Raw genomic sequence first — 71,168 nt, forward strand, 5'->3', positions numbered from 1 at the left:
CACTAAAGCCGATATACTTTTCAGACAGAGTTGAAGAAATAAAAGCAAATAATGAGAAATAATCCGCCTCCAACAACATTTGCACCTTTTTTCCTTTTAAGCGACGTCTCCCCTTCTTTTGTTCCAAATGACTCCAGAGTACCTAAATACTCAAAAACAAACATAAGATACATAATTTACAAGAAAACTTAGCAAACAAAGCATAAACAATAGATAAATATTAAGGTGTTTTAGACATCTATCAATTACTTTCGTGATTAGTTTGGTTGTTTGTATTCCAATTAGATTAATTACAAGTTCTCTTGTAATTAGTCTAGTTGAGTTTTCATATATTCCACAAGTCCTTGTGTTGAGTATATGAACGGCTATACTAATCATGTTCTATTGGTTGATGTAGTCGTATATTCCATAAGGTTTTCCTTATGTTGAGTATGTGAAAGATTAAGTTAGTCATCTCCGTATGATTACCTTAGTCGTAGCTCCGTAAGTTTACTTATGTTAAGCACTTTTAATTAAATTGATCACTTTTGTGGTTTGATTTAGTTGTGTATTCCAATTAAATTAATCATGGATTTACTTGTGATTAATTTGATTGAGTTTTGGATATAGAAATCATTCATATGGTTTTTGGTGTCCAATTAAAAATCCTTCTTTTCTTTTGAAATTAAGGTCGCTCTTGTTGTTCTTTCGGAATGACATCAAATGGGGGAGAGTTCTTTTGAACTTGTGCTTAATGATAATATCTTGCGGGGTGTGCGGCTGTGGAATTTTATAGGGGTTATCTTGTATCTTAAAACTCCTTGATGAATGCATTTAGCTTCGGCTTTATAATTGCATCTAAATTAAGTTGGTATGTATTTTTTTCTTTTAGTCTATGAAACGTCTCTTCTCGGAAATTTCAGTAGGATCCCGTTCTTGTACCTTTGCCAATTTTATTGACAAAAAGGGAGAGAATTAATGTGTAGTTCTACTACATATACATATGGTTTTCGGACCATTGTGTAAGGGGGGGTGGTTTCCATGATCGAGATGGAGTAGTGACTAAGGGGGAGTGATACATATCACCATAGTATTATTGTTAAAGTCGTGATACAATTGGACTTTGATGTTACATAATAATACTATGACACTGTAGAATAATGATCGAGAATCTCGATTTCTCTCATTGTTATAGCTACGGATCTTCAACAACGGTGATGCTAAACTTACAACCTTTGGGATCATTGGAGTACTTAGAATGACGAAGATTTCAGGTAACGTTGAAGATTAGACTATGGAATAGGAGCCACTAAATTTTATCTTTTTTGTATTCCATATGTATTAATAGTTTTGTCACTAAAATTTACAAAGGGGGAGATTGTTAGAGCATAGCTCGGTCGACCTCGCATGTGTTGCTATCTCAAGCATGTTTGTCAATGTTAGTGATCAAAACTATGAGTCTTGATTTCTAGCCTACATAGCTAAGTCTCGTACTAGGATAGAAAAGTGTAGTTGAGCTCAAGGACTTCATGGCGATTCATCATACAACGACGAAGATCTACTCAAGGAACCGTGGAACTTCATCAACAAAAAGGTATATGGAGACTTGAACTTATCTATCACTCAAAAGTCTATCTCTTCTATCTCCTACCTCTTATGAGACAAAAGTCGTATACTATATAGACTGGATCATACACATTTGATATTTCGAGCCGAGTATATCTCGCCTATCTATATCTCGAAATCATGTGTTGGTAAAGGGTTTCGCTTTGATCGGGTTTATCTTCACCTAATGATGAAAGTCATATTGTTTAAATTACTTTGAAATCGCTTTGACGAGAAATAGTGTAACAACTATATAACGTCCTCTAAGAATGTTTCAATGGTTGGAATGAGAGTTTAGGTCAATATAACCAATGATTGATATAAGCATTGTGTGGTAACACATATGTGCATAAATCTTATTCCTTAATCCGAAGTTTGTGAACTTTGTTGATTGAGAGAAGCCGGAGGAATTGGCTTTGCTAAGTTCGCGAACTGACGGAAGTTCTCTTGCCAAGAATTTCTGTTGGAATTTCCAAAAACTCGTTTGCGTGTTTAGTCCGCGAACTCATTCCACGAACCTAGTCTGTGAACTGGCAGAAGTCTCCTTGCCGAGATTTTCTGCTGAGTTTGGAAAACTCTGCCGGTTGCCTTAAGTCCGCGAACTTGCTTGCGTACTTGAGTGGGTTATGATCTAAAGATGTGCTCTGAACATGAAACTTAAATTACTAAGGAATGCTTTATGCAAACCGTGGCTATAAAGTTCATGAGCCGATTCAATCTAATCGAATCATCTTTGTTTCAATTGTGTCTTGTGTAGTTACATAAGATCTCATAGCAATTGAACAACTCTCTAACTAGTTCATTTGAGTCAATTGAACTAGTTATGGTGACGAAAAACAAGGTTAATATGAAATGCTCATATGGTTAACCTTTTGGGTTAATATGTTGAACCAACATATACGTACACGTTTGGGCACGGTTTTCACAAACCCAGTAAACGTATATCTCAAGTGTGTGTGACAAGCTAAGTTTTCGATCTAACGGTTGAGAAATATTAGCTTGAATCTAAATCAGGTTTTCATCTAACGGTGAATATGGATTGCTTTATAACTAAGGCAAAACCCTGATTTGAAGACTATATATAGGAGACATCTAGCATTGGGCAAAAATAATCCCCACACGTCTGTGTGATAGTAGTGCGCTCGCTAGAGTCGATTCTCCTCTAACCTTTGGTTTTCTTCTCTAAAACCAGGTTAACGACTTAAAGACTTCATTAGGATTGTGAAGCCAGACCGATACTACTTTTATCGTAGTTGTGTGATTTGATCTTGCATCTTCTATCGTACGAGTACAATCTATTTATTGGCTTGAGATCGTGAGAGTTCTCCGATAGGCAAGATAAAGAAGTCACAAACATATTCGTATCACTGTTTGTGATTCCTCAACATCTGCTTGTGTAGTCAAGAAAGATCGTTAAGGGGTGATTGGTTAATCTAGGTTGTTCTTCGGGAATATAAGACAGGATTATCAATTGGTTCCTGTTCACCTTGATTTTCATATCTTAAGACGGAACAAAAACCTAGGGTTTTTCTGTGGGAGACAGATTTATCCTTTGATAAACTTTTCTGTGTGAGACAGATTTTTTTATTATCAAGTCTGCGATTTTGGGTTGCAGCAACTCTTGGTTGTGGGTAAGATCAGCTAAGGGAATCAAGTGTGCAGTATCCTGCTGGTATCAGAGGCGTAGGAGTACAACTGTACGTTGAATTAATGGGAGACTGATTGGGGTTCAACTATAGTCCAGTCCGAAGTTAGCTTGGAGTAGGCTAGTGTCTGTAGCGGCTTAATACAGTGTGTATTCAATCTGGACTAGGTCCCGGGGGTTTTCTGCATTTACGGTTTCCTCGTTAACAAAAATTCTGGTGTTTGTGTTATTTCATTTTCCGCATTATATTGTTTATCTTTATAATTGAAATAATACAGGTTGTGCGTTAAAGTTTAATCGATTATAGATCTGACCTTGTGGTTGTTGATTTCATTGATTAACACTTGTACATTGGTCTTTGGTACCGTCCAAGTTAATCCTTGTATTTGATAAAGACTCGCTATTGTTTTTAGCTTGAGTAAAAATCAAATCAAGATAGAGATATTAACTCCTTGAGATACTTTTATCTAGATTGAGTCTGACTGTCTAGTTGATTCTCTAGCAAAGTGTTTCGGAGTTAGTCCATATAAATTGCTAAGCGAAATATTGGGTGGTGTTGTTAGACCCCCGCTTTTTCAGGAAATCCAAATGTATTCTACCACGATGGTTGGGGGTTCTCAAATCTTCATCTATGTGGAGATTAGATCTTTTTCCTTTTTTCCTAATGAATCAAAACCACATTATTAGCTAAATAAAATTTTTTCTTATCAAATAAAATTGAACATGGGACTACATCAAACACAAAGGTGTTAACAGACTAAAGTTCAGTTATCTAGTATATGATATTCGAAGTAACCGAACTAACAGATCGGTTAACTGGTGTAAGTTGCGAGGTAACCGAACTACATATTTTTTGTTGACATCATGAGTTCGGTTACCCCCTCAAAATTGAGAAGTAACCGAACTATATAATAACAAAGTTCGGTTACCTATATAAATTTATCGACTACACCGAACTCTAATTTCCCATACAAAGAAGAAGTTCGGTTACGCAAATTTTTCATGCGAGCTTACCGAACTACAGAGTTCGGTTACCTAAAAATTCATAAAACTTGAGACATTGCCGAAGTTTTCTTCGTACTGAAAGTTCGGTTGCAAAAAAACTAGGGTTTTTCAAAATTCTCCTAGCCGAAATATTTACTGTAACTACCATTTTCAATGGGTTTTGATGATTTCTAATCGATTTCTTCAACAAAAAACGAATTAAAAGGAATGGGTATGAAGGAAATTACCCTCGGATTTGCATTTCACTTGAATCAGACTTATTTTTTGATGTTGGATGATTAATTTGGCCTTTCAACTTTGCTTCAAGTTGTTTATCAGTTTGCAATTCTTTTGGGAGATTCGCTATATTTGTGAGTCCCGGACTCAATCTTGGAAATCTGGGTGTTTACTTGGTACGCATTGCTTATAAAGATGGATTAATCAATGATGAAAAATTTTCGAATCGACGATTAACGTCGACGTCTACGAAGAAGAGGAAAAGAAAAGATGAAGATGAAGAAGAAAAGGGAGAGTTTTGAAACTGATTAAAATCAGTTGTTTTTTTTTAGGTTTTAATTTAATGGATTAGATTAGTGGGTAGTGGTTAAATTAGTGAATTATTAGAATTAGTTATAACCTTAATTAGGATAAGGACAGATTAGTCTTCACTAATCATTTAGGACACCCCTTAGAAAATATAGGGTGGACAATTGAATCACAAAGAAGTCCCCCACCAAAATGGGCTAGTGCCCTTAAACATGGTAAATAATATCTGTCCAGGTTGAGGTCAGTGTTGTCTAGGTTAACTGTTTTTATCCCACGAAAAGCATAGCATGTGCACTGGAAGCAGACTTGTAACCCCATAATGGCCAGATATGCAACATAAAGGCATAACCCACCCAGTGAGTAGTGTGCGAAAAGTTTTCTCAATCACTGAAAAAGTGTTGTGGTTCTAATTTTGCCTAGTTGTTGTCTTATGACCTGGCTTGTCCACATGACCCAAAATCAATACTGCAATCCCCGCAATCCAAATTTTGTGTATGTGTCCTGAAGTTACTTAGTTACTCATGATGCATCATCAGGAGGTCAACCCAAAAATTTGTCTGGCTTCACGCCAGAAATATTATATGCACTAGAAGAGCTCTCTTCTCACCACTACATCATGTCTCTTCAAATTTTGAGTTCTCTTCTTCTCTACAGTTCAATAAATATAGGCAACCTTGAAGACCAATAACTAGAACACCACTGCCACGGTGGGAAGGGACGACCGAGAAAACACGAAATACCGCTTATTACATAACGCGTTATATCACTTTTCCTGACACGGGATGAAAGTATCACTCTTGTTTTTCTGACACGGAGTGACAGTATCACTTTTCCTGACACGGGGTGAAAGTATCACTTTTTTTTCTGACACGGAGTGAAAGTATCATATTTCCTAAAACTGGGTGAAAATATCACTTTTCCTGAAAGGGGGTGAAAGTATCCATTTTCCTGAAAGGGGGCGAAAGTACCATTTTTCCTGACACGGCGCGCAAGTACCATTTTTCCTGATACGGAGCGAAAGTATCAATTTTCCTGATACAGGGTGAAAGTGTAAGGATTCGTAAACTCGTCAACGTTATTAGACCAGTCAAAAGACGATTTAGATGCTAGGACTCGGTTAATAAAATATGAACATTACTTGGATATGTCAAGTAAACCATTTTGCATTTGATGGTACTAGTTTCAGCACCAGATTATTTTTCATATTATATTAATCGAGTCCTAACATCTTAACCGGTCTAGTAGCGTTGACGAGTTTGTGAATCCTCGCAAGAATTTTCGTCCTCAAAAATTAAATTGATATCTCTTAATGTAAGTACAACTCACACTTATAAACGTGCGATATCCAACTCGGCCGTCTGACTGAGTGGACTAGGTCTAGTTTGAACCCCACTCACTGATTTAACCCAATTGACCAGTTTGACCGTTGACCTGACTGGACCTTGACCTTGGTTATCTTGACTAGACTTGATCTTTGACTCGCGGACTTGACTTTGACATTGTTTGATTGTGATTAGGAGTTGACCGTTAGTTGGACCTCTTTGACTTTTAGCAACCGTCAATTGACCCAGATGAACCAGGCCTTAGATTAACGGACCGGTTTGGTGAACTTAGGTTTAGAGATAGTTTTCCTATTGTAATGATTTGGACCCTTATGGTCTGAATTAGCTTTTGGTTCCTTCTACAAAGTTGTATATCTTTTCAAGACTTATCAAATTAATGGACTATATAATCAACCTAATCGAATTACTAAACCTTTAAATAAACTAAAAATAGAGAATGAAAAAAGGTGTAAATATGTAAATGGGTTTAGAACCATTAGATAGTTTACATATATACCCTTTAACTGGAACTTGTATGACTATTGTGTAAGCCATTTTAGCTAAGTTTTTTGGAGTGCTTGTGTGATTAACAGTTGATCTTCATTAATAACGATCGATTTAAAGGATGAACCAGTGGATTGAAGAATACAACGTAGGCCTGGCTTGGCATCAAATCAGGTGGGAACTTTGTAACCTTCTTGTAATCATTAAGTTTACTTTAATTGCGAGCATGATGAATCCTTGATATCTATGAGCATGCCTAATTATATGAATGGGTATGTTGTGTGATTTCCCCGCTAGTAATGTTTGTGTTTCCCCAAAGCTTTTAGCTAAGTTGAGTAGGTCGGCTTCTTCCCCCTTTGAATATTATCTTAGTAGGGAGGTTCCTTCCCTGTTTCGAAATTACTTAGTAGGGAGGATTTTCCCCGTTTCGTTAGTATATACTATTTTATTTTGGGAAAATCACTCGTGTGCATATTATTCTTGTTTGTCTAACTATCTGGTCTTGATGGTAATATTCTGAATCGTGATTTGGGCGGACACTTCATGCGGATGATGTTATTATTATTGATTGGAGTTGTTCTCGTGTCGTCTTCTCCAATACGTTTGACGAGGTTAGGATAACACTTGCTTATTGATGCATGAATTATTGCCGAATGCTTTAATTTATTATTTTTCTTTAAATTGATACTATTATTTTGGAATTGTGGAGCATGTTAGTGATTACTTGACAGTTATATGTTTCCACTGGGCACCCTTATGGGATGATGTGCTGAATCGTTCCCACTTCAGTGTTTTTAGTTATCAAAAGATATGGGGCACTAGAAAATATACGTTTTTGTAGTTTGAAGCTTTAGCAAATTAAGAACGTTACATATCTTTTATATACATGTATTCTTTGTTTACCTGTTACGTGTAAAATAACACATTAATATATTTATATCACTTGAGAGATTTTCATTTCAATATATTATTCTTAATATAGAAGTTAAGCATATCACTTATATCACTTAAGCATATCAAAGTTTGAGGTTTTACTTTGATATGCTTTATGTAAGTATGATTCTTAAAATCGATAATTTTGATTTGATGCTTCAATTATCTTGTAATATTATTAGCTAAGCAGGTGTGGCGCCAAGTATCGCTTTTTTTGAACCGTTCTCCTCATCCTGATTAAGTTGGTATTCCATTTTATATATTTTCAGCTAGAAGATCGCTAAAATTAGTTACATCCACATCCGTGAATCAGAACTTGATAAATGGGGTTATCATGCGTATTTATTGAATTGGGGCTATATGTTGTAGTATTGGAAAACGGAGTTTCACCTCTAGTTCATTTGCTCTTCCTCTTATCAGATTCACCTTACTCTTGCTCAGCAACATAAACATCTTGAGTATTAGATGCCTACTCATTCTGGATAGAATTACTAAATCCACCCCTTTCAACTAGAGCACCATCTTCCAACATATGAGCATTCGTACTTGTGATATAGGCAGCCAAGAATTTTTTTTACTTTCTTAGTTTGACTCCATACAACATATTCATGATCAGTCATAGCCTTTACTTTTTGTTCTTGTGCAAGGCGTTTACAGTCCTCATCAACATGATCTACCACCCATCAATCCTTGCAAATTTTATACGGTTGCATTTAGAAATGGTAGATTACCTAGAGTCTTTGTCCATTTGGTGTATCAACCCACCCTCCTCGTCTTAGTGGATCGATCTTTGAGCTTAACCTGAACATATACAGTGTTAGAAACACTACCTCTTTGGCAATCTTTTCCTACCTTCTGGCTCAACTTTTTTCCGACATCCTGACAAATGTCAATGAAAAGATTCTCATTAAGAATATTCCCTATGTTTCTTACCTTAACACTCCATGTATGATGCTCAAATTTGTGTTCCTTAATTGGTATTATAGGATCATATTGTATTAGGGACAATATATGACCTGTTATCCCATGTTTTTGCACAAACCCCTTCAAAAGATTCTTTTTGCTGGAAACAGAAAAGGAAAAGATTTGTTCCTTTTGTGATGATTTCGTATTTTCTGTAACTCATCCAACAGGCATTGATATTATTTTTCACATCTTCATGATCCAGTGGTTTTTTGAACATAATTTTACCTAGCAGATTGTAGGTATATTCATCAGCATCACCTTGAGCTACTTGAGCATAAGTGACAATTCTCCTAATTGGCCTAGGTTGGCCAGCACCAATGCTAGTCGAATGCATCCTTGAATTAAGGTTTTCTATTTGTCTGCTACTTCGAGAAGACATATTTTCAGAATCGAGGTTGCAGAGATGAAGCTTCTTAAAAACACCACTCTTTACTCTAGGGTTTGTAATGTACCCAGGATAATAGGGTTATAAAAGGTCTGGAGATTGGAAATATCTTTGAGTTTCCATATTTGTTGGATATGAGGCTTGATTTCCGGGTTATCAGTTTTGACTATTTTTTTGAATTTGAAATAAGGGGAATTCCCTCTGATAATTTTATAATCACGGAATGGAATTATGACCGATTCAAAACGGATAGTTATCTGAGTTAATTCTAGATATTTTGATCAAAAGGAAGGACTACCAATGAATCAAACGACTTTTGAAACCATAATTATGATGAGGTGAACCCAAGAATACTACTATTTATTAAGCAAACACCACTGTGACAAACATCAGAAGGAGTTGAATCAAATTGGAATCACTATTGATTAACCACCACTGGGACTACACAAAATCAACTATGGAAACCTGCAAAAACAAGTTAACACATCATTGGGCTATAAATAAATTTAACAGTGGAAACCAGTTGCATCACAAAGATAAAGAAAACTGATTTTCAAAACCTTCTACAAGTGTTTCAAAAAACAGCCAGATAAATAACCAAAAACATCAAAAATTGAATCTTATAACACAATACAATGTCAAAGATTAGAGATCATGGATTGCTGATTTAGCTGAAGCTTTTTTGGGTTAATGAACATCAACCAGCTGAACCATCTTTTTTCCTGACACGAGGCGAAAGTATCATTTTTCCTGACACGACGGTGAAAGTATCACTTTTCCTGACATAGGTGAAAGTATCACTTTTTTTATTGCATAATGTGTATGTACTGATTAATAGAAGGAAAAAATGGAGGGGTATCATCGTCAAGTAAGGAAAAATAGGATACATAAGGAATTATGTGAAAAGGCTTCACCAAGAAAAGCTTCACCAAATCTTCAATCTTTTTATGAAATTGCACATTTACGTGAGGTTTCATTTTACCAAAAAGTGACCATAAAAAACCGCTGGCTCTAGGCCCCTAAAACTAGAACAATCATAAAAACACTTTTATATTTGTTCCTAGATTTTTTATTTATCTCATTAATAATATGCATTAAGTCGACCAATATCCACATGTTTACTCTAAGAAAAATTAACCCCACCACCACCACCCACATACAGATTTAATACTTGGTTCCGCTATTAAAAAGGACTCTCTTTTTTCGAGCCCTCCGGTCGGTCATCCAAATTAATTAAAGCTCCTGATTTCCATATTGCAGAGCCTCTAACTGAGAAAATTTGGGAGGGATTTTGAATCTCGTCCTGCCTTACTGGTTATGTTTATATGTAACTGCTGCCGATTTGTAATACATTTAAAGCAAGAAATCGTGAAACTTACCAACTACTATATGAAGAAGGGGATTGCAGTTGTTGCCATCTTTTCGAATTCTGTTGTTACGCATCAACGGGTTGGTCCTAAGTTTATGGCAGAAGAAGCTAAGTTGTTGAAGTACCCTTTTCCTTACCTGTATAACGAGTCACAAGATTTTGCAGAGCATTCGGAGCTGTCTGCGCACATGAATCTCTACTCTACAAAAAGGATGGACGAAGACCATTTGAGCTCGTGTACCATGGACCGTTTGATGTGTAACTATAAGAAACCATATAGTCACACCGAAGTAACAATATGAAACATATCTAAGACATGATGGAGAAAACTCTAAGTATTATTATTAAGAGATGAACTATTACACATATGAATGCAAGTAAATCCTAACTTGGAGAGCAAATAACTTTCTCTCTCTTAAGTTTCTCACACAGACTCTCAAAAAATTATCTCCCTCTTACAATGGCCTCTCGTCCCTTTTATAGGGGTAATATAGTGGAGGACAACTAATATAGTCCCTTATTTCGGATCTCACAGAGCGATATCACCGCGTTATTCTGTAGTGGTCGCGCTTGTTTTCACATGTTTTGTGTGACTCTTGTGACATCATCACGTGCGTCAACAGTGGCGTATTGAACTTATCCTCTTCGTCTTTGATATCATGTTGCTAAATGTCTTTCCTAGCGTTCTCATTGATTGAGCGATATTTTGTATCCACATGATGACTCACGGCCAAGTAATAATTTGTGAGTTACTTGAGCATGGCAACAGATTCTGTTCTAAGCGGGCAGACATTGTCTTATGTGCAAAAACCAAGTGTTGGATGCATTATAAAGTGGCATCCGTCCTGAGAAAAGCCTGTAACCCGTATGTATGCACCTGTCTGTCTCCAATAGTGATGCATCTTAGCAAGACTGTTACTATGACCCATAACTTCCTCATTGGCCCTAAATCTCTATCGTAAGCATAGCTGATGTTGCATGTGCCATGTGGGTTGATGCCGAGCATCTTTAAGGTCTTTTTTGGTCAAAATGGAAGTAACACAGGTCTCATCTCCCAATAGTATGCTAACTTGTTACACAAATCAAATTATGTTTTCCCAAATACATATGGGAGGTACAGTACAGGGTTGTTCACCAAGGAATTAAGGTGTGGTGGGTTACAGAATTGATATCACACACATACACATCAATCAAACAGGCAACAAGATATCAAATTGATATTTACATCTTAATCAATATTAGACACCCACCATTATACTACTATACAGGACTACATAAGACCCACAAATTCCACAGCAAAGAAAAAACAAGGAAACTTAAAAGCAGGGGGAAAAAGAAAAGAGAAGAAACCAAAAGAAAACCCACCAATTTCAAACATGATTAACTATCAACCCGTGCGCTATTAAAGATTTTATAGCCATTATACCCCTCCCTCTCTATAGTATACCATGAATAATACAAATTTTGAGTATTTAATTTTCACATGAATTTGCTGATCAAGTACTGCAAAAAAGGAAAAAAAAAAACACAGTTTTTGCCAGTCACCTCTCGTTTTTTCTTAATTAGGGACTAGTAAGTTCATGTTGGTCCGATTTTCTGCGAAATTCCGTCGTCGATTCTCAGATGAATAATACTTAATTAATTATCAAACTACAACTACCAAAGAATACCCAAACTCATAACATAACTGTCTTGGATTGGACATGTTTTTATCGAGTACGAGTCAATCTTACCCTCTTAAGTCTCTAACACATTGCCATATGCAATGCATGCTTCTTCTCTGGAAGAATGAAAAGAAAAAAGGTTCAAAGGGGGGGGGGGCATTTTTGACTTATTTCATAGGAACTTTGAAAAAGCTAGACAAAAAATCCATCATTTCTACACGCTTTGTGTTTAGCCATAATTTTGAAATTCAATTCAATTGATTGTATATCCCTCTTTAACTACGCACGCGTGGTGATGTAACACATAACAAACTCAACTTTCTTCTTTACTACTACATGCTTTCTTTGAATAACATATCTCCATCCCATACTCCATGGATTTTTTTTTTCTTTTTTTTCTGACTTTGGCTAAATGTTTAAAATGGGAAGTGAATGAATGAAGATGATCTGAAAGCTAATTTTTCCGGAAACAGAAGACTCGCAGAAACAGGTGGAAAGTCACTATAGATGATGGTCACTTAATTCATAATAAATGCCTCACCTACTGAAAAGACGAGTGTATTATTGAATGTGAAGAAAATACAAGCATTTTGGTAGCTAGCTAAAACAAGTATCTTAGGTGGAATACAGTTTCAAATGCACCAAAAATAGTTACTCGAAATAATAATAATAATCTTTAAGACTTTCCGAATATATAAAATTTATGGTATAGCTAGTTTATAATGAATTAAAAAGTTACTTTGGTGGAAAATGTGAAATGAATAGGTATGAACCAAAATTAAAGGGAAGTAACTGGGTCTCAACTCAAACAGTCTCCACTCACACACTAAATGCATGATGAGAGTTTGAGATAAGAGAAGAACCCTTAAACCTTTCCTTATAAACTAAACAAGACATCCTCATTTTAGGCATTTACAAAACAAACAAAACAGATAAGAGAGAAGCAAAAAAAAATGTCAAACAAGTGTGAAGAGAAGAAGAAGATTGGCAGCAAAGAAGAAGATCATACACCACCGGCGAGCACAACTGTTCCTTCATCAGCTCCTCCTCTTACTAAGAGGATGAGTCCTGTTCCATCTCCTGCTAGGAAGTCTAGTGCAGGTTGTAAAGATGAATTGAAAATAGATTACAACGCGTCTTCATCTTCTTCTTCAGATGATCATACTAACAATGATAGTAATAATGAGGTATCATACTAACTAATTAAACTTATCTAGCTTAATTAATTTCTCAAATATTCCGTTGTAATTAGTCATTCTCTCTGTGTTGTTCCTGTGACAAATGTAAGTTGATTAGTTTCTATTTCTACATAACCCCCTTTTCAATTTCAAGTTTGATGCAGTAGTTGGATATATATATATATCTTGTTGAAATTAGCTAAGGGTGATTGTGATTTTGAATTCTTCAAAACAAACTAGTTAATTATATTCAGATTGCTCCTCTTGTATCTATCTGTATGGTTTCCTGTCATTTACTCTTCTTCTTCTTCAAAAAGTATGAATCCAACGAAGATTTCGGTCCAGAATCTTAATTGTGAGAGTGAGATTTAGGAGGAGGACCAAAAATCAGAAAGATTTCGATACAGTTGAGTTCATTACTTCTCAGTCAGAGTTGGACACTCCAGCTGGCCTGGGTCTACCTATATTTTCCGTCCGTCCATTTGATTAAGTGGCACACGTGTTTGTGACACACTTTTTTTTTTACCAGCCCTGCCCTGGAATCGAGATGACAGATTGATTTTCCTAGCTTGCCATTAGAATCCAATTCCACCAACCAACAAACCCTGAACCTTGGAATTCAATTACTTACTCTGAAAACCCAAATCGATAGATCGATCATTCATCAGCAACAAGTAGGACTATTCTATTAGTTTATGATTCATATTCAGATCTGCAAATTAACCTCCTCTTTCGTTTTCTTCTTTTCTGTTCAATCAGTTATTTTGTCTATGGGAATCTCAACTTTTTTAACCTAACAAAACAAATAAATAATGCTGAGAGTTTCACCGCATACCTCCTCCTCCTCCTGACAAACAACTAACCTCTGAAAGTGGAGACTTTCAAGAAAAAATTCATCTCAGTTTTTGAGGTGATTCATCATCATATCTCTTCTCCTGCTCCTTCAATAGATAGCTTTCTAACCTACATGGTAAGTGACTTACTCCCCCTGATTTATATCTAACTCCATTTCAGAATCAATCAATCTAGCCTTCTTTACTATACCATACCTACATCTTTCATGCAACTATATTTTGAATACTTAACTAATTCAGGATAATAGATATCATCAAACATTCTATAAATTATTACCCAATTTTTGGTTTGGAAAGCAAATTAGGGGAATCAATCTTCATTCAGTAAACCCTATTGTTAATTGTCTTTTACTTTGTTTTTTTCTCTATGTGACCTGCTTCACCCTGAGATAAACCTACCCTGTTGTTGTGGTTAGTTAAATGTCAATTGGTTTCTCCTTCATGCATGGTTGCTTTTTGTATAATGTAACTCTACATTATCTCAATTTGTGAATTGAATTGAATGGAATCGTTGATTTTATTTTATTTTTCACTGTAGAAATTGAGGAACACGGGAGCTAGGGAAGCTGCTACAATTCAAATGGGGAACCTCAATAATGTGGAGTATACTGAAGTTGATATGAGAGGGGTTCCAGTCTTGGATAATATCAAAAAAATTTCTATGGTGCCCCTCATCTTTCTCATCTTCTATGAGGTATCTGGAGGACCATTTGGTATTGAAGACAGTGTTAAAGCAGCTGGCCCTCTCCTTGCACTTGTTGGTTTTCTGGTTTTTCCCTTCATATGGAGTGTCCCCGAAGCGTTAATCACTGCAGAAATGGGTACCATGTTTCCAGAAAATGGAGGTTATGTTACCTGGGTTGCATCAGCGTTGGGTCCTTATTGGGGTTTTATGCAGGGTTGGATGAAATGGCTCAGTGGGGTTATCGATAATGCTTTGTACCCTGTGCTGTTTCTTGATTATTTGAAATCAGCTATCCCTGCTCTAGGTGGAGGCTGGCCGAGGGCATTGGCAGTTATCGTTTTAACAATAGCTTTTACTTACATGAACTATAGAGGTTTAACTATTGTAGGGTGGTTCGCTGTCTTCTTAGGAGTCTTCTCAATTATTCCTTTCGTGGTTATGGGATTTATTTCAATCCCCAAATTGGAACCTGCCAACTGGCTTGCGGTAGATATTCATAACGTCAGTTGGGGTTTATATCTGAACACTCTATTTTGGAATTTGAATTATTGGGATTCAATCAGTACTCTGGCGGGAGAAGTTGCTAACCCAAAAAGGACTCTTCCAAAGGCTTTGTTTTATGCCTTAATCTTGGTTGTCTGTGCATACTTCTTCCCACTTCTTATTGGTACGGGTGCGGTCCCAGTTGAACGTGATTTGTGGACGGATGGATATTTTTCAGACATTGCAAAAATCATAGGGGGGGTCTGGTTGAGATATTGGATACAAGGTGCTGCAGCATTATCGAACATGGGATGTTTTGTAACAGAGATGAGTAGTGATTCTTTCCAACTTCTCGGGATGGCAGAACGTGGAATTATTCCTGAGTTCTTTGCGAAGAGATCACGTTATGGTACCCCTTCAGTTGGTATTTTGTTCTCTGCTTCAGGAGTGCTTTTGTTGTCCTGGATGAGTTTTCAAGAGATTGTAGCTGCAGAAAACTTTCTTTACTGTTTTGGGATGATACTGGAGTTTATAGCATTTATTCGCTTAAGGATGAAGTACCCTGCGGTGGCAAGACCTTATAAAATACCTGTTGGAACAGTTGGTTCTGTATTAATATGTTTACCTCCAACTATGTTGATCTGTGTGGTTTTAGCTCTCGCTTCTGTTAAGGTAATGCTCGTAAGTTTCGCAGCAATAGTGGTTGGGTCCGTTTTGCCACCTTTGTTTGGATACACTGAGAGAAGGGGGTGGTTAAAGTTCTCTACCAGCGCTGCTCTTCCTGATCTTTTTGCTTTAAATCGAGACAGTTCCCAATCTTTAGTCCGTTAAAATGGTAAAGGGGTTTTCCTTCTAAACCTATGATGGACAACCACGAGGTGGATTATGGCGAATTCAAAGACTTGAATGTGAATGATATCTATGTTTGTGGGGATCCCTATCTTACGGCAACAGCCTCTACTCGGGTAATACACAAATGCGCTCTTCAATGACTTATGTTGATGTTGCTTTGTATAATTGTGAAAAGGATATCATGATGCGTCCGCTATCATAGATCATACTTATGTTAGAATTAGAAAAAAACTTAGATGTTATCTTGTTTAGAGTTAAAATCTTCCTTCCAGGTGGTGTATTTTACTAATAGTTCGAAGTTTCAACCCATCTTTCTTTACTGATTTCTGTTTTTAGTTCTTGCTTTCTTACCTGGTTGTTCGCCGGCTGTTTTTACATGGTAAAAGTGTGGATTGATGACTTCACTAAAGTAGTTAAAACTATTCAAGACATTGTACGCCATGGGTTTCTATTGTAATCTGCTGTTCTTATGATAAACTGAAATACTCAAGACTTTTAGTTTATGAAACTCATTTTGTATGTGTTGTGGGCTGGTACCAAACATCTTTAGTCCTGAATCTTGCTGGTGCTTAGTAGTTTACAATCTTTAGAGATTTCAGTGTGTGCCAATATACATTTAGAATTTCTGCTTTGTTTGGTTGTCAAACCAAGCCCCTTTGCTGTTGAACCAGTCTCAAGTCTGCACCCTCATATCTTATTTTCCGGTGAGGTCATCACTGCCAGTTAGCTGCAGAAGTTTTGTTTTGTCTGGCAGTAAGACTTTGTGCAATGGTTGAGTAATTTTACTCCGTGTCCCTCCTTTCGTAGTAGGGTATTAAAATTATTCCAAGTTTGAAATCTCTAATAGAATATGTGCAGAAAACTAGGAGGTTAAAATCCATAGTTCACAGAGGCAGTACAAGTACAGGGAGAGACAGATCTCATCTCCCAATGCTGCTAACTTTAACTTACTTTACTCATTATTTTTTCTATTTTCCCAAAGTCTGTTAAAACCAATGAAAGGAAGGTTAAGACAAAGAAGAAAACAAACAAGATTGTCAAGAAAGAAAAAGAGATAAAAAAGATCATCATTTACAGATGAGTGACGACCAGACCTTTAAGAAAATAAGGTCAACAACACTGACTACTTTAACAGAGTGGGCATCCTTTTTGTGACTTGTGTTGTGGAAGTAGAATCTCAGGTCACAAGATTTTCAGGGTCAGTGCTGGTGGTGGTCCTGCTGCCTGCAACCTACAGGCTACAGCTCCACATTTGCCTTTCCTGCAGCAGCAGCATCACAACTTTTTTCCTGGGTTGTTTTTCTACACTCAGAAATGAAAAAGAAAAAAATCGTCCTATCATCATCCCCTACATGGGTATCAGCAGTGCTCAGCTTCCACCATCTTCTCCCCTGCTCTTTCACCTGGTTAGCAGCAGTCCTACGAAAACATCGGTAAGCAGTGGCTGTTAATGTGCTCCATTTTTTCCTAAAGCCTGGCAGCAAGTCATGTCTTTGCAGGGAGTTAACCAGTAATAATAACATATAGTCAATTAGCTAATCAGATGTAACTGGTTGTTGGTACTGCTAAAAATTTGGTAAACTGCAGTTGCAATCTCATCCGCTGAACCTCCAAGCTTACAATCATCTTCTATCTGCATTTTGAGACCATAATTAGCAATTCAGCAATGATGAATTAGATCACCACATTGAACACAATGACTAAATGTAAATACCTTGAGATTGAAAGAGTAGAGAACCGATTGTTCGAAAGAAGTGACATTAAGGTGTAAGATGGTAAGTCTAAGATCTTGTTCTAATGCAGCAATGACTCTCACCAATTGCCCTGACTTTCTTGGTCCCAAAATTTTCAGGTTCACATGTGTTTGAACCACTACAACTTCAATGTCCACTCCCAACCAAGATGATGGCGATAACAATGACAAAGAGTAGTACTCGTGCTCATTGCTGCTAGTGTGGTTGATGTTATTAGAGCTCGTCATCCTCAATTCATCCTCATTAATCACATCCTCCTCCTCATCTTCTTCCTCGGTATCATTTTTAAGAAACAAGGATGATGAGTAAGAGGTGTACTGGGGCGCCGAGAAGAACCCAAGAAATGGAGCCAATGAGGAATGATTACCGCAGTTTCTGTTCCTCCTGCTCCCCTTATATCCTTTGATACTAACCTTTTCACTGTCATCCTCATCCTCTGAAGAAGTTCTCGTTCTCTTCTTAGCCTCGAGAGAATGTAACAATTGCTCCAGTTCTTTCACAAAATCTATGGCACCTCCTATGATTGAAGCTTGGTCCCCCTAATTGATTTATTCAAATTAACATGTATCAAAATTCAATGAAAGTTATGAGGATTTCAAAGGATGATTCAACGTAATAAGTCGTAAACAGAGCCAGCAACGGGCATACCCTTTGAACGAAAGAGGAAGGCATGAGGGAACGGAGGGCGTTGAGGTGATCATTCATTTGTCTTCTCCTGTTGCGTTCCACAGCAATGTGAGTCATTCTTTGGCTTTCCACTTCTTCTCTATTTTTGTTGGGCCTCGTTCGCTTTCTCTTTTTCTTCTCACGCTCATGTCCACCACCACCACCAGTGGTGGTAGTAGTACTGCTAGTGACTAGTCGGGCAGCTGGCAATGCTTGTTTACTGGCCGATTTTGTGTTTGATGGCGGCATACCATGTGGGCTTATGCAGCTCTCAGTTTCAGCCAAGCAGCACGTGGTGGTGGGGGATGAGACAGTCTTCAAAGACTCCGGTGAAGAATGACTTGGGGGTTCTCCGCCTAATTCTCCATTATCAGTCTTGTTATTCTCATTATTAGCACTCTCAAGATGCAAAGACAAGTAGTAGTAGTCCTGGGCATGATCTTGTTCTAGCTGCTCCATGTGCTCTTGCTCTCCATTCTCCTTGTTATCTTCCGATTTGATAGAGGAATGTGCTTGAGTTTCCACTTTGGTGGCGGTGACACAGCTTTGAGGTTGAAATGCCACTGGCTGGGATGCTTCCAATTTATGAGAATAGTAGTAATCCATCGAGGACTGGTCACTACTACTGCTGCTACCACTAAAATGAGGAATCTGTGTATCCTGTTGATGTTGATGTTGCTGTTGCAATGTGAGTAGCATCTTGAAGTGGGGGTTTAGTGGTGCTGGTGATGGGTCTGAATAATAAGGTGAATCCACACTCTTTAACATCTCCAGAAACGGCATTTTGTCTTCTAAGCTTGTAATTGGGACAGAAAGTGAAAGAGACGACTGTTGATTTGTGTTGGATTCCTCTTGCTGCTGCTGTTCCTCCTGAACTGTGAAGCTTTCTTCCTCTAAATTGAAATATGGTGCTCCATAACTGAAATTGAAACTAGTATTTCCATGGCATTGTTGCAAAACCCCTTCATCCACATTTCCTCCAAACTGTAATAAAAAATCCCCACCACATGAATAACAAACAGGTAAGTAATTAGTCTTCAGGGGAAGAGAGAAGAGTATATTCAAAGTGGAAAAGGCAGAGAGAGGCCGCAGAATGTTAGAGAAAAGAAAAGCAGTAAAAGCAAAGGAGAAGAGAAGAGAGAATGTGAGTCAGAAAAAAGAGGAAAGAATTTCCCTGGCCATGATTGCATTGAATGCCTATGTTGTTTTAGTTAAGAATTAAATGCATGCTCTCCATCTCAAATGGTGAATGAATTCAGAGAAGAAAAACAGGAGGAGGAGGAGGATTAGTTAATAACATACAGCACAGTGGTGGTTGCTGGTGGGTCCTTGGAATTTCTCCATTGAATTGAAGTAACAAACACTGTTGTGTTGTATTTCTAGTAGTAGTAAATGCTCTTGTTGGTGTTGCAGTACTAGTTTTATTATATTCCTCTCCAAACAAGCTCATTAAATTCTTCTGTTGGTGTTTTTATCCTCCATCATCATCAATTCAGCAGCACCACCAACCAGCTCAAGTGATAAATGTTGTGGAACAGACAGATGACCAGCTCAGTGACAAGGAAGAAGCTTATTAATAGTGTACTCCTCCTCTAGCAGTCCTCCATTCTTGAGAATCTGTTGTTGAGCAGAGCAGCATTAAAAAAAAGAGTTGATTGAGTTTTCCAAAGAAGAAGAGAAGAGAAGAGAGTACTGTGGATGCATGAGGTATGTGTATGATGTGTAAGTAATATTGTGATATGTTAGAAAGAGAAACTGGTGAGAGAGAAAGAACAATAAATTATTCAGTGAGACAAAAAAGATGTGTTGTGTTTGTACCAGCCAGTAAAAGCTAGCTTCACAGAGGAGGAAAAAAATATATAATATAATTTACAAGAAAAAAATAAAAATAAAAATAAAATTGATGGAGAGGATATTATTGATTGATGTGAGAAATGAAGGGTGGGGAACTGAAAAAGATACATGGATGGATGATGTGATGAGATAAGAAGAACAAGTGTTTTCAGATTTCCTCTCTCTCTCTCTCTGCAGTAGAGAAAGAGACATATAAAGAGTTGGTAAGAGTGCCTTCCTGCAAGTGAGAGTTACTGCAAGTGAGAAACAAGGCTGGTGGTTGTTTTTGATTTACAAGAAGTTAAATAAACCAACAAAAAAACAATGAATTATTGGTGGTGGGGGAATGGGGATAGAGGTAAAAATGAAATGTATTACTGGTATTCGTATTCTCAGTAGGGTAGTAGTATGATCCAGCACTGAGGAGGACAGACAAACTAAAAAGAAAATTGTTCTTCTACAGAGTCCAGACTTGGAGATTGATATGATATTTATAAATGTTTGTCATCAATATTCCTCCTTTCATCTTTTGATGATGATGATGATCCAGTACTCACACCAGTACTCTGGTCACTCATTCCTGTCTGTCTGGCCTTTCTATTATCTGGCCGTGCTTCGGGCTGTTACCCTTAAGACTACATTATGTCTTAGGTTGTTTGTTTTTTCTGTTGCAACTCAACAGATTCGTCTGAATCCGACTAAAAAACCATTACACAGTGAGGTTATAGAAAACAAATCAAATCCAGTCGGGCAGCAAGTGAGTCCAAGTCAGATCTTGAATCAGACATCTCAATTTAAAAACAGAAACGAGTCAGGTTCAGATCCAAACAAGCACAACGCTTTTAAGCATCATTTTCCATTAGTTAAAAGAGAATTGACTAAATTGCTAGAAAACCCTACTAAACTAGATTCTTTGACCAGTTTTCTTCTGCGGTGAACTAACGCATAGTATAGCTTAATTAGCTAGGAGAACTTCCTTTTGAGCCCTTGATACAATTCTTATTGTTTCTCCTTTTTGACAAAACAACTGGCTCGCATTTGACGACACCGAGACCGTCCATATCAGAGATGATTCCATGATCTTTGGGAGGGAGGGAGTGAGGGAAGGAGAGATGGTGAAAAGGTTGGATGATTAAAAATTTAAAAGCAAATTCTACTTTGTTATATTTTTATTTCAGGATTCTTATAACAAATACTAAGTAACTAGCTACTTTCTGATCATTGGCACTTCTATATAGCATACTAGTACTGAGCAGCCTAGTAACATATTATAAAACCGTACCAAAGTAAGTGAAGGCTAATAAATGTAGCTTCAAATAACAATTGCAACACACAAAAGTTGGAGATATTATTTCGGAATCTAACACTTTTGTTGCTAAAGCATTTAAGCCCTTCATGATGAAGAAAGACAACTACCCACCACCACCCCTTATTGCTCTAGTTGCAGTTCAAGTCTGGTATAAAAATACCTGCAGCGTTTCCATTCACTTCACTTGTGAAATTTTGCTTACAGTGAGCAAACACAGGCGACTTCCTGATTCTATTCTTTTTCTTCTTCCTCTACAGGAAACCAACAGCTACATATAATGGGTTTCCTTTGTGTTGGTGATATTCAACTGCCGTTAGTAAAGGTATTGGCAGGTCTACTAAAGCTAATAGCAGTGGAAGTGAAATCCATAGTCATGGTGGTTCTATTTCATATGGGTTTACCTCTATTCGTCGTTGATAACAGTATTAGTCATCAACTCCGTACAGATGAAGATTTTATCATCTCAGCTGATAATGCTATTCTGCCTTTCCCAGTCACAATGGAACCTGGTATCCTAGATGAAATCAAGAAAAGGCTTCCAGTACTAGAATTCGGTGATTTTCTTGATGCCTCATTAGCATCAGGCGAAGGTCAAGGTGACTACTACTACTCAGACTCGTTAGAGTCATCATCAGAATCAGAGACGATTTGTGCAGTGTGTATGAATTGTATGGACAGAAGTCATGAGATGCGAAAACTATCAAATTGCTGTCATGTGTTTCACAGAGAGTGCCTTGATAAGTGGGTTGACCAAAACCAGGTCACCTGTCCACTGTGTAGATCTAACCTACTTCCCCACTCTCACCATCATGAGCAATTTACTAGTAGTGCAGAGGAAACAAGCAGTGTTAATGAGGAACATAGTCGAGATGCATGGCTGGTGGAGAGGATTTGTTACCTATTCGGCGAGGATCTTTTCTGACAATATTCCTTACACCACAAGCTTGTAACTGTCAACAACTGCATAAAGATTAGAAGATTATTCAAAATTCTTTCGTAGACATTCGTTTAACAACATTATGTATAGATTATCAATGTTGCATCCAGTTCCTTCATATATTCTTTCAGTCGCGAATTTGCTAAATTTGAAATAAAATGATAATATGTAGTTATCTTAAATATACTTAGAGAAGCAGGATCACAACAACTGCAAAAATTGATTTAGAAGATCAAAGTAAACTTTACTCGACAAATAAGAAACTAACATAAAAATGTTTAAATGAGAAAGACATTACAGAGAAGATCGGGTCTATACAACAATGACATACAGAAAATAGATACAAATGAGTAATCGAATGCTTGATTTGGTTTTGAGGTTTTACAGATATTTACCTGGAAAAGGAAGAGTGTTCAGCTTTGTTCTGTCCTTCCTCCACCATCATAATCTCCTACAGTAGATACACTGAGCGCCAGATTTTCATCTTCATACCACGAATAATTAACTGCAAACTTGTTACTACTATGCAATAGCTGTTAACCACCCATTGTTTTTACCCCTGACTAATAGAAGCGAACAGCTGATGACACATAAAATCTATGAAACCTGGACTGGATAGTAATCAAAGCAGTGACATTTTGAATGTATAATCTTCCCAATTCTGATTTCCTACTTACGAGTTAAAACAATGTATATTCCAAGCTAAGGCAGACAAAAATGTCTTCTTCTCCTTTGCTTTAAGCTATGCAGTACTGAACTTGATCATAGCTAACAAACAAATTGTACAGCTAGATTTGAGATTCATCAAAAAGAGATTACATTTAGGCCTCCTTAAGTCAGTATACTTCATAAAGTTACAAAACTTCAGAATTTACACAATTCATTTATGGCTCACTGGAGTCACTGCTCGTGCTAGGCTTTACGACTTGTCTCACCGTCATTTTGCGACCTTGAAGTTCCTGCACATAATCAATAAAGAACCAATTTACTACCAGAAAGAAAAATAAACAAGAAAAAGCTATGAAGTAATTAGAAGGCATGAGGTAAACCATCTACACGTACAAACGACGATAAGACAGCCAAATCAGAATGTACACGCCTGCAAAAAAGTTTTATATTACTTACTGTTCCATTGGCACCCGCAATTGCAGTCTCACACTCACTAGCTGTAGAGAATGAAAGGAAGGCATAAACTCGATTCTTTCCGGCCTTGCGGTCGTATAATACCCTTGTACTAACCACAGTTCCGAATTGGCCAAAATGAATCTTCAGCTCCTCAGGTTTCACTGACCAAGCAAGATTCCCGACATATATCTTGTGAGGGGTCTCAAAGATCATAACAGTACTATTATTCTTTTTCTTCTTCTTAGCTGCCTCAAGAACTCTTTTTACAACCATAGCATTTGAGAATTTCACTCTCATTTCGCGGCCATCAACATCCTAACAGCAATAACAATTGAAACAAGCAGTCAAAAACTGAACACAATTGGCATCAAAACATAACCCAATTGAACAAATTGATTTCATAAAATAGATACCAGTAATAAATCAGAAACAGTAAGAGTGAATTTTGTAAAATGTTTGAATTCAATACCGATCCATCGAGAGCCATAATTGCAGCTTTAGCTTCTGCAAGGGAACTCATTACTACATAACTCCAACCTTTACTTATCCCGGTCTCAGCATTCCTTGCAACCTGAAAACCCCCCATAAATTCTCTATAATGTATCATCAAATTTCAATCATTTCAATCAAGAGCAATTAAGTACAATGCAAACAAGGGCAAATCTGTAGTATGCAATTGGAAATTACCTCAATTGATTGAATGGGTCCGTAAGGCTTGAACATCTCAGTAAGCTCAGAGTCCCCAACACTTCTAGGGAGATTGCAGACATAAAGTTCAAAAGGCGGTCTTTGAACAATAGTTCCCTCCACCTTAGCTAGTTGTGACAAAGTAGCAGTAGCTGACTGGTCTCCATCTTTGCCTACTTCTTCTTCGGTGGTAGTAGCAGTACTGGTGACTTCTGAAGCCAACACTCTAAAATTCCTAAATTTATTGGCAATGGGCAAAATATCCACAGTGTTATTAATGGGGGAGGAGGAGAAAAGGATTGCAGCATAAGGGTTGTGGAGCAGAGAAGAAGAGGAAGAAGGGCGTGTTGATGATGATAATGAGGTGAGAATGGTTCTATTTTTGGGGGATGGATAAGAAGATGTATTTTTAGTTGTAGTGGTGGTGGTTTTGAAGATTAATAAGCTTCCAGCAACGGCAGCAGCAGCAGTATTTGCCATTGGGGACGGATTGAGGTGGAGAGAGAAGAGAAGGTTTTTGGTTAATTTGGAAATGGATAAGATGAGAAACTGAGAGAGAAACAAAGCAAGGGAATGAAATGGAAGGCGAGAGGAGGAAGAAAGAATGATAAGATTGCTTGGGCCTGCCTGTATACTGCCTCCAATCGCTGGACTAAAACTAGGCCCAATTCTGACTTTTTACAGGCGGGCATATATAATCCAGGCGGGCATATATAATCCAGGTTAATTGGAATTGGATAAGATGAGAAACTGAGAGGGATAGGGGTGAGCATTTGGCCCGTAATCCGTGGATTTAACCGGGACCAACCGTATTTTTGCGGATAGTTGCCCAAATCGTTCACTAATGGATTGGATGCGGATGTAAATTTTGGAATCCGACGGATTACGAATTAGGTCCGGATGCAACCTTGAAAATTCGCTGGACATCCATAACCGTTAGATTAAGGAATTTATATAGCTTTTAGAAAATATATAGATAAATTTAGAATTCTTAAGGTGTTTGCTTGGAGTGTTGTTCAAGGCACTTTTATATTTATATACATATATAGAATGTGTAGAATCTATAAGAAATCGTCAATGTTGGTTTTATTTTTTCATTATAAATTATAATTAAAACAAATCCATTGGATTATCTGTACCCAATCTGTTCATCGCTGCATCCATTGAATGCAAATTTGTTGGATGTTGGATTGGATGCCGATGCCAAATTTAAAATCCGTAATTAATTGGATTGGGTGCAGATGAGGTAAAAACCGGTCCATACTGGCCCATATTCACCCCTAGAAAGAGATACAAATGAAATGGAAGGCAAGAGGATTGCTTGGGCCTTTCTGTATCAGAGGTTTCTATTGTATCATTTTTACCTCTATGTGATTCCTTTTGAAGCATATACTCGGGAGGTGTTGTAGTGGAGAACTTCAAAATAGACTCCTCATTCATTAGATAAAGAAAATCTCCCAGATTTAATGATCTGCCGCCGAACGTATTCACTAGTGAATGTTCGCAGTGTATCGATGATTTTCATGTGGGTGCAATCTTTGAAATCCAACAAAGTTTGTGTAACGGAAATTGAAAATATGAGTTCAACGGATAAAGATTCAACCCACTTGAAAATTTTGAGACTTTTTGACACCCAACTTGAGGAACTGGGATTTTAAATTTTTGGAACAAATCTGAATTTTTTTCTTTTTTTTACCAAACAAATGTTAATCGATCTTTGCCAATCGCTTAAGAGCAAGTCTTATGGTGGAATCCAAACTATTCCAAGTGTGGAAAAATCATGGAATGTTAAGTCTAGTGGCTTCCAAGTTGGGGTCTTCCACAGAAAATCCAAGCAAGGTTCCACGATTTCGTGGAAGGGTTCGTGGAATCCATCTGAACGCAAATAAGAATAGCGCTAAAAAAACACCATTAAGAATTGCGTTTTTTTTTTTATCCGTAGATTTAAAATGAGTTGTTGAAATCTAACGGCTGAGAAAAAAGCTTCATTCTTAATAGCGTTTTTTTAGCTTCATTCTTAATTGCGTTTTTTTAGCTCCATTAAGGATAGCGTTTCAACTATTCCACCATTACACTTGCGCTTCCATCCACAGTTCCAAGTGCTGAGGTGGCGTGGAAGATGGAAGATGGATGGATTCCACCATAAGACTTGCTCTAATAAGTAGACAAACATACTCTTATTTTACGGGCCATTGAATCTGTCAAACTAGGTTATTGTTTCAGATATCATTGTTGAAATTTATTGAAACCGAACAAATGATATAAATATAAAAACAACGGCTCCTCTCTCCCTTCTCTCCTAATTTCAACGGCTATTTTCCTTCATCTTTCTCTTGAATAGAATCAATCAAGTATGCTTCTAATGGATTGTGAGTAGTCTTTTTTACCTGTGTTCTTCTCTGAGCTGGAGGGGAATGCATGACGGGAAGGAGTGATGGATGATTCTGATGGATATAAAAACTTGACATGAATACGTGTGGTATTGCAATTCAGGGGCTGGGTCATTTAGGAATAGTAAATCATATTTTCATCATGCATATCATTAGAACGTAGAAAATCATATCATCAGCATTCACCCTTATAGTTTATATTAATTCCATACATCGTCGGAATCTCTTGGTTGGATCTCCCTCTTTCTCTTTCAACCTGCTTAGTTAGTCTCTATCTCTATCCTGAGAGAGATCATCTCAGGATCCTATAATCCTTTTTTCCGATTTGTCTTCTTCTTTTGTTGTCTGAGCTTCCTCTACCTCTTCCCGGTCTCTCTTTCTCCTTTAAAGTAACTATGGATACACCTCTTTTTTTTGTCATTGTTATTGTCTTGGAATCCGATTACTTCTCTCCAATTTCTAGACCCCTTTAGTTATGTATGAAGTCCATCAGTGATACACTGGTTTTTTGAAGTTTTTTAGTATTGGATTTAATCTGACAGTTTTTCTTCTATTTGGATGAAATTTTTGCTCTTTGGATAGAGGGGTATTTAGTTCTTCTAATTTTAATCTGACAGTTCTTCTTCAGACCACTATCATGTTAAATAAAAAACTCGAAGTAAATTGAAATATCTGGAAATTTAAGGCTTAGAAAGTAGTAAAACTTAAATACAGGCTAGATTCACTTCATTTGCTTTCCTGTGTAGAAGCAGGTCAATCAAAGGTAACAAATAACGATGTTGCCAACATAAGGAAAGAAGAAAAAAAACAAGACATATATAAATTTTAGATTTCTTCATAGTTGGAGCCTTAAGTAGAGCTCCGGTTGGTTTATATGGCTATTTCACCCCTTGCTTCAGCTGCTTCGGCGGCTTCATAATTTCCCTTTCCCTTATTCCAGTTGTACCTTGCCTCCATCCGTCGAGCATAGCTATACCCGAATCCTGGTGGCATTTCGCTACTCAATATTGCTGAGTCAATAGGTAAACCGAGTGTTATGCACCTTTCAGTCTCAGCTCTTATCTTGTCGCCCAAGCTCTCTTTGATTGTGGGACTTAGATTACAATAAGCCAAATACTTGACCTGTTCTGTATGAAGAAACAAGTTAGTACCACACAAATAACAGAAATAGTAGTGTAACCTGTGGAGATGATCATCTCTACATCGAGTAATCCGAGTAGTTGAAATAGGTGCTCCTTCAGGAATATGATCATGGTTACACATAGGAAAATCCATTTGAAGATAGTTACAAATATTGGAAGTTTAATAGAAAATCTTAAAAGAAAGAAATAGTTGAAGTGGATTAGAATTCTAAGAAGAACCACCTTTTTATAAGCTAATATCTAGTCTCTTCTCTTTGCTGATCCCTTTGAATTCTTGGTTAATCCCTGATTCTCGTGATTATCGACATTTATTGTTTCACTAAGGGTGTACGCCTTCTCCTTGCTTCTCTGCTACCTTGTCAATGCTTTTCATCTTCTCTTGCTTTTTCAGTCTTAATTAACCTAGGATGTGCGGCAGAATAGATTTAGACTTCTGATCTTCTTATTTCATTAGGTGACTCCTATGTGAGAGCTTTAATTTGAATTTAGGCTAGGATTAGACGTAATAGGACTCTAGAATGCTATGTTTTGCATGCAACCTATTTCTGTCTTGCTTTGTCAATATTAATTGTGGCTTTTTATCCCTTCCCCGGTGGTCTTTTCAAAAAAAAAAGCTTATGCGAGGTATCTTTGTACCGCTAAAATTAAAATATACCTCTTTCTCTACTTTGATCTAAAGTTGTTTTTTCTTAAAAAAAAGGAAAATCTTTTTCATTCTGATAGTCAACAAAAACCTTACCTCGTACCTTGTTGTCAAAACGTCCTCCTTGCTTCTTGTTGTCGAGTTCTTATTGGTTCCTGAATAGGTTTTTTTCTTTTCTTGATTTTTGGACGATCACGGATGTTTTGGCTTGTATAAACAACTTGGATAGAGTACAAACCATCTATTTAAGCTCTTTGTATCAAGTTTAGTTCTTATTCTTGTGTCTCTTCTTCTTCTATTTCTCTTCATTATGAGTGAAAATTTTAACCTTTACAGACATCTTAGTGGTCTATCTCTTGCTCAGAGAATGGCTAACCATAGTAACATTGGTCTTTTACCAACCCCTCCTTCTTTCATTAGGGATTTTGGTATCAAAGATTATAGTATATTAACTAGAGTTTTCTCCACTGTTGTTTTAAAGCAGTGGGAAGTAAGAGGAGCTCTTAATAACTTTTGGAACAATCAAATAACTTTTCAAATTAGGGAAATAGATCCAAATTTATTCATTATTACTTTTAGGAAAAAGGAGGATTTTCATTGGATATCATCGAATGGTCCGTGGTACCCTTTTGGCAATATGATGGCTGCAACAACTGCTTATCAAGGAATGAGAATTTCAACTGATCTGGTTAAAGAAATACCTATTTGGGCTTTTATCTTAAATACTAAGTCTGAACACCGTGCAAAGGAAATGCTAAGCTTAATTGCTGGAAAGGTAGGCCAGGTGGCCAAAATTTGTACTGGTATGGAATCACCTGACTTAATACCAAGAGTACTTATGTGGGTTAACATAGAAAAACCTCTTATTAACCATTTACTGGTTAAGGTATATAATTACCCTGTAACATCCATTTATTTCAACTATATCAACTTACCTTCAAAATTATGTACCTATTGTCTGAGATTAGGACACAAAGTTGGTGATTGTTCAATTTTACTAGGGAAAGCTTTAGAGGATATTTATGATATAACTGGTAACTCTCCATACCCAAGTAATGACATGAATTGGCTTAATGATGTGCTAGTCCAAGTATGGAATCCTAAAGATAATTTCGATCATACTGGAGCTCCAGTTCCAGTACAGGAATATCTCAATCAACCTGGAGTGAAGGAAACTTTTCACGACATCTTTAGAACGTATGTGGATGAAGAACCGGATCTTAGAGATAATGAGCATGAGAACCTACACATTGTGCAACCATCTCTTGGTGCGATTGTTCATCCGTCTAACTCCTATAATGTGTTAGGTCCTTTTATCATTACTGAATATTCTTCATCTGCCTCAGATGAAGACATGCCGTTAGCCTCCTCTTCGGAGTTGGGAAAGAGAACCTTCCCATACAACCTGCCTGAGAATTTTATACCTATACCTTCATCGGATGAATCGTTCCGATCTGCGAACTCGGAAACTTTCCGAGTTTTGGCGGAAATGGAAACGGGTCCCATGGCTACTCTTGAAGTCGGATCCGGGTCGGATTCTCCAGACCCGGTACCAAATAATGATTCCCCATCTTTATCTGATAATAATATCTCTATTTCAAGAAGACTATCTTTTTCTTCGCCTTTTTTGGGGGATTCTCTTGAATCCCTAATTTCACCTTATGTTCCAGTGAGCTCTGAAATGAACTCAATGGATTACATCTTGCATTCATCATGCATATCATCATCATTTAATACTCCATTGACACAACCTAAGTCAGCTTTCAAAATCTCAGTACCTGATTGTATTTCTTCTTCATCTTCTGAACATTTATGTTCAATTCCCTCTAATGACGGAAAGATCTTAGAAGTTCATCAGTATGGTTCCAATACGGCGAATCATAAGTCAAGCTCAAGTACTTATCATCCAATTCCTTTCCCTGAGTTGTCTCCCCAAAAGCAACAAGAGGAGAAACAGGTATCACTCTCCCCTAATCTAAGTTTTTTTCATTTTTTCTTCTGCATTCTGATTTCATTTAAAATATTCCTCATTGCTGCTTTCAATAAAATTAAACTGCAATACTTTTAGTTGATTTCTTTTAGTGTTATATCTCTGCTATACTTGTTATTCAATAATTTAGGGAAACTATGAAGTTAATAGCTTGGAATGTGCAGGGTTGTGGAAACCCATTCACTAAAAAACATCTCAAACAAATAATTGATATAGAAAAACCTGAAATTCTGTTCGTGTCTGAAACTAAATCACAAAGGCATCTAGTTAGATCTTTATTAAAAGATTACCCTAATATACATATAGTTGATCCCATAGGAAAGGCAGGAGGTTTAGCCATAGGTTTTGCTTTTGAAATTGTACAATGTAATATAAATATGATAAATATCTTAGTACAAACTAATCAGGAATCTAAGAAGTGTCTCTTGACATGCTTTTATGGTAGTCCTTATCCAAATACTAAGCTTACAGCATGGGATTTAATTTCAGAAATCTCTGAACAAGTAGATAAATACTCTACCCCTTGGATTCTATTAGGAGATATGAATGTGATTTTTAGTCAAGAGGAAAAATGTGGTGGTCTCCCTTTTAAGAAATCAGATAGTGAATACTATCAAAATATACTTAATAATGCTGGTTTAATAGATATAGGGTTCACTGGATATGAATTCACTTGGAACAACCAAAGAGACAGGGAAGCTAACATAAAGGAAAGACTAGATAGAGCAGTAACAAACAATGATTGGAACCATCAATTTCAAAATGCTTCTCTTACTCATCTAGTTGCCATAGGTTCAGACCATAGTCCAATTGCTCTTATTCTTGATTCTAAAGCCTTTAAAAATAAACATACCTTTAAATACTATGATACATGGCAAAAGGAACAGTCATGTATCCAAACTATTAAAGACACATGAAAATTTAGTCTGTCAGAGGAAATTCCCTCTATTTCCCTTATAACAAACCTTCAAGAATTGCAGCACAACTTGGAATTCTGGAAAAAAACATTTTTGGAAAACCTACTAAAAAAATTAGGAAAGTATTACATCAGATAGATATGCTCAATGGTTCTAGTCATGTATATAGAAAAGAAGAGAAGATAAAAGATAAACTATTCTTGTTAGAAAAGTTGTATGATACACAAGAAGCGATTGCAAAACAGCAATCAAGAGATAATATGGTCAATTTAGGAGAGAGGAATACAAAATTCTTCCATACTAAAACTCTAAAGAGAAGGAAATGGAACAATATAAAATGTATCAAACAAAGTAATGGAGAAATAACTTTCAAAAGAGATGAAATCAAGAACACCTTGAAAGAATTCTACTTAAACCTATTTTCAGAAGATAATAGAGACCATACTAAGGATGTAGACCTTTTTACCAACATTAGTCCTACTATTTCTGAAGAAGGAAACTCTCATCTAAATGCCATTCCGTCCTCTGAAGAAATCAGAGTTGTCCTAAAAAAATTAAAACCTAATAAATCCCATGGACCAGATGGATTCCCAGTAAGTTTCTTTAAGATGAACTGGGACATTGTAGGGGAACAAGTAATCGACACAATACATGATTTTTTTAGAACAGGAGAGCTAAATCCAGAGTTCAATAAGACCTTTCTCTTCCTTATCCCTAAAAACAGGCACCCTAATGACCCAAGTCAGTTCAGACCAATAGGGCTCTGCAATACTGTTTATAAGATTATAGCAAAAATTCTAGCAAATAGAATTAAACCTCACTTAGATTCTCTAATATCTCAATTCCAAGCTGCCTTTTTGACAAACAGAAAAATATCAGATAATATTATCATATCTCAGGAAATTATTCATTCTTTCAAGAAAAAGAAAATTAAGCATGCTGGGATGGGGATCAAGATTGATATGTCAAAGGCCTTCGACAGAGTCAATTGGGATTTCCTTATAAATGCGCTTAAAGCCTTTAGCTTTGATCAAAACTTCTACAATCTAATTAGGATATGTATTTCCAAAACCTCTATTGTTGTCATGTTTAATGGATGTCATGGAGATTTTTTCAATCCTACTAGAGGTCTTAGGCAGGGTGATCCCCTTTCACCTTATCTCTTTATAATTTGTATGGAAATCTTCTCTAGAAATCTAATTATGGCAGAGGAAAAGAAGGAAATTCATGGAATAAAAATAACTCCTAGTAATAGCTCCATATCCCACCTATTTTTTGTCGATGATTGTTTACTGTTCATTAGGGATGATCTGAAAGAATATCATAAAATCTTAAGTTTAATAGACACCTTTAGCAAAGCTTCAGGGCAGCTTATCAATTTTGATAAATCTGGAAAATTTTTTAGCAAGAAAGTCCAACCAAAGCATCAAAGAATGATTAGTAAGATCCTTAAAATCAAACATATTGACCTGAAAGATTCTTATCTAGGAACACCTCTATTTGTAGATAAAACCAAAATAAAACAGTTTGAAAGCATAATAGAAAAAATGGAACACATAATACAAGGTTGGGTAGGAAATTTTTTTGCTCAGTCCAGTAAAATGGTGCTAAATAAAGCAACCTTAGCTAACTTGGCCAGCTATCAAATGAGTTGCTTTATTCTGCCAAAAAAGATAACCAATAAAATAGATGCTCTACAAAGAGATTTCTGGTGGGGGAAAGAAACAAATTACAAAGGATACTATCCAAAATCTTATTCATGCCTGTGCAAACTAATTAGTAAAGGAGGGCTAGGTTTTAAAAATGCACATAAATTCAATTTAGCTCTTATAGCTAAACTAGCGTGGAGAATCATGACAAAACCACATGCTCTTTGGGTTACACAACTAAAGTCAAGATACTTCAAGAGAAACTCTGCTTTTAGAGCTAAAATCCCTTCCTCTAGCTCTTGGATGTGGAAATGTATCTACAAAGGAATAATTTTAGTTGAACAAAACAGTATTTGGGAAATAGGTGATGGAATGAAAGTCAATATATGGGAGGATAACTGGATTCCTGATGTATCTGAAAAACTTAAACAATACAAGACCAGTAATAACTCATCAGTAAACCTGGTTAGAGACCTAATAGATACTGATACAAAAAGATGGAATGCAACCTTAATTCACTCTTTATTCCATAGAGATATAGCTCAAAAAATCTGCAACATTAGATTTGAAAAGAAAGATACTCTGAGATGGCTTCTAACAAGATCTAGAAAGTTCACTGTGAAATCCATGTATTATAAGTTAAATGAAAAAACCATAAATTACTATAACTTAGGGCAGCCTGATACTTTTTGGAAGAAACTTTGGGCTACACAAACATCCCAGCGGATAAAAATTTTTGCTTGGAAGTGTCTTCAAGATGCTGTGTCAACTAATGTTAAACTGTCTAGGTTTAAGGATATTTATTCTTCTTGTTCCTTTGGATGCAATGAACATGAAACAATAGAACATCTATGCTTACACTGCAAGTTTGCGCAAGCTGTGTGGGCAACTGACCCACATCCTGTAGATATACAGTTTAACATAAATACAACTTTCTTTAATATCTTTAAGGAAAGTCTTGAAGAAGGAAACCCTCAGATACCTATAGAAATAATAATGACCAAAATATGGTTCATATGGAAGGAAAGATGTTATAGAGCTTTTGATAACCAACAACAAACACATCAAGAAGTAGCTGTGGAGATACAAAGACATCTAGCATACTGGCACAAAGAGAAGTACACAGTCAAAAGAAAAGACCTGATAAGAGGAAACACTAGTAACAATATATGGAAACTTCCAGAACCACATTATCATAAACTAAATCTGGATGCTGCCTGGATTTCTTGTAATACCCAGCAGGCTTTGTTATAATCTTTAGAAATGATGCAGGTGAATTTATTCAAGGAAGAGAAGGACCAATCTCAGCAACTGAACCTGAAGAAGCGGAAGTTCTAGGCTACTTGCAAGCAGCTAAATGGGCAAGAGCCAACAACTTGTCCACTTTCAGTGTGGAAGGCGACTGCAAAAATCTGGTGGATTATCTGAATGGAGAACCATCGCAAATCTCTTGGAAAAACCAAACTATAATGGATGAAGCGAAAAATGAGTTTTCTTTTTGTAATAACTTTAAAGGTTTCTATTTTGTTCCTAGGACTGCAAACAATGTAGCAGACACTTTGGCTAAAGTAGCTAGAAGCTTCAGAATTGCCGTTAACTGGGATACAATTCCCCCTTCTTGTATTCAGTATGCTTTAGAAGTAGATAAAATCTAATGATAGGGTATCTACTATAAACCAAGTACTAGATGGCTCTACTCGGGGTGATGTAAGGGTTACTAACTCCCAAAATTAGTTTTTCTTCTATGATATTTAACTTACAAAAAAAAAAAAAAACAAATGATATAAATTATCTTAATAGACAATGGTCATCTCCTATCGCACATGCCGAGACATTTCTTTCTGTCACTTCATCGACATTTGTTTATGGTTAATCAAAAAGAAAAATATTAGTAAGAAGGAAAAAAGCGCATCATCTTCACTATGGATTTCAGGCTGAATCTGAAATCTTGCAAACAGTTAGCCCGGCCACAGGCATTCAGTGCCGGAAATCATTCAACACTCGATGTGTAGAGTCAGACAAACATAGGGCTGCACAACGGGTAGGGTGGGTAGGATATGGCCTATTTCGGCACCCGACCCGCCAAATGGCGGGTCGGGTAAGATAGGGTAGCGGGTATAACCGTTTTTTTTTTAAACTTTGCCGCGAAACTCATCACTTGGTGGTGATTTTCTTTTTCGAATTTTTTCCCATGCTATTCCATTTAACTCTCATAATAATTGTCCTCTCACTCTCGCATAAAACGTGAAAAGCCCAACGAAACTGTCCCTCCAAATTTATGGAGATGTTTGTATGCAGCCGATAATTTTGAAAACCAGCAAAAGGGAACACATACTATGCTGATGCTCCCAATACTAGTGTGAACATACATTACTTCTCCACTATCGAAGAAACAAAATAGAATCTTCGTATGACTCATTTTAGGGTACTTGGTTCTTCATTTCAATATATCTTGACACACTTATTCGAATTTGGTTTTGTCTTCCATGACAAATTTTTAACATAAAACCAAACAATTAAAGGACAGACGGGAAATACTTATTTACTTGAACCCAGGTTTAATTTTCATTTTGATAAAGCTTAATTAAAACACTAATCAACAACAGTAATGACAGTTTGTAATATCTGACGGGATACTGTAACGACCTCGCATTAAAGGTCATGATGATATCCAAAATGAACGAAATCTGAACAGGAAGGTAAAGCCACACAAAATTATTACTGTTTTGAAATCTAGTTTTCATTTTCTTAGTAGAATGGCCACAAGATTCATGTCTTGAGTACTTACTCTATTAGCATTTGCGGATATGGGAACAAGAGAAACAGCTGAACCATCTCGAGCCAAGGGTGTTAGGGGCTGTTGGAATGTCTTTGGACGGTGTATGCTGCTCTAGTTGTTGTAGCTCAGGATCCGTCTTAGCGGAGCTACTTTTTCCTCTATCCCCCGCTGTCAATCTGCAAAGAAACCAGTTTCCATTAGGAACTGTTGAGAATAAAAATTCTAAAAACAAAATTTAGAGTCATGCGTTTAAAGTGAATGTTGTGTTAAAATGTGTCTGGTATCAGAAACTTGCATGTGAGACGAGCTTTGTCCGCGAAATTCATTGAAAAAAGAAAGGACAGGGATTATTTGGTCTTTTACATATGTTAGGCGGGTAAGCGGGTAGGGTAGGATAATTTCGGGTTTTATCCATCACCCTACCCATTCGATGGCGGATAAAATAGTGTTTACCCGTCAACCTACCCGTCAATGGCGGGTAGGATAAGATATGGGTAAAAATTCTGGCGGGTAGGATAGGGTGGCGGGTAAGGGCCCTAGACAAACAGTGGAAGGCCTAAGTGGGACCCGGGCAAGTCAAACACAAAAAGAACTTGGGGTATTTTAGTCATTTGAGTTGATAAATTCAGTCAAATGGAAATTCATTTGTCTCTCTCAGTATCTCTCTGCGAAAATTCGAAATTTGAAAAATATCTTGGTTTCCGCAAACTCCCGCTCAAACGCTTAGATCTATCTATTCTACTCTGTCCTCCTGGATTCCATTCCATACATCTCTCCCTCTCTCTCTAGATTTTTTTCATGGATTCAACTCAAAAAATCATCCCCAAATGTCTCATCGATTTACATCTGTGGAGTTACCACTCATTGCGTCATATAAACAAACAGTTCAGTGTTGTTTCTCTCGAGTCGAGTCACTCGTTATCTTGCTATTGCTGTTGATTCATCTACTTCAGAGATTCCTTCTTCCCTTTTTAGATGAGAAGGAATGTTGGTGACACGAAAATGCAGGTGGTACAATTATAAATTCTTAAATAAGTTTTTCAATTATGTCTTCTACCGAGTCAAAAGGGGAGTATTTGATAATTCATGTAAACATGTTTCTAATAGATGTTTTGGCTGCTGATTCTCATATGTTTCAGGATGATAATGATGATGATCTTCTTCTTCTTCTTCTTCTTCAAGTTGATCATGTATTTCTACCAAGTCATCTTTTACGGAACAAGGAGATTTATTGCAGGACTTGTCTGTGAAATTGCAGAAGAACACTTCTTAGCAGCAAGGAATAAGGTTAACTTCAGCTCAATTCTCCTTGTTCATCTTTTTAGGATTTATCCGGTGATAAAAATTTTTAAATTCACATGATTCAAATGTTTAGTAGTGTACCAAGTTCAGTATTAGTGTGTTGGTTCACTGTTAAATTAGGGTAATCATATCATATTTTAGCTACCTACTTTTGCAATTTAAGTGTGCTTCATGTGTCCTCATTTATGTATCAATTTATACTAGTCTATAATGTCCACTATTATGCTTTAAAGTATGATGTAGTACTAGTACAACTGTTGGTTACTAAAGCATGTACATCGTAAACCTTGCTGCTCCATTGATTGACTACACTTAGGTTAATTCAGCTATTACTCGTATGATTTTTCTCAATAGTATTTTTCTCGCCCGGAATGTTGTATTTATCTAACATTTGTCATGACATGTTTGCTAGACTTACCTAGGATCTTGAATGATGACATCTAAGTTGGACTTGGAATTCTTAGAAGCCAAAAGACTCATGAGGTGTGACCTATAATATAAGTATATATCGTGACACCATTTTGATTGAAGTTACTTTTCTAAAGATTACTTCATTTGCCAGATATTAGATTTTAGGCATAAAAGTTATGTGAACTTTAAACAATGTCCAGTTGATGCATGAACACTGAGTTGATTTTTTTTAATTGTAATTTTCTTTAAGTGCCCTGTTTCAGTCTCCATTGACAAATGTTCTTTTGGTACTAAAGTTTTGTACTAATGCCATAAAGATACTAGTGGTCTTTTGGTATCTTACCCTCAGGCATTTTAAGTAACCTGACATTTCTTTGCTGCATACATAATGCAAGTTCTTTTGAAATCAAGTCTGTTAATTTTCTTTTCTGTTCCATGGGTTGTAGTGTAGTACTGAATCTGTTTTATATCACATAGGTGATATATGTATGATGAAATAAGGGGAAGAAGCAGATGGTTTGGGCTTGTGACCATGTTCAAATGATGAAGTCAAGACTCCAGTGCAGCATTTGAATGGCTATGTAAGTTTTCTCGACAATCTAATTTTCATTTATTTTTCTTGTTACATGCTATGCTATGCTATTGGGAAAGACACTCTTGTGCACGAATTTGCATAACTTTTATTCTACTGATTTCAACTGCGTAGTAACTAAAATTCGAATCTGTGTTTCTTTCTTTTGTCATGACTTCAGATCTGGGAATAACATCTTAAATCAACTCTTCACTTGGAACCTGTATTTCTTCGACATATCAACAGTTGTTTTTAGTATGGAGTAGAAGGTAAGATCTATAGCACTCACAAATCCCTTGTCAGTGAGTTATTTTTCAGATTCACAGGTATATAGTCTGATAAGATGTGTGATTTGCCAAATTAGATAAGGCAAATAATGTCCAAGAAGATAATAATGGGATTCAGACAGTTATCTAACATAAGATATTAATCACTTTCTTATCTAATACAAGATATTCACATAATCAAACACTTGAAAGCTTTCAGTTCGTAATCTCTTCTAGATTAGTCTCTGAATTGGATCTGACTTCCAATTTGTAACTAATAAAACATAAACTTTATATAAAACTTGAGAACATCTTTGCCAACCTTTAGAAATGTCTATATTTGTTGTTTAGCTCATTTATCGTTCTTAGCTATCTTTGTGTATTTCTTTCTTTTCGTCTCTTTGGATGTTTGGTTTCGTGCTCACTCCTTTGGATGTTTTCTTTTTTTCTCTTTGATTTATAAATTTATTGCCTCCAGATTTGTTTTTAGGAAAATATGTTTTTTCATTTCGATCGGTCTGTTTTCACAAGCTCTGTTTCTCTTCAGTATTACTTAATTAATCGTTTCTATTGCTTTTGTTTTTCCGGTCAGTATGAATTAGAGATCAAGAGATCATAAGTGAAAATTGTGTAATTTGAAAAACTATGCCCCTCACCTTTTTTTCTTTCTTTCTTTTTCTTATATATCTGGAAGTCCTACTTTGTTTCTGTTCACATTTTGAAATCCAGTTCAGGTTGTAATCGGTCACTCTAATGTTCTACTGTTACTTACAATCTTTTCTTCATTTTCAGGATGTTTGATCACATTTTTAAGAGTGCATTTAGACGATTTAAACTTATCGACAATCCTGTAATACTAAAAAAATATCACCTGCTAAATTTGTTAAAACTTAAATTTCAAATAAAGCAATAAAAGACATCAAAAATGTAAGCTAAAGAACTAAAAAACTTCACTCGTTCACATGGACGGCAACCAATTATCACCATGATCCAAGACTGGAGATGCTTGAGTGAGTGCGCTTGGTTCCACTTGGACGGGAATTGATGACTAACACAGTTGAAATTTGAAGACGCTGGATTGAAGACCAAATTGCAAAGAAACTGCGCTCGGTTCCACCTGGTCAGGAACCGATGACTACCGCAGTAGAAGTTTGAAGACGCTGGATTGAAGACCAAGTTGCAAAGGAACTGCGCTCGGTTCCACCTGATCAGGAACCGATGACTATAGCAGTTGAAGTTTAAAGATGTTGGATTGAAGACCAAATTGCAAAGAAACTGCCCTCGGTTCCACCTGGACGGAACCGATGACTATGGCAGTAGAAGTTTGAAGACCAAATTGCTAATAAACTGCTTGGTACTTGGACGGTTTAAACTTATTGACAATGCTGTCAATACAAAAATACTAAAAAAAAACACCTGCTAAATTTGTTAAGCTTATATTTCAAATAGAGCAATAAAAGACATTTAAACCTGGACGTTAACCGATGACTACCACACTTGAAGTCTGAAGATGCTGGATTGAAGACCAAATTGCTAAGAAACTGTGCTCGGTTCCACCTGGTCGGGAACCGATGACTACCGCAGTTGAAGTCTGAAGACGTTGGACTGAAGACCAAATTGCTAAGAAACTGCGCTCAGTTCCACCTGGACGGGAACTGATGAATACCGCAGTCAAAGACTGAAGATGCTGGATTGAAGACAAAAATGCGAAGAAAACTGCGCTCAATTCCACCTGCACGGACCCGATGAATACCGCAGTCAAAGATTGAAGATGCTGGATTTTGAAGACCAAAATGGAAAGGAGACTGCGCTCGGTTCCACCTGGACAGGAACCGATGACTATCGCAGTTGAAGTCTAAAGACGCTAGACTGAAGACCAAATTGCTAAGAAACTGTGCTCAGTTCCACCTTGTCGGGAACCGATGACTATTGCAGTAGGATTGAAGACCAAAATACTAAGGAAACTGCGCTCGGTTCCACCTGGACGGAAACCGATGACTGCCGCAGTGGAAAATGGAAGACGCTGGATTAAAGACCAAATTGCCATGAAAACTGCGCTATGTTCCATCTGAACGGGAACCGAAGACTATCGCGGTCAGAGGCTGAAGACGCTGGATTGTGCACGCAATTGCGAAGGAAATTTCACTCTTCCACCTGGATAGAAACTGATGACTAGTCCAGATGAATACCGAAGTTGCGGGAGCAAAGACCTAATTATTGAGAAGTTGCGCTCTGAAACTCATGACAGTCGCGAGTTAGGATTGAAGGTATTGTAGTAAAGACCAAAACGGTAAGAGTCTGTAATTGAGTTCCCCCTGACCGGGACATATAAACACAAACCAGAGATTTTACACTTAAGGAGGTTAGATGCACGTATTCGGATTTTAATAGATGCAGTATTTAGTTTCAAATAAATATACGCCTTTTTTGATTTTTGATCACTGCATTTGGCTATTAGTTGTTCTTAATTATTCAGTGAAAGAGTCTACTTATCAACTTCAAAGGTATGAATTCTTAATTCCTACTATATCTTTACTAAATTTTGCATTGAAATATTTCTTACTTGGGCGTCGGAGTACCTTTTTTGTTTTTTTGCAGGTCTCAATTAAGTACTCCAAAGACAAACTCAGTAGAGATAGTTTATGAGGCAGAATGCTAGACTGCTTGGCATTTGATGAGACTGCTGCTAGGGTAAAGTTTCAATCGAAATATCCTTGTTTAGCTTTTGTTCTATTGCTGACAACTAGAACTGTGCATGCTATGGGAGACATTCATGAACTATGTTGTGATTTGTTTTGCAGAGACACATAGATTTGGAGATCCGGCATTCATGAAATTGACTACATTATAATCAGGGCAAAAGTCCCGACAACCCGTTGTTGATTCGGAAAGAGGGATGCTGCTTAGAAGGAATGAATAAGATGAGAACAATGCAGCTCACGGAACCCATTGTTAATTGTGAAACAGATTGCTGGTGCCTCTGGGAGAACGGTAGCTGTTTGGCTTTTGATCAGTTTGTCTCCAAGGGTATGTGTGGATACTAGTAGTACAGCTGGATCTCTTATACTTCTGCCCTCTCTTTAATATTCAAAACTAAGGTCGAAAATTGATTTTTTTCTTTAGCTAATATGAGGTGGTTTTTAGTCTTGAGAAAGAATTTAGAAGGTGGTGGTTCTTATGTGTCACCGCCAGAAGTATACACTCAGGGCTAGAAAGACTGGTTTTTGTGACATTATCATTGTAGTATGTGCTGGGCTGTTTGGGCCTGTGTTTTGTCTTTGCTGCTTGCAATCACCGGACTAACTAACATTGCTTCAACTCTCCGTAGTAGAAGAGCAGAAGTCGAGCTATGTCCACACTCCCACTCTGCGGTAATATCAGACGCTGACATTTATGACACTGCTTCGTTTCGTATACCAAAATGTGTTAAATTATTCGAAAAGGAGAGTGAGTATGCTTCTGGTGGTGTAACATTAAATTAGTCATTCCATGAACTTAAATTATATTTTAAAAAGTCATTAGAAGTAGGACGGAGAAACGACCACCGACCAAAAATCTGATTAGATGTAGTCATTATCAGCAATAGCAACGGTGACTATTAGGTTAGTCCTAGTCTAATGTTTGCGCAGAGTACAGGTTAGATGTGTTCTGTTGATGGAATCATACTTATTTTATTTTACAGCTTCAACAATGAGAAAAACATTTTATTTTTGGTGTACGAAAGCAAGAACGTTTGTTTGATTTGTTCCGTCCAAAACATTTCATTTTCAGTGTTGGATGGATTTGTTCCGTCCGTCCCCATAAAAGAGAAACACTAGTGGATGGATACCAGAAAAAGAAATAGAAGACTTGGTTTCTGTCACTTCATCATCAATATATTTGTTTATTTCCCATCAACACGAAAAGATTAATTTGATTTAATAATAACAAAACAGCATCATCGTCCTGAATCCTTATCCAAAACCCACCTATTACTTTCCAACATCCCTCGGTTTCAGCTACATCAAGCAAGTGATTATTTCTTGCCTCAGCTTTTGCTTGCCACTCTTTTCTTTTCATTTTTAATTTAACACCAATTTCTCTCTTCCATCTTCTTCTTCTTCTTCCTTGTTTTCCCTCCCAAGTCCAATCCCCTCGAATCGTTTTTCATTCATTTGGTCATCATCTGTTAGAGATTCGAGAGAGGATTGTTGTTTTTTCGTTTCTTACTTTTTATCCATTCTCCTACTTTTTCTTGCTTTACTGATTTTTCTTTGTCACTGTTCATTTTCATTTATATGATCAGCTCATGGCTTCACTGAATTCAGTAGTTGTAGTATTTTTGGATTCACTTAAGATGCCTTTTGTAATTGGACCAGTAGTTGTTTCCAATCTGCTGTTGTTTTCGCTTCCTGGTTTTGTTTTAGGACTTGTTCTTGGATGGTCCTGGAAACCCAAATTCCCAATTCTCTATTCTTCTTCTTTTGATACTACTAACTCAAAAGATTCCAATCATACTTATTTACTGATTTCCCATCTAATTTCAAGTTTGGCAAGTATACTCTATAAACGCTTTGTCCTTCCATTCCATTCTTTCATTTCTTGGATCTCCACTGTAGCAGCAGATACCTACTCCAATGATGATCCACTAGTGTCTCCTATACACTCTGCTGATGAATATTGCAGGTATATAAATTTTATCCAATCAATTTATTTCACAAAAAGGATATGGATGAATTGGATTTTGATTGAAATTACTAGTAGTAATCCAACTTATGGGATTAATCTTTGTTTCCGGCCCTGCAGTAGTAATTCCCCGGAGCCTGGAAAATCAATTGCTGTCACCAGTGAAGATGTAGAACATTTATGCCGACTTGTGGAGGGAAGAGATGGAGGTCGGGCGTGGACCCAAATATTGGACCGGCAAACTCCAACTATGCTCTACCAAGCTTGGCATCGAGATCCCGAGGTTAGTTCAATTACACCTGCTATTTTCGACGAATTTGACTTTAGTTCAGTTCATATAGTTCCCCTGCCATGATTGAACTGTTCGATTAACACAATGTACGGAATGATGGTGGGATTCAATACTAAAACCTTTGGGATTAAGATAGCGTAACCTGAAAATTTTGTTGGAATTTTTTTCTGCGCTTGTTCATTGTAATCCATGTGTCTAAAGATTGTGTTTTGCTTGCTAGATTGGCCCTCCACAATATCGTAGTAGGAGTGTCTACGAGGATGTCACTCCTGAGTTGGTGAGGGACTTCTTCTGGGATGATGATTTCAGGTCCAATTGGGATGACATGCTCATACTTGCTGAGACGTTGGAGGAATGCCCAATCACAGGAACTATGCTAGTTCACTGGACACGCAAGGTCTGGTGATTATCTTTAACCTCTCCTCTCTAAACGGACTTGGCTTGACTCGTGTTCTTGAATTGGATTCGTTTAGTAGTATGCTTCTAAATTCAATCTTTTGGTGCAGTTTCCCTTCTTCTGCAGTGACAGGGAATACATCATAGGGCGTCGAATATGGGAAGCAGGAAGATCATATTATTGTGTCACTAAGGTATGGTGGAAACTTTGAACCATCTCCGTTGTTGTAGGGCGGCTAGAACCTCCGTTTTGATGTCATCTTATGGCTAATTTCTTTTCATGTTTCAGGGCGTACCATGCTCGTCAGTGCCAAGACGCAACAAACCTAGACGCGTTGACTTGTATTATTCAAGTTATTGCATACGAGCAGGTAAAATCTTATCTCAGATTTAGTCTTTTATAGGCTGGTATCGAGTAGTCCTTGGTAGGTTCAGATGTTACTTCAGTTTTTCTTTCTGAATAAGCGAAAATACGAGCTACATAACTGAAGTATCATTTGTTGATGTATGTGGAACAGTGGAATCAAATAAAGGGGACGGCCAGCTGAGTGCGTGTGAGGTGCTGCTCTTCCATCATGAAGACATGGGCATTCCTCGTGAGATTGCAAAATTTGGCATCGGGAAAGGTATGTGGGGAGCTGTGAAGAAGATTGAGCCTGGGTTACGTGCCTACCAAAAAGCTCGAGCCTCTACCACAACATCACTGTCTCGGTGCGCTTTTATGGCTCAGCTGAACACCAAGCTCAGTGCAGACTACCTTAGATCCTTGGAGGTGGAAGTGATAAACAGCCAGCGTGACCCCCCAGCAGAGGCGGTTGAAACACAGCATTCCAATGATGAGAAACCATTAAAGACGCGATGCAAGAATATACCCAAACTCCTAATTGTTGGTGGAGCAGTTGTTCTCGCGTGCAGTCTTGACAGGGGGCTACTTACCAAGACAGTTGTATCCGGAGTCGTCACAAGCTTATTCAAGATTGGAAGAAGGTTGTGATCACTCTAGAATGGTGCGTACCGCTAATTCATCACCTACAAGAGTTTATCATATAAGTTATCAGTTAAATGAGAATATAGAGAAGACGAAGATGTGCCCAAGCAAATAGAGCTGTATGTCGAGAAAAAAATCTCAATTGTCCTGTTATGGGTGTCATTAAGCATCTTATCTTATTCTTTAGAGCTAGTAAATGTAACGGCAGAAAAAGACTTTCTTTGTCTACTGCATCATCTGTCAGAAAGAGTATGTTGCTCTGCAGTGTTAAACTGAGGTGTCCCTAAACAACATATCGGAATCAGTCAACATATCGGATAGGGCCATGCTATCCCGCACATAATTGCATTTTAAGATACAGCTGTCATAAAACATATTGCAAACAGATCCTCACCATCTCTTGTTCCTCGTGTTTATGATCTAAACATGGTTGCAGACTTGAAGTAATATCTTCCTTCATTCATTTTCTATGTGTTTATTTATCTCTTTGATTCCAAGTATCCTTGGATAACATCTAAATAGCTTCTTAGTCATGGAATTTGAATGTAACCCCCAATCATCGTCGTGAGCTCTATTTACAATAAGATCAACATCCTTCTAGATCTTTGTTATACCAAAATCCAACATTACAATCAACCCATTTGTGTTACCATTCATTCTACCGATCAGACACCTATGATTATTATGAGTTGAACATGAATCCTCTTCCGCAGAAGAAAGTTCCTTGGAGTATTTTGCTAGGATGAAATTTTAACGAATTTGATAAGTGTCGAGGACTTGTTTATAAATACTCAACAACTCACCATTTATCCAGATGTAAAATTTGATAATCGCTTATCTGCTAGCTCATAAAGCTATCCCGCACTAGCACTTCCCTTTCGTATATATCTAGCATTCCAACTAGTAGCGAGATAGTTTCGCTGTTTGGTTCAGCGCAGAGAAAAATAAATTTTCGCTGTTTGGTTCAGCGCAGATTGATTTATTTTTTGATTTGACGACTGAGATGGTTGCGCTGTTCCATTCAGCGCGACCACAGGGAATGGTTTCAGCTCATCTAGATGATATATTAGAACTGTCATAGGAGTTAAGGGGTTATTCTGGCTGACGTGGATTTCCAATCTAGATGTTAGATTAGAAGACCATAGGACTTAGCGTTATGCTAAATCTGTCTCGATGCTACCTACAGTGGTAGGGCTAAAATCAAATAATGATAGTGGTTTCTCTTTTGCACCAATGTACTATAACTGGACTGCAGGGGTGTTTACAAACACTGAAATAGAAATTATAGCCACAAAATGCTGGTTGATTTGGAAGGAAAGGTGTCTCAGAATCTTTAATCCAAATCTACCACAAGCATTCAACTATCTTTAGCTGTCCAGAGACACTTGAACTGTTGGTATTCTCTGAACCAATCAGCTGAAAATTTGAATCAGGGAGCAAACTCTGTCATTGCTCTACAAAGACAAATTGATAGTTATGATCAAGGATGGTCAAAGCCTTTAACAAATGCCTCTTGGATTAATTCTTGTTCAGCTAGCCGCTGGATATGGTATAATTCTTCGTTCTGATATAGGTGGAGCTATCCAAGCTACAGCTGGATTCTTCAATGCATCAACTGCAGAAGAAGCAGGGATTTTGAGCTTATTGGAAACGGCTAGCTGGGAAAATAACATGGGCATACAAAGCTTTTGGGTAGAAGGGGATTGTCAGGGACTATTATTATATGCTTTGGAAAAACCAAGTAACATTATTTGGAGACACGAGACAATAGTTTCCGAGGCAGTGAAGATCTTACAATCTTGTGATTTTTTTTTGTTTTTTTTTGGGGCGGGGGGGGGGGGGGGGGGGGGGGGGGGGGGGGGGGGGGGGGGGGGGGGGGGGGGGGGGGGGGGGGGGGGGGGGAATGCAATGAAGTACCTGATATCTTGGCTAAAGAGGGCACGCAAAAGGGAAATACACAAACAACAGTGGTTGCAGATGCCAGACATTTTAAACTCTGTTTTGTAATCATTTTTTTTTTTTCAAAATTCAATTGTATTTTTAATTTCAGTCAACGGGGATACAACAATATTAACAATATGTTGGTAGAAACCAATAGTAAACTTGGATTGCCCCTAGAATTTGAAACTGCCAATTTTTTGGATGGGTGGGGTGGGGAGGGGGTTTGCCTTAGAAGGCAAAAAAAAAGATAAAAAAAAAAAAAAAATCCGATGTAATTTATTTTTATACCAAAACCAAAGCCAGGTAGTTTTTTTTTCCTTAAAAATGTAATCATATTTATTAAAAACATTAGAGAAATGAATATTGGGTGTTTGAGGAGGCTTTGAGTATAGAGTTTTCATTTAGAGGAGTGTTTCCTTCAATTCAGGTTTGGTTACTCTCTCTTTCTACAAATTTGATTTTCACCTAATTTCTCTCTTGTTCTTAACCAAACACTAATTTTATTAGTTATCTACGACCCTTTAGCTCAAAGATCAAGGTTCAAATTGTTTTTCATAATTGTTTTTTTTACTTTTTCTTTGTTTTAGGATTAATTTTTCTTTTTTGACCTTTGTATGTGGAGTAGTTCTGGACGAACTTTCCAAAGTGAATTATCCAAAAATCGTGTAAGCACATGAAGGGTATGCTCCGCCGTACTAGGAAAAATAAGGGTCCCATTTTAAGTTTTGGTTGGATCTATATGATTTTGGGGTGGTCCATTTGGACGGTTCACCAAGAGTTTTCATTGTATGTGTCTGTCTTGTTCTTTTATGTAATTCTTTTATCAATAACTTTACTGTTTCTTTCTTTTTTCATAACTTTTCTTGTTGTTTGTGTTAAAAATAATTATTTTTTGTTTATCATAGAAGTAGATATGGGGAATTATAATAGAAGCACGAAGAAGAGGGCAAAATTAAAGTAAGCGGATGCGAACGTAGTAATGGGGTATGTATGTATGTATGGAGTATTTGATATAGTATTATAATTTCTAATTATATTTATTAAAAACATTATAGAAATGAATAGTGAGTGTTTGAGGAGACTTTGAGCTTAGGGTTTTCATTCAGAGGAGTGTTTCCTTCGATTCAGGTTTGGTTACACTCTCTTTCTATAAATTTGATTTTTCCCCAGTTTTCTGTCCTTGTTTTTAACCCAACACTAACTTTGATAATAAATCTTCGACCCCTTAGCTCAAAGATCAAGGTTCAAATTGCTTCTCTTAAAACCTTTATTTTTCTTTGTTTTAGGATTTTTTTTCTTTTTTGACCTTTGTATGTGTAGATCTGTAATTTGTTTTGTTCTTTTTTGTAATTATTCTATCAATAACTTTACTTTTATCTCTTTTTTTCTTGACTATTCTTGTTGTTTGTGTTAAAAGTGATTCTTTTTAAATTTTATTGTAAAGGTAGATATGGGGAATTATAACAGAAACAATAAGAAGAGGGCAAAATTAAAATAAGCGGAGGCGAACGTAGTAATGAGATCTGTATGTATGAAGTACTTGATAAGTATTATAATTTCTAATTCTATCTATTAAAAACATTAGAGAAATGAATAGTGATTGTTTGAGGAGACTTTGAGCTTAGAGTTTTCACTCAGAGGAGTGTTTCCTTCAATTCATGTTTTGGTACACTCTCTTTCTATAAATTTGTTTTTTCCCTAATTTTCTCTTCCCCAACACTAATTTTTTTAGTAAATCTTCGACGCCTTAGATCAAAGATCAAGGTTCAAATTGTTTCTCTTAAAAACTTTTAATTTTTCTATGTTTAGGACTTTTTCTTTCTTTCTTTTTTGACCTTTGTATGTGTAGATATGTAAATTGTCTTGTCCAAAGTTTCAAATCTCCGAGTTTGTACAGATGTTGTTGGAATTTCAGCTTCATAATCAATATGTTATACTCTTAAACATGATTACATAGAACTCATATGCTGAAATCAAGTATTAACCTACTATCTACATGCTCTACAACATCTGAAATAGGTATAAAATCAATCATTATTTCTCGTCATTAGCTGAACAAAACCACTAATAATAGCACTCTCTACACTTAGTTACTTCTGAATTGATTAACATCAGTAAGAGAAGAATAGAAGCTAAGTCATTGAACCCATAATTACTTAATGAGTGTATCTCTTGACGGGTGTAGATAATTCCAGAAAACTTGCATCAGCGTATTTCTGCAAGTGAGCAGTATAAGCCAAGCCCTACTATTTGTGATTCGATCACATAGCTGGTCTTAGATTGAGCTTCGTGGTATATTGTTTTAGGATTTTTTATTTTCTTTTTTGATCTTTGTATGTGTAGATTTGTAATTTGTTTTGTTCTTTTCTATAATTCTTCTCCGAATAACTTTACTTTTCTTTTGTTTTTTCATAACTCTTTTTGTTTGTTTTGTTAAAAGTAATTCTTTTTTGTCTATCGTAAAGATAGATATGGGGAATTATAACTGAAATAATAAGAAGATGCCAATTGCAGTTAAAATAAGGTAGCCGGTTAAAATATGTTTTTAGTATTTTGTTATTTTACTACTTCAAAAAAAATGTCGGTTACTCAAAAGAGTCAGAACAATTGCTGGGTTCGTAGCTCAGTGGTGAGCAATTGAATGCATCTAAATAGGTCCCTTTTTTCGTTATTGTTGATTGTAAGAATATTTTTTTCTATCTTCATTAGTACTCTCTCTGTTATAATATTTTTCAAGAGGTAAGTAAAAGTTCGTTGCTCGGACTTGTAAAGATTTAAAAATAAAAATATATACAAAATATTTGTCACAATGGGCGAGAGGTACTGGGACTAATGATTCGGCCATTTTTCATTTTCAAGTGGTTCAGAATTTAATTCTAGGCGATTATAGTTCAAAACAAAACAAATATTAACTCTAGTTTATTGCCAAGATAGATTTTATAAAATATTACTTGTATTTCTTAAGCATGGCATATCAAAAATCCCTAGGACTAAGCATAAACCATCAAATGAAATCACAAATAATTAATTAAAATCATAATTCAATTAAAATTGGTGCAAAAAGTAAATATAGAATTAAATAAAATTACCCCAAGTATGAAGTTTGGCCTCCTCCGTCGTCCCAGTGTTGGGTTTTAGCTCATCATAGTAAAAATGCTCTCAAAATAATTATTTATTGCCCAAAAAGTTGTTTACAAATGATAAAAATGAGTAAAACAATTGAACAGAAAAATCGCAACAGAAATAACTGTTGCAAAGGCGCCGTCCAGCTGTTACAAAAAGAACGATAAATGATAACTGCTGTTGTACGAAGAACTACGACCCACGCCTGTGTGTCTTAGACACTGTTGATAAACGACTGCTTCTGCGAGTCCGTTCTTCGTGTTCTTCATCTTCATCAATGGCAGCAGCAGCAGCAGCAGAGAGAAATCATGGTTCTCGATCTGCAACGTTCCTTCTCTCCTCCCAACTCTCGACAACCATTATAGTAGACCCAAAGATCATATTCATACTCAAAGACACGCTGAAATCCCTCGCCATAACTCCAAATAATTCGTCTTTACTCGGCAGTGAATAACATTATTTTTGAATATTTTCTTACCAGATTTAGAATTTCACACGTAAACTTGGATCCTTCATGCTCTAGTAAGGCTTATACATGCCTCATAAGTCATCCAACTCCTCCAAAACACTTCCATGCACAACAAAAACACACACAACACCGTGTACAGGTCGTGTTCACTCCGTGTAGCTCTGTTTTGAGCTCGAGAATCAAATCGATATTTCCAGCCAATTCCGATCAAATTCGACACCCAAACTATCTTCCTTAGGCTAAATCACATCTTTCTACCAAAATTAAGCCATTGAATCGACCTACCACTACTTCATTTCTTTGATCGAAAATTCTCCTTTGTGTGAACATTTTTCCCGCCAATTTTGAGAATTTGAATTGTTGAAGAAGGTGCCCCTTAGTAATTAGGTTACCCCTTATCCAAACTTGGGAGTCCGAATAACACGTGCCCTCCGGGTGCCAAAATCAACTTTTCGAGCCGAATTTTCTTAAAATATTTATTTCCAAAAAATACCTACAAATACATAAAATAACAAAATTAGTACAAAATCGAGTGCCAACAATATATAGTATTGAGAACAAATTGGTCACAAAAATGTGTCTATCAAATACCCCCAAACTTATTATTTGCTAGTCCTCGAGCAAAATTTATTCTTGAAAAGTGACCGAGTTAATCTCGGGTGGGTTTATCAGAGGTGTACCCACAAAAACCAATACTCCAGACCCTAGCTATCAACGGAGAACCTTGGAAAGCACTAAAGAACCTCCTTGGTTGGCATACAATTATTGACTCTAAGAGGAAGAACCCTGGTGCGAAATTCCAATTGCTGTACACGAGTTTGCACTCAAGCATACTAAAATTCATATAAGTGACAGAGATCTACTAAGATAGTTTCACGATGGACATCATACTCGGAGTCAGACTAATCACATGAAAAGATTAAGAAGATGGAAAAAGAAAAATGTAGATGGTTGAAAAGTGAAAGGTGTTTCCCATATCTGTCTGAAGGCCTCTGCCAAGGTGAACCTAACCCAAATGACTGAGATACCGGTCTGACTAATATTAACACACTGGCATATACAAGGGAACCAGTGGTCAATAACTTAACTCTAGGTCAACACAACTGGCATATACAAGGGAACCAGCAGTTGACTACACATAACAATAACCATTTTTTTTAACTTAACGGCATGAATAGATCTTTTGGATCCAAGCGCATGCTTCTTGTCAGCAGATTACACGATAGTTCCCACGGGTCCTGCATTCCACGCTTGCTTAGGCGACGGAAACAGGGAGAACACACGCATATTGCTATCCAAGTGTTAATACTTATTCCGATTGGTCTAACTGGTCTGTTTTTTTTTTTTTTTTTTTTGAAAAGGTAACTCAGTCACTCTATTTCACCCTAGCAAAGGTAACAACTTGAATCGTGTGCCCCACCAAATCACTTGAAATAAAAGAAAACTAAAAACAGAAAGTGAAAAGGACTCGACGAGATATGGCGAAACTATCATGTTAATTCTAACACCTGAGCTCTGTGCTTTTATGAATAGACTCTATAGATGTTTCCATCTAGTCAGATTGGTTCCTCAGATCCTAAAACAAAAATGTTTCCATCCACTTAGATTGGTTAGTGCTATCCTTAATAGGCGTAAATTTCTAGGCTCTGGAGTTTATTTATTGCAACTAAAAAGTTTCTCCCATACCCCCAAACTTAAATCTAACATTGTCCTCAATGTTCTAAAGATAAAATTAAAAACATGAACAAGGAGAAACGGTTACTATTTGAAGTAAAAGAGTTAAGGAAGGATATTACCGTGTTGCGTGAGATTGGGTTACCTCCCAAGAAGTGCTAAGTTTAAAGTCTTCAGCCAGACTTAGGAAAGGATTAGTCAACTTGAACCATAAAGTAACAGTCGAAATAACTGTGGGTCTTCAAAACCAAATAGAGATGACCAAAGGAAACTGCAGTGAACCAAGAAAATGGACAAGAATATCATGCCCTTACCTAGTTTCCTGAAAACTATCGCTAATTGCGGTTCAGGTTCAGGTTCTATGAAAGGGTCTAAATAGAATATTTTCATTGGCTGCGTTTCTTCATAGATGGGATCCGAATCACTAGGTCTTAGAGTCTGTAAAAACTCAAATACGAACTTAGAATCACGAAGTAATAACCTAAATAATTGCGGATCCTCTAAGTCAATCATATATGACTTACATAGTTGACCACAGTCAGAGTAGTGGTCATTCTGAAGCAAATGTGTCGATTCTAATTTCCTAAAGTACTTAGGCTTAGTCTCAGAACTTAATAAGTGACACATTTGAAATCTATACGTTCCCACAATTGGAAGAAAACTATTTGGTGGGAAAACAAAGTCAATCTGGGTATCATAGCTTGGGCAAACCACATCAACCAGAGGATAGGTTTCTAACGACTGAACCTTTTTCAGGACATCATTAGGTTCGGGAAAACGAGTATGAAGGTAATCTTGTAAAATTGTCGAGGCAGAGATATCAAGTCCTAAGTGAATGGACTTTCTGAGAGTTAAAGGTAAGGCACTATGAAGGTGGTAATCACCCCCAAACTTAGAGTTTTTAGTGTCTCTAGATAGACTAGTTACAATCTCCCTAATTTCTGGATCATTAGATTCTTGAAAATGGTCAATTGATTCTTCTAATTTATTATCAGGTAGTGCATCTTTACTCATCTCTACGAGTCTATGTTCTTCATTCAAGATTATTGTCTCTAAGTCGGTAGACTCTAAAACAGCATTTTCAGAATAAACCCGTTCCTCTAAACCACTATCGGCTTCGTAATCAAAAGGAAATACTACATCGTCTAAAACGGTGGTATTCCTAATCAAATCCTCGTCCTCTTGAATAGGTGAATAATCATAAAAATTATTTGGATTTGAAGTAGAAATAATATAATCACTATAAAGCTCAATTGGATTACTAGATTCCTGATCACTATGCCTACATATTTCAGATTCTTCATCACTACTATCCTCATCATCATAATAGTACGAAGATGATTGAACCTTATCTAAAGTAGTGTCTTTTATTCTAACCTCGTCCTCTAGATTGGGCAAATATTCACTATTGATATCAAGGGTAGAATTGGAAACACTATATTGGAAATTAAGACTATCTTGAGCAGTTCTGTTCTGGGCCTCGAATAAAAGCTTTTGAATCGACTCACATGACTTCCTTATGGTATCGTGTATAGAAGGTTCACTCATGGGTGCATTTTGTTTATTCATTTCTAACACAAACCTATTTGTATTCTCAGTTAATTGTTTGAGAGACTCTTCTAGAGGAAGAACAGGTTCAGAAGGATCATAATAGGGACTAGTTTTCAATAGTTTGATTGTATCCTCTAGAGACGAAGAACTAGTACTATAATCTTCTTGCTCGTAAGACTGATGCATGTGTGGATAGTAATTGGGCTCACCATGGTATGACCCATATCCTTCCAAAGGATGGCGTTCCCAACCACTATTCCCAACATGGTCATAAAAAGGATGATGTCCATATTCAAATTCAGGTCGATACTCATTGTATTGGCTTCTATCATACCAGTTCGACATTCTTAATTGCAAGGAAATTCTACACAACCACAAACAAGGCCGACTCGACTCCACCAAAACAAACCTAAAGATTTCTAGCAAACAAAAAGCATGATGGCTCCACTTAGATTGTTTTCTAGACCAACTTCTATTCCTTCGAAAAGGAATTCGTTACAATTTGAGCACACTCCTCTGGAATCAATCCAAGCTAATGTAAGTTGAATTGAGGCGAGGGAAGCTTAGTAGAGCTTTGATACCCAAGGCCTCACCGCATTAGGCGGCGCAGTCACGCATTCAACTCACAGAAACCATCATGAACTTTGAAGTGTGCTTAAAGAGCAACCAATATTTTTCGAACGAGTTTCCTATTAAGCTCGTTACCCTATCGGTCTCGTTCTATTCCAAATTTTAAAGCTTAGGTTCGCGTTCGGTTTTGTTTTCCTAAGGCGGGAAAGAAGGAAACGGTGATGAAATCCGAGTCCTTATCTTGATTTGGCCAGGCCTTGCCCTTTACTAGGAATTTAAAAACAGTCTGGTTCGTCCTCAAACAATTATCACCTTAAGGCAGACAGTAACTCGCTTACAGGAGATTCGTGAGTGTTTCGATGGACTTACCTCCCGTACCAGACGGGCGATGAACCGTTGTCGTCGACTCGGGCCACGACTCCTATGTCGTGTGCGAACCCGAGGGGCCGAGACGATATAGTAATCGTCGTCCTTCCCTGCACACAGTTTATATAATATTTTATTTTATTTTTAATAATAATACCCTTCCGTAGGGTTAAAAAAAATAAAGTCCAATTGTTTAAAGTCCAAAGTCCAAAATAAATAAAAAAAATTATAGTTTTCCTCACACACTCTAAAAAAAAAAATTAAAAATTAAATCCTAAAATTGTCCTTTTTTTCTTCTCTTTTCGCTTTTCGCTTTAAGATTTTTCCTCTCCAAGTCCTTAGTGCTCCACTTCGAACCTGTAAATCAAAGACAAAAAGACAAAGTAAAAAGGAACAAATAATAAAAAAAAAATAAACCTAAAAAAAAAATCAATCTATATACAAGTCCGCGTCGGCGGTGCCATTTTGTTATAGTATTTTTCAAGAGGTAAGTAAAAGTTCGTTGCTCGGACTTGAATAGATTTTAAAACGAAAATATATGTACAAATTTGTCACAAGATGTTCGAGAGGTATTGGGACTAAGGACTTGGCCAATTCTTCATGCATGTGGTATATTTTATTTATTCTGAACAATTACTGCTCAAAACATAAATATATGGACTCTTATTTTGCCAAAATAGATTCTCAGAATATTAGTTATAAATCGTAAGCATGGGACATCAAACATTTAAGCAAGCATGCCGCATCAAATAAAATGATAACTAATTAATTAAAATCATTTTTCAATTTTTAATCAGTGCAAAAGTCATAAAAAGAATAAATTAAATTTACCACAATGACGAAAATAGACTCCCTCCGTCGTCCCAATGTTGGGTTTAGCTCCTCATATTAATCATAATCTCAAAATGTTTTATTATTGCTCCAAAGTTGATTACAATTGAGGAAACAATGCAACAGAGAAATCGCAACAGCAGTTCCTGTTGCGAAGACGATGTTGGACTGTTACAGAGAAACAAATGGTGACGGAAAATTAAATGCTGTGGTTTACTTCTCTGTTGCAAAATATGATGAAGAAACTGTTGCGATGAAGATAAACGTTGCAGAGCAGTTGAAGAAACAGTTGCAAATGGATGAAGGAACCGTGGACGATTCCTTGTTCTTCACGGGCAGCAGCAGCAGCAGCAACAGAGTTCTGAAAACTCTGATTTCTGCTCCTCTGGCCCTCCTTTCGACTCCCAACTCTCGACAACCATTATAGTAGACCCAAAGATCATATTCATACTCAAAGACACGCTGAAATCCCTCGCCATAACTCCAAATAATTCGTCTTTACTCGGCAGTGAATAACATTATTTTTGAATATTTTCTTACCAGATTTAGAATTTCACACGTAAACTTGGATCCTTCACGCTCTAGTAAGGCTTATACATGCCTCATAAGTCATCCAACTCCTCCAAAACACTTCCATGCACAACCAAAACACACACAACACCGTGTACAGGTCGTGTTCACTCCGTGTAGCTCTGTTTTGAGCTCGAGAATCAAATCGATATTTCCAGCCAATTCCGATCAAATTAGACACCCAAACTATCTTCCTTAGGCTAAATCACATCTTTCTACCAAAATTAAGCCATTGAATCGACCTACCACTACTTCATTTCTTTGATCGAAAATTCTCCTGTGTGTGAACATTTTTCCCGCCAATTTTGAGAATTTGAATTGTTGAAGAAGGTGCCCCTTAGTAATTAGGTTACCCCTTATCCAAACTTGGGAGTCCGAATAACACGTGTCCTCCGGGTGTCAAAATCAACTTTTCGAGCCGAATTTTCTTAAAATATTTATTTCCAAAAATACCTACAAATACATAAAATAACAAAATTAGTACAAAATCGAGTGCCAACAATATATAGTATTGAGAACAAATTGGACACAAAAATGTGTCTATCACTCTCCGCCTTTTTTTTATCTATTCTCTTTGACTAAGTCAAAATATTAAGAAGACCGGGGAAAATGTTAGGACCACCCTTATTAATAAATGTTAGATTATTACTAAAATTAAAACTAACATGTGTAATGTATAAAAAAACATATATCGAGTAATTTTATTATTATTGAAAATGTTTAAAAGAATATAAAAACAAATATTTCCTCATTAATTCTTGTTATATTATCGATCTCAGATTGCTTAGTTTATAAAGTTACATAAATTATTATTTTCTTAAAATGAATATATGAAGATTAATAGGACATATATTAAATAGATTTGTTTTTTTTTATATATATGGAGATACTATTTAAGATTTTAGATTGGGTTTTTTTAAAAATGCTTCTATAATTATTACAATTAAGGTTATCCTCATATTTGATAGTTTAATTAGAAAATATGTCTATAATTAGAAGCGGGCAAATAAAAAATGACAGGCCAAATAGAATAAAGGACAGCTAAAAAAGACGGAGTGAATTTTTTTTTTTTTCATTTTTATGTCAAGTATTTAGTTTTGCATCATTTTGCATTTGGTCCCTGACCTATGCTTTGTATTTGGTTGCCAACAATTCATTGAAAACTCAATAAAAATCGTCGAAGAAAAAAAATAAAAACCTCATCATAAAATTGAGTATGGGAAAGTGCATGAATCCCATAGATGGTCATCACAGATTGACGTAGATTCATATCCCTTTTTTCGTTCGTTCTCAGTTCTCTAGTTGCTTTAGTTAACAAACTAGAGATCTCATCTAGGATTTCTGATCTTCTTCAGTTTCTCCTGTCTTACTCTCTTCTTTTTCGATTTAGTTTTTTTAGCTTAAGCTTTTTTTTTTTTTTAATTTTGATTTAACTTGGGTGGCTATTTGGGAAGTTCCATTTTTCTGCTGAGTTTTAAATATTGCAAAGAGTTCTGTTGTTCATTTTGGTTTTTTTCGGTCTGGAGTTGAAGAATTCAAATAGTTCTTGTTCAAGTTCTGATTGAGTGTTTCAATTCAGTAGAACAAGTTCTTCATAATAGAAGAATCAACAGTTTTAACAAAGCCCTCGTCCAACAACTACATCAAAGTTTTAAAAAAATTCTAACTGCTTATAGATGCTTTTCCAGAGACTGACACCTTGAACCTTTTTGGGGGAATTAGTCTCTTTGTCGCAACCTGGGGAACCGTACTTTGAAGCAATAACTTTACTCCAAAGGGATTCCTTTTCAGAATTGAATCTCCACCACCACTTGGAAATAAGGGATTTATTAATACTCCGCAAAAACTTAATACCCAGACCACCACATTTCAAAGGAGTGCGAGATGTTTTCCAAGTAATCAGATGACGACTCTTTTTGACATCACTATCATCCAGAGAAAATCTCTAATCATTTTCTCAATTATGTTATCACCTTGACGGGGGAAACAAACAATGAAACATGTAAATGGGACCATTTTCCAGTACACTTTTAACTAGAGTGAGTCTTCTAGCTTTATTGAGAGATGATCCTATCCAAGAGAGCAGTCTTGCCTTGGCACTTTTCTATTATGGAGTCCCATTTATGAGAGTTTTGAGCTTTATCCCCAAACGGAATACCAATATAGGAGGAGGGAAAGGAATCTTCCTTACAACCCGTCATAGCTTCCAAGCTTTCAAGATCATTCACACCTGCCGCACCAAACATACTAGTTTTCGAAAAATAAAAACCAGAAGAAATCTCAAAGAAAAAAAGGATGACCCGCAAGTTGTTGACCTGGTCCATTAAATTATTTAGAAAAACCAAAGTGTCACCTGCAAATTGTAAATGACCAATCTTCAAGCCATTAAGCTTCAAACTGAACCCGCCAATCCAACCATGTGGAAGAGCAGTTTAAAAAATATTATTTAATACATCAGAAACTATGAGGAAAAGAAAGGAGATATGGGATCGCCTTTCCTTAATCCCTTACCAGTAATGAATTAAGTGTGGGAAGAACCGCTGATAAGGACTGACATTGGAATGTTGTTGAGGCACCCTTGAATCCAACTTCTCCACTTGAGCCCGAACCTCATTTTCTCCAAAGATTCATCGACTAAATCCCAAGACACATGATCGAAACCCTTTTCAAAGTATATCTTGCAGATGTGACCAGGCACACCAGTTTTTATTCTAGAGCCCATACACTCATTGGAAATTAGAACACAATCAAGGATCTTCGGCGGACTGTTGGACTTAAATGAGATTTGGGAGGAAGTGTTTCAATTTATCTAGGGCTTTCAAAATCATTTTATAGATACTACCCATTAGGCTTATGGGCCTGAAATCCTGCTTGGTATCTTCTACAGTCTCTTTCTTAAGAATTAAAGCCTAGAACGTTATCCCATACCTACAATTGTGCTTTTTCTGAAATTGACCTTCAAACCAGAGATGGTTTATAAGATGCTCTTTAAATTGTTAATCTGAAATTCATTATCCTTAAGAAACACAATTAAATCATCTGCAAATTGCAAATGAGTAATTTCAATACCTTGTTGAGCAACTTTGAATCCAGAAATAAGACCTTGAGTTGCAGCTTTTTTGAACATTAAAGAGAGGACCTCAACTACCAGAATGAAAAGGAAAGGAGAGATGAGACCTCTCTGTCTAATACCTTTTTGTCTCTTGAATAAATCAGTGGCTTCACCTTTGAGCAAAATACCAAATCTTGGAGTTGTGATGCACCATTTTATCCAGCTTCTCTATTTACAACCAAAGCCAAATCTAGCCAGAACTGTATCCACACAACCCCAATTAATTTTCAAAAGCCTTTTTAAAATCCACTTTACAAATCAAACCAGTTTCCATCTCCCTTAATTTTGAATCTATCAGCTCAGAAGCAATCAAAATGCCATCATGAATCTGTCTTCCATGCACAAAAGCTCCTTGAAATTCAGAAATCAAAGAAGGAAACACTACCTTTAATCTCTCAGCAAGAAGCTTTGAAACAATTTTATAGATACTCCCAATGGGACTTATTGGCCTAAAATTATGCAAAGAAACTGCACCATTACACTTAGGAATTAGAGTAATGTTATGCAAAGAAACTGCACCATTACACCATTACACTTAGGAATTATGCAAAGAAATTGCACCATATCTTGGTTTAACTTCCAACTCAACTCGATGAAAACCGAATTTAGTTATACCAGTTACCTGTGTCACTGTTACTATATGAAAATCATATACAAATGGTTGGATCTATGGATCCTGTTAAACCTATATGAACCTTGAGAAATTGTTGGATTTTCGGATCCTAACACACCGGTTGTAGTTTTGTTATATGGATTCGATTTGTTACTTCTGATCCAACCAAGACCATTTAAACTAGTCATGTTACTATGGAATCGGTTAAGAGTGGTAGGATCTCTTTTTCAGACGCGGTCATGCAACTGTCTCTTTTTAGTAATTCTAATGCTCCCCCAGGTTTTGGTTACACTAAGAATTCATCAGGCCCAGAAAACAAAAAGACTAGCTTAGAGGAATCTATTAAGATGTTAGCAAAAACTCAGGATATGTTAGCACAGATCCAAATTAGTTTTCAACAGGAAACCAAGCAGAACTTTCAAACTAATGCTCAGAGCCTTGCTAAGCTAGAACTTCAAGTCGGCCAAATAGCTAAGACCTTAAGTGAGAGAGATAACGGAAGGCTCCCTAGTCAGACTACCCCCAACCCTAGAGGAGTTCATGAAGTAGGTGCAAAACCATCGAATCAATTGAATGCTATTAGAACCCTTAGGAGTGGTAGAGTAGTAGACAATCAGGTAACCATGCCCGATAGTGAACATACTATAGTTCACCCCTCAGGATCTCATCCCTCAGGACCACTAACTGAGGGGACTGATAAAATTTCCGATGATGCTAATTCGGTACCTGAGAGGTCTAATTCTGTGCCTAGAGCCCCATTTCCCCAGCTATTAGCATCAACAAAGAAGGAATCGAACTTTAATGACATATTGGAGGTTTTTAAGCAAGTTACCATAAACCTTCCTTTATTAGATGAAATTAGGCAAATTCCTGCCTATGCCAAGTTCCTTAAGGATATGTGTAGGCGAAAGCGAAAACTTAGCGTCCATAAGAAAGCCTTTTTAGCTAGTCATGTAAGTTCAATCATTCAGAACACTACCACTCCAAAGTACAAAGACCTAGGTTCCCCAACCATTGCTTGTACAATAGGTAAACACCGGGTAGAAAAAGCTTTACTTGACTTAGGAGCCAGTGTGAACTTACTGCCGTACCATGTGTACTTACATCTAGGGCTTGGTGAAATGAAACCTACTCAGATAACACTGCAGTTAGCTGATAGTTCTGTCAAAATTCCTCGAGGTGTTATCGAGGATGTTCTTATTGAGGTCGACAAGTTTATTTATCCAGTGGATTTCGTGGTCCTAGATACCCAACTTGTCCCTGACCCAGAGAACCAGATACCTGTGATTTTAGGTCGCCCATTCTTAGCTACGTCTAATGCGATCATAAACTGTCGAAATGGTGTGATGAATTTATCCTTTGGTAATATGACTATCGAAATGAACATTTTTAATGTCAGTAAGCTACCTTATGAGCTAGATGACACATGTGTTAAAGAGGTGAATATGATAGAATCCTTAGTTCAGGAGTCATTACCAAACATCTTGTCTGAAGACCCATTAGAGAGTTGTCTATCCCGTTTTGGTTTAGATTTTGACGATGATAGTACCATTGAACAAGTGAATGCTCTATTAGATTCTACCCCTGTGTTAGACACTGATAGATGGAAAGCTAGGTTCGAACCATTACCAGCTTCTGAGACTACCTCAGTTCCTTCCTTAGAAGAGCCCCCTAAGTTGGACCTCAAACCACTACCAGATAACCTGAAGTATGTGTTCTTAGGCCCATCTGAGACTTTACCTGTGATTATTGCTGCCGACTTGGATAGTGATCAGGAAAGTAGGCTAGTAAAAGTACTTCAAGATAATAAGGAAGCTTTAGGGTGGTCTATAGCAGACATTAAGGGTATTAGTCCTACCGTTTGTATGCATCAGATTCATTTAGAGGAAGACTCCAAACCGTCTAGGGAGATGCAACGTCGACTGAACCCTAACATGAAAGAAGTAGTTCGAAAAGAGGTGCTTAAGTTGTTAGATGCGGGGTATTATCTACCCAATTTCAGACAGTAAGTGGGTCAGCCCCGTTCAGGTTGTTCCCAAGAAATCAGGTATCACTGTAGTCCAGAATGAGGATAATGAGTTAATCCCAACCCGAGTGACCACGGGATGGCGTGTCTGTATCGACTATAGGAAATTGAACAAGGTCACAAGGAAGGATCACTTTCCCCTTCCTTTTATCGACCAAATGCTAGAGAGATTAGCTGGATATAGTTTCTATTGCTTTTTAGATGGCTTTTCGGATATAATCAGATCGTTATTGCCCCAGAAGACCAAGAGAAAACCACTTTTACCTGTCCCTTTGGTACATTCGCGTATAGACGCATGCCTTTCGGGCTGTGTAATGCCCCTGCGACTTTTCAGCGTTGTATGATGAGCATATTTTCTGATATGGTAGAACGGTTTTTAGAGGTCTTTATGGATGATTTTTCAGTGTTTGGTTCATCTTTTGATGAGTGCTTGCATCATTTGACATTAGTGTTGACTAGGTGTAAGGAAAAGAATTTAGTGCTTAATTGGGAAAAATGCCATTTCATGGTTAAATCAGGAATTGTTTTAGGGCACATCATTTCTTCAAAGGGTATAGAGGTAGACAAAGCCAAAGTTGACCTTATTAAGACTTTACAGGTCCCAAAAACCGTAAAAGACATTAGGTCATTCCTAGGGCATGCAGGTTTTTACCGTCGATTCATTAAGGATTTTAGCTTGATTTCTAGACCTCTTTGCAGTTTGCTTGCAAAAGATGTTAAGTTTGTCTTTGATGATGCTTGTTTAGAGGCTTTTGAGAAGCTTAAAAATTTACTCACTACCGCTCCCATAGTCCAGGCACCCAACTGGAACCTACCCTTTGAGATTATGTGTGATGCTTCAGATTATGCTATAGGCGTTGTGTTAGGTCAACGAGTAGACAAATTACTTCATGTGATTTACTATGCTAGCAAAACTCTGAATGATGCCCAATTGAACTATACAACTACCGAGAAGGAACTGCTAGCCATCGTGTTTGCCTTGGATAAGTTTAGATCCTACCTATTAGGTTCTAAGATCGTAATCTATACCGATCATGCTGCTTTGAAATACCTTTTGTCTAAGAAGGACACCAAACCTAGATTGATTAGGTGGATCCTATTGTTACAAGAATTTTCTCCAGACATTAGAGACAAAAAGGGTGCTGAAAATGTAGTAGCAGACCACTTATCCAGGTTAGTTGTTAGTTCCCCTAGTGATGCCCTTCCTATAAGGGATAGCTTTCCTGACGAACAATTGTTCTCTGTTTCCCAATCACCTTGGTATGCAAATATAGTGAATTATCTTGTTACTGGCCGTACCCCTCAACATTGGGGTAAACAAGATCGTTCTAGGTTTTTAGCCGAGGTTAAGCATTTCTTTTGGGACGATCCTTATTTGTTTAAGTATTGTCCCGACCAGATTATTAGGAGATGTGTACCTGAGAGTGACCAGTCCAGTATTCTCTCCTTTTGTCATGAACATGCTTGTGGGGGTCATTTTAGTGCTAAGAAGACTGCTGCTAAGATATTGCAGTGTGGATTTTACTGGCCTTCACTGTTTAAAGACTCCCATAGTCACTGTGTTTCTTGTGATCGTTGCCAGAGGTTAGGAACCATTTCCCGTAGAAATATGACCTTTGAACCCTATTTTAGTGATTGAGGTCTTTGATTGTGGGGCATTGATTTTATGGGTCCATTTCCTAATTCTTTAGGTTATCTTTACATACTTGTCGCTGTGTAGACTATGTGTCTAAGTGGGTTGAGGCGGTTCCGTGTAAAACAAATGACCATAGGGTCGTAATTAAGTTTTTGAAAGAGAATATACTTACACGTTTTGGTACACCGCGAGCTATAATTAGTGATGGGGGTTCACACTTTTGTAATAGACCGTTTGCTCTATTAATGAAACAATATGGTATTACCCACAAAGTAGCTACCCCGTATCACCCACAGACTAGTGGTCAGGTAGAGGTTTCCAATAGGGAAATTAAGCGTATTTTAGAGAAAACAGTTAATCCTAATAGGAAAGATTGGTCGTCGAGGCTTACTGATGCCTTATGGGCTTACCGTACCGCGTTTAAGACACCCATTGGAATGTCACCCTACCGTTTAGTATTTGGCAAGGCATGTCACTTGCTGTTGAGTTAGAGCATAGAGCCTATTGGGCTATTAAGCAGTTAAACTTTTCACTTGACAAGGCAGGAGCTCACAGAAAGCTCCAGCTCAATGATTGGACGAGATTCGTAGAGATGCATACGATAGTGCTAAGGAGTATAAGAACAAAATGAAACTTGTGCATGATAAGAATATTTTACGGAAGTCATTTTCTCCAGGTCAAAAAGTTCTTCTGTATGACACTCGTTTGCATCTATTCCCCGGGAAACTGCGCTCTCGGTGGACCGGTCCTTTTGTGGTCCGTACTGTTTTTCCTCATGGCGCTATTGAGATTGAGACATCAGATGGTACTAGTCTTCAAAGGTTAACGGTCAGAGATCAAAGCCCTTTTTAGAGCCTTTTCCTACATGTGATGTTGAGGAGGTCCCTCTGGAGGACCCTGTTTACCCTTGATTGACCATCGAGGCGATTTGTATGTTGTATAATATTTTTGTCAGTATTTGGTTTCACTTCACCCAGGTACTATCTTTCCGAACTTTCTCTTTACTATTTCCTCATGTTACTTATATTTTTGGTATTGTTCTTTCATTCGAAACATTGAGGACAATGTTAGATTTAAGTTTGGGGGTGGGGTAGAAACTTTTTGTTTTAAATAAACTCCAGAGCCTAGAAATTTATGCATATTAAGGATAGCACTAACCAACCTAAGTGGATGGAAGCATTTTGGTTGTAGGAGTTGAGGAACCAATCTGATTAGATGGAAACATCTAGAAGAGTCTATTCATAAAAGCACGGAGCTCAGGTGCTAGAAATAACATGATAGTTTCACCATATCTCGTTGAGTCCTTTTCACTTCTATTTTTATTTTATTTTGTTTTTAAATTATGTTACTCTAAGTGATTAGGTGGGTCTCACGATTCAAGTTGTTACCAATGCTAGGGTGAATTAGAGTGATTGAGATACCATGAAAGGAAAAAAAAATTGAGACCAGACCATTTGACCAAAAGGAATAAATTCAATAAAGTCGACCACTGGTACCCTTGTATATGCCAGTTGTGTTGACCTAGAGTTAGGATTATCAATCACTGGTTCTCTTGTATATGCCAGTTGTGTTGATATTATTCAGACTAGTATCTCAATCCATTAGGATAGGTTCATTTTGGTGGAGGCCTTCAGACAGATATGGGAAACGTCGTTCACTTAGTAAACATCAAAACCATCTATGTTTTTCTATATCCATCTCTTAATCTATCCATGTGATTGGTTTGAATCCGAATGTTGATGTCCATAGTGCAACTATCTGAGTAGAGATCTGTCACTTTATATGAATTTTAGTATGCTTGAGTGCAAACTCGTGTAAAACAATTAGAATTTCGCATCAGGGTATTTCTTCTTGTAGTTAATAAGTATGCCAACCGAGGAGATTCTTTAGTGCTTTCCAAGGTTCTGCGTAGATATCTAGGGTCTGGAGTATAAAGGTTTTGTGGGTATACCTCTGGTAAGCCCTCCCGAGACTATAACTCGGCCACTATGGCCACCTAGGGGTTTAAAGGCTTATTGCATACGCTAAATGCAATCGACGATGCCTGCGTCAGTGAGTTAGGATTTTATTTTTCAATTTTATCTTTGCTCGAGGACTAGCAAATAATAGGTTTGAGCGTATTTGATAGACACATTTTCGAGTCTAATTTGTCTCGATTTTATATATTGATAATGCTCATTTTTGTACTTATTATGGTGTTTTATGTGTGTGTAGGTATTTTTGTCCAATAAACATTTTTGGAAAGATCAGCTTGAAAAGTTGTCGAAAAGCGCACCCGGAGGACACTTGCTATTCGGACTCTCACTATGGATAAGGGGTACCCGAATTACTAAGGGGCACACTCAGGACACCCCAAAGGCACCTGCTATCGGCACCTCTACTCTGGATAGGGGGCAACCATCTTCTTCCCCAAAATTCAAATTCATTTTTTGCGGGAATATTTGGCAGAAGTGAACAGATTTAGGGTTTGAGATTCAAGCGAGTTTTAGAGAGATTCAAGCGCTGATTTTCATGGGGCTGGACTTCCTAGAGCGTAACAGGCTTGGAATGTTCATTTTGATCGATCGAATTTGGATAGATAAGCCGGAAAAAGGAAACAGAGGTGTGGAGTTTCACAGGTATCCTGATTCGGTAGTTGGAAGAGATTTGGTCGGATTTTTCTCGCGTTATGGATTAGTATAACCCTGTTTTGTCTAAACAGGGAATGTATGGCGGCCAGATTCGAGAAAGAAGGAGTTTCCATCGTGTTAGACCAAAACAGAGTCATGGAGAAATATTATCGGGATTTTAGAGTCCATGAAGATCTAGGAAAGAATTTAACGCCCAGGATTGAGTTAACAGGGTCCTGCTGGAATATTGTAGAGGTGGGATTGACCCAGTTGACGCGTACAAAAGAGAAGAAATAGAAAAATCCGTGACTTGACGTGAAAGAAGAATGAAGATAAACTCGAGTTTTTTAGGGTTTACTTGGGGGTTGTTGGCTATATATAGGTTGGTTGCAAGTCAGAGAGGCGGACAAACAGTTTGGGGTAGTTTAGAGAACCAGAGGAGACAAATATCACGAGTTGCAGGAAAGTTATTTTGCTGGTGCTGTTGAAGAACACGAAGAACATCAATCCACACCCAATTGTCGCAGAACACTGTCGTTGTTCTACAGCACTTCGATTCTATCGTTACTGTAGCAGTCTCATTCCTTCTGTTTCTCTTGTAACAGTCGATCTGCAACACATATAAACGTTGCGATTGAACTATTTTACTCCCTTTGAGTCTCTTCACCTTTGAAAACACCTTTTGAGCAATGGAAAAATATTTTGAGCCTGTTTTTGATATGAGAAGCTAAACCCCATTGCTGAGGCGATAGAGGAAGATATTTTTCCAACAAAGAGTGGTATTTTCTATTTATCTTATTTATTATAATTATGTATATGATTATTTGCCTTGTTTGATAATTGTTTTAATGATTTTTATTCAACAATTGTGATTTCCATTGATGGTATATGCTTGGACTTAGGTTTTTGATATCCCATGCTTTTGATTTACACTTGTTATTTTAAAAATCTACTTGTTGCAACATCTTAGAATCAAATTAAACGAAAAAATTGAATAAATATAAATATTGGATTTAAATCACTTTGAACTTGGAAAATAGTGGAATCTTAGCCTCAGTGTTCTTTTAATATTGATAACAACATCATCTTTGTTTGAGTTTTCTATTTTTGTTTTAGAATTTAAGTCTATATTTTATCCTTCGCAAGTCTGAGAATCGAACCACTTTTATCACTATCTACAATCACATCACATCAGTTAACCCCTTCTTATCCTTCAATGCTCTGCCACAATAACCCATGTTCCCTGCAATACTACCCTTCACAGTCTTACTTCTTTTAACTTCGAACTCTTCTCGGACTCAACCATCATACCTTTTTCTTTTTTAATTGTCACTCAGGCATCGAAACAAAGACCTTTTTTTTTGAAACAACACCAATCCGTCGCAGATTCCTTCTCGAATTCCAATTTTGTTGCTATCCATCTTCATAGCTAGTTTTAATTGAAATAAAAATTTCAGGATTCTTTATGTACACGAGAATAACTTTCAGCTTCTTTTTAAACTTTCGGAACAAACTTTTGAGAAACACCAACGTAATATAACAACATCAACAATCTTCCTTGTTTATCACAACCTCCAAATCATGGACGACAACGCAGCTTTGACCTAGTTTCCTTCTTCGAACCAAAAAACTTCACGAACTTGAGCTTAACCCAAAACAACCTCAAACCTGATGGCTTCAAACTCTGCTTACAAAACATTAGGAAAATACACCTTCTTCCTGAATAATTCTCTACCGGCGCCAATTTTCTTTTACGACTTTTTTTTTAGCACAACAATTTTCTACCATTCAAAAACAAAAAAAATCTTCTTCGACTTTCTCTCCCTCTGGCTCTGATACCGGATGTAGATCATACAAGAGAGAGGAGAGCACAAACGCGGAAGCATAAAAGACTACATTGATAATAATATTCGGTGTATTACTTCTCATGGCTCAACAACCTATTTATAGTTTAATAAATTTGATTACCAAGCACGTAAAACTTTTCTAACAAAGATCAAACTCTAAATAAAGACTCTTCTAGAAAATTATAAACTCTAAACATAGAATAACTTGTTTCTCAAGTTAATTTCATTCTCACGCTTATTGTCGAGCCAACATGCCGTGTCAACTTCTGCTAGTTGCTTCACCGAACACAGAGGAAACTTGTACTAGTTGCTTCAGAGACCACTTCACCATATCTTGGTTTAACTTCCAACTCAACTCGATGAAAACCGAATTTAGTTATACCAGTTACCTGTGTCACTGTTACTATAAGAAAATCATAGACAGATGGTTGAATCTATGGATCATGTTAAACCTATATGAATCTTGAGAAATGGTCGGATTTTCGGATCCTAACACACCGGTTGTAGTTTTGTTATATGGCTTCGATTTGTTACTTCTGGTCCAACCAAGACCATTTAAAATAGTCATGTTACTATGGAATCGGTTAAGAGTGGTAGGATCTCTTTTTCAGATGTGGTCATGCAACTGTATTGTTAAGAGTTGTGATTTTTATGAATATCTTTGTGTTCTGGTTAAAATCTATGTGCTCTGTTGAATCTCTGTAATGGTTGAAAAACACCGAGTCGGTCCTGTAACTGTTATTGATTTTCAAACTATTTTCACATACTATTTTTACTGTTTGAGGTTCGCCTCGTTTTTTCGAGAAAAAAAAAAGAAAGAAAGAAGCCAGACGGTCAGGAATTAACATACTAAAAAAGTAAAAATTTGACCGGCAGATTTATTAAAAGTAAAAATTAAAAAAAAAAAACGTTCGTTTCTGGAAAAGAGGTACTTTCACTTTTTCTTTTTAACCTAAAAATATGAACGCGCAATTGGGGGATACGATAACTAATTGGGGGATATGAATTACTTCCCCCAACCAATAGTGTTTGCTAAGGGGTGTTTTTTGGGGGCAAAAATACTAAAATACCCTTCACTCAAAATAAAAATCAAAAAACAAAATCATATCCCCCATTTCCATATCCACTTCTTATTAATCTCTTCTAGGGTTAAGGCTTTGAAACCTAAATATTCCCCATTCTTTTTCAAATTCTAAGTTTTCCCCACTCCCTTTCAAATTCTCTTCTCCTTCTCTGCCGGCTCCTCACTTTGAAAACAATTTTTTTTTTTTACATTCGGTAGGGATGAAGACCATGCCGGCAGTGATGAAGACCATGCCGGTAGTGAGTGCCGGCATGGTTATTTAGGATGAAGACCATGCCGTTAGTGAGTGTCGGCATGGTTATTTAGGATGAAGACCATGTCGATACTGAGTTCCGGCATGGATATTCAGGATGAATACCATGTCGATACTGAGTTCCGACATGGTTATTCAGGATGAATACCATGCCGATATTTGCTATTTTAGACAAATTTTTTCTGTATGTTTTTGTCCTCAAACCGGCATGGTTCATTTGGGAATCGACCATGCCCGCCCACAACCGGCATGCTCGATAATACTTTTACCATGCCGGTACTGAGTTTTTCAGACGTAAAAAATAATCAAATTTCAATACATTAATACTATATATGACTAATTGGAGCACTTATATATTCAGCTTGTTTACTTTCATGGTTGGTTCTTCCCATAAACTTTCATGATCATAAATATCTTGATTTAATGTTGTTGCATCAACAAATTCAATGATAACGATTTATTCTAATGATTATCAAACTAAACTATTAACTTGCCTAATTATATTTAACCACTAAATATGATTAGTGAGGAGTAGATTAGTTATTACGTAAAACACTTAGATAAGGGGTGACCATGAATTGATATTTGGATCCAGGTTTGGTCCTTTTTCTCTATTCCCCAATTAGTTTTGATATCTCCGATTGTGGGTTCAAAAATATTGCAAAATGAAAGTAACAATTTTACATGAACGGGGGAGTATTACCAAAATGCTGGAATGGGATATCCTAATCCCGTCGTCTAAACATGATGGCACTTTTATAAAATTTTATCGCCAAACTCAAATTTCATTTCCCCAAATAAAATTTGTTCGAGAAGACAACAAGGAACGACTGAAAAGCTTCAATTTCTGAGAATAAATGCTGAAAGGAGGAGGAGATCAATTCATCGATCCTTTTGGACGTAGGCTCTGATTCTTCCCTCTTTCTGTCTGTTTTAATTTGGTTGATTTGAAGCTATAATTTTGATTTTATCTGAGGATCTAGTTTCCAGTTTTTTAGTTCGTATTCGTGACTGATTCCCTGATAGTAACCTGGACTTGTGTTCAGATGTAGTTTTGAAAATTAATCTTGGAATCTGTCCTTAGGGGTATCAGTAGCCAAAAAAGCACGCCTTCTACTTTCTAATTATATTTTGCCTTTTGTCTATCAGGTAATCCGACACTGAATTGACATGGAAGATTTTGGGGAACTTAAGTTCTATTTGTGAGCTGCCAGCAATATCCAGTGTTGTAAACCAGGGCCCTACACTTGTTGAAATTGACTTAAGCAATCACATGCGGGTCAAGATAGATTGTCTCTCCTCTAGGTAGGTGTCTGTATTACATAGACCTACTGTGTACTAACCAGTCAAAGTATTTCATTGAATTTTTTTACTTGCGAAACTAGATCAATCTTTAGTTGGGAACGTCTTCTCTAATTTGCTATTGAAACACAATTTAACTATAAATTTTCTGCATACTATTTTGACATTGTTTAAATTGTTAAACACAGTAATGGTCATACGTCTATTTGGACACCCAGCATGTGGTAGAGTTATTTTCTGTATTTCTCATTTCATGATGACCTGAATTGCAAAAGTAGTATGTGGTAGTTACGTTTCCTTTCTGTGGAATTGCTTACTCATATTTGGATATGCTTATTTATCGATATAGGTATCTGGCGCAAGAAGCGGTAGCAAACACCATCAGCTCAATCAAAGTTTCAAAGAAGAATTTTACTAATGATGTGCTGGTGAGAGTATTGCCTTTTGTCATTGTCGAATATTTGACATAGCACTTCTGGTGCATGTTCTAATTTTTCTTTTCGGCTTGTCATAATTTGTTGAGCTCCTATTTGTTGAAATATCACTATTTTTTTCATCCGGACATCCTTCAAGGTGCTAATTAGCTTGCTTCAAATGTGTAGGAGCACCAGCTTAAGTGTGGGATATCAAGTAATGTGGACCAGCATGACATTGCTATCGTTGGAGGAGGCATGGTTGGAATTGCTCTTGCTTGTGCTCTGTGTAAGTTCCACTACTGATGAACATTAAGTTAACTTCTGTTTGGAATCCTTAATATGTTGAGATATAATCTAGTGCTGGTGTCTCAGACTTATGCAACAATTTGACCAACTTGGTCGCAATGGTCACTGGTTCATGGCCTCAGATAACATCCACTGCATTGGGCAACTTGGTAATAGATTTACTCAACAGTTCTGACCAGTTTGGACTCATAATATCATTTATT

The 71,168-nt window shown here is 36.9% G+C and overlaps 6 protein-coding genes and 1 long non-coding RNA gene across 14 annotated transcripts in view; 5 read left to right on the top strand and 2 right to left on the bottom strand.

Annotated features, from left to right (window-relative positions):
• The first annotated feature begins 12,666 nt into the window (after nucleotides 1-12,666).
• LOC113321926 (probable polyamine transporter At1g31830) lies at nucleotides 12,667-16,462 on the top strand. 2 transcript variants are annotated; one of them, XM_026569894.1, is made up of 2 exons: nucleotides 12,667-13,089; nucleotides 14,473-16,462. In XM_026569894.1, exons 1-2 carry the CDS (start codon nucleotides 12,856-12,858, stop codon nucleotides 15,931-15,933), a joined length of 1,695 nt encoding a protein of 564 aa, XP_026425679.1. In that variant the 5' UTR covers nucleotides 12,667-12,855; the 3' UTR covers nucleotides 15,934-16,462. The 2 variants fall into 2 exon arrangements, with proteins under 2 accessions (XP_026425679.1, XP_026425680.1); XM_026569895.1 differs by lacking the exon at nucleotides 12,667-13,089 and adding an exon at nucleotides 13,656-14,050.
• A 535-nt stretch (nucleotides 16,463-16,997) lies between these two features.
• On the bottom strand, nucleotides 16,998-20,336 carry LOC113323748. The gene is made up of 4 exons (XM_026572087.1): nucleotides 19,677-20,336; nucleotides 18,357-19,358; nucleotides 17,669-18,247; nucleotides 16,998-17,587 (listed from the first exon to the last, which is right to left on the bottom strand). The coding sequence occupies exons 1-4, from the start codon at nucleotides 19,716-19,718 to the stop codon at nucleotides 17,486-17,488; spliced, it is 1,725 nt and encodes a 574-aa protein (XP_026427872.1). The 5' UTR covers nucleotides 19,719-20,336; the 3' UTR covers nucleotides 16,998-17,485.
• A 1,457-nt stretch (nucleotides 20,337-21,793) lies between these two features.
• LOC113325067 (probable E3 ubiquitin-protein ligase XERICO) lies at nucleotides 21,794-22,438 on the top strand. Its single transcript, XM_026573304.1, has one exon. It carries the CDS (start codon nucleotides 21,794-21,796, stop codon nucleotides 22,436-22,438), a length of 645 nt encoding a protein of 214 aa, XP_026429089.1.
• Nucleotides 22,439-23,096: 658 nt separating this feature from the next.
• On the bottom strand, nucleotides 23,097-24,841 carry LOC113323296 (28 kDa ribonucleoprotein, chloroplastic-like). Its single transcript, XM_026571583.1, has 4 exons — nucleotides 24,266-24,841; nucleotides 24,048-24,149; nucleotides 23,579-23,893; nucleotides 23,097-23,412 (listed from the first exon to the last, which is right to left on the bottom strand). Exons 1-4 carry the CDS (start codon nucleotides 24,743-24,745, stop codon nucleotides 23,338-23,340), a joined length of 972 nt encoding a protein of 323 aa, XP_026427368.1. The 5' UTR covers nucleotides 24,746-24,841; the 3' UTR covers nucleotides 23,097-23,337.
• An 11,623-nt stretch (nucleotides 24,842-36,464) lies between these two features.
• LOC113321953 lies at nucleotides 36,465-41,391 on the top strand. Its single transcript, XR_003346923.1, has 6 exons — nucleotides 36,465-36,783; nucleotides 36,915-37,062; nucleotides 37,966-38,069; nucleotides 38,241-38,328; nucleotides 39,118-41,016; nucleotides 41,127-41,391. It is a non-coding gene; the product is annotated as an uncharacterized LOC113321953 (long non-coding RNA).
• Nucleotides 41,392-42,231: 840 nt separating this feature from the next.
• LOC113321952 lies at nucleotides 42,232-45,059 on the top strand. Its single transcript, XM_026569939.1, has 6 exons — nucleotides 42,232-42,990; nucleotides 43,111-43,273; nucleotides 43,503-43,679; nucleotides 43,789-43,872; nucleotides 43,968-44,049; nucleotides 44,197-45,059. The coding sequence occupies exons 1-6, from the start codon at nucleotides 42,614-42,616 to the stop codon at nucleotides 44,670-44,672; spliced, it is 1,359 nt and encodes a 452-aa protein (XP_026425724.1). The 5' UTR covers nucleotides 42,232-42,613; the 3' UTR covers nucleotides 44,673-45,059.
• Nucleotides 45,060-69,600: 24,541 nt separating this feature from the next.
• The window catches only part of LOC113320443, a 7,316-nt gene continuing 5,748 nt past the window's right edge, over nucleotides 69,601-71,168 (top strand). For 6 of the 7 annotated variants that reach the window (XM_026568351.1, XM_026568350.1, XM_026568354.1 and 3 more), the window contains exons 1-4: nucleotides 69,601-69,841; nucleotides 70,091-70,246; nucleotides 70,593-70,671; nucleotides 70,846-70,945. The gene's annotated coding sequence lies outside the window, so the exon portion shown is untranslated. Of the gene's footprint in view, nucleotides 69,842-70,090; nucleotides 70,247-70,592; nucleotides 70,672-70,845; nucleotides 70,946-71,031; nucleotides 71,115-71,168 lie in introns of all 7 variants that reach the window. The other variant, XM_026568352.1, reaches the window with a different exon arrangement.

The sequence above is a fragment of the Papaver somniferum genome, chromosome 11, assembly GCF_003573695.1.
Source record: "Papaver somniferum cultivar HN1 chromosome 11, ASM357369v1, whole genome shotgun sequence".
NCBI classification, from domain to species: domain Eukaryota; kingdom Viridiplantae; phylum Streptophyta; class Magnoliopsida; order Ranunculales; family Papaveraceae; genus Papaver; species Papaver somniferum.

What these genes read in the sequence shown, in the direction of transcription:
- LOC113321926 (XM_026569894.1), top strand. Translation starts at nt 12,856, where the DNA reads ATGTCAAACAAGTGTGAAGAGAAGAAGAAGATTGGCAGCAAAGAAGAA. An exon ending in ACAATGATAGTAATAATGAG is followed by an intron (nt 13,090 to 14,472) that starts GTATCATACTAA and finishes TTTTCACTGTAG; the next exon opens with AAATTGAGGAACACGGGAGC.
- LOC113323748 (XM_026572087.1), bottom strand. Translation starts at nt 19,718, where the DNA reads ATGGAGAAATTCCAAGGACCCACCAGCAACCACCACTGTGCT. An exon ending in CCAGCAACCACCACTGTGCT is followed by an intron (nt 19,359 to 19,676) that starts GTATGTTATTAA and finishes TTTTTATTACAG; the next exon opens with TTTGGAGGAAATGTGGATGA. An exon ending in TCTACTCTTTCAATCTCAAG is followed by an intron (nt 17,588 to 17,668) that starts GTATTTACATTT and finishes CTCAAAATGCAG; the next exon opens with ATAGAAGATGATTGTAAGCT.
- LOC113325067 (XM_026573304.1), top strand. Translation starts at nt 21,794, where the DNA reads ATGGGTTTCCTTTGTGTTGGTGATATTCAACTGCCGTTAGTAAAGGTA.
- LOC113323296 (XM_026571583.1), bottom strand. Translation starts at nt 24,745, where the DNA reads ATGGCAAATACTGCTGCTGCTGCCGTTGCTGGAAGCTTATTAATCTTC. An exon ending in GACCCATTCAATCAATTGAG is followed by an intron (nt 24,150 to 24,265) that starts GTAATTTCCAAT and finishes GGGGGTTTTCAG; the next exon opens with GTTGCAAGGAATGCTGAGAC. An exon ending in TTATGGCTCTCGATGGATCG is followed by an intron (nt 23,894 to 24,047) that starts GTATTGAATTCA and finishes TATTGCTGTTAG; the next exon opens with GATGTTGATGGCCGCGAAAT.
- LOC113321952 (XM_026569939.1), top strand. Translation starts at nt 42,614, where the DNA reads ATGGCTTCACTGAATTCAGTAGTTGTAGTATTTTTGGATTCACTTAAG. An exon ending in CTTGGCATCGAGATCCCGAG is followed by an intron (nt 43,274 to 43,502) that starts GTTAGTTCAATT and finishes TTTGCTTGCTAG; the next exon opens with ATTGGCCCTCCACAATATCG. An exon ending in AAGTTATTGCATACGAGCAG is followed by an intron (nt 44,050 to 44,196) that starts GTAAAATCTTAT and finishes TATGTGGAACAG; the next exon opens with TGGAATCAAATAAAGGGGAC.